The sequence below is a fragment of the Gobio gobio genome (genome assembly GCF_949357685.1).
Source record: "Gobio gobio genome assembly, chromosome: 25".
NCBI lineage: Eukaryota > Metazoa > Chordata > Actinopteri > Cypriniformes > Gobionidae > Gobio > Gobio gobio.
Genome location: NC_137121.1, coordinates 11,400,577 through 11,472,665, shown reverse-complemented (window position 1 = coordinate 11,472,665; position 72,089 = coordinate 11,400,577). Strand labels below are relative to the sequence as shown.

General features: G+C 37.3%; 2 protein-coding genes across 2 annotated transcripts in view; both read right to left on the bottom strand.

Annotated features, from left to right (window-relative positions):
• The window catches only part of LOC307121813 (mucin-2-like), a gene marked incomplete at its 3' end in the record, with an annotated part of 16,899 nt that extends 8,469 nt beyond the window's left edge, over nt 1-8,430 (bottom strand). Inside the window, exons 1-19 of the mRNA XM_079809572.1 lie at nt 8,324-8,430; nt 8,169-8,237; nt 6,337-6,378; nt 5,940-6,204; nt 5,706-5,817; nt 5,135-5,222; nt 4,957-5,036; nt 4,615-4,828; nt 4,318-4,443; nt 4,118-4,235; nt 3,901-4,039; nt 3,643-3,750; nt 3,399-3,468; nt 3,117-3,251; nt 2,731-2,898; nt 2,530-2,624; nt 2,310-2,439; nt 1,947-2,193; nt 1,798-1,838 (exon numbers count right to left, since the gene is read on the bottom strand). Coding sequence (XP_079665698.1) covers nt 1,798-1,838; nt 1,947-2,193; nt 2,310-2,439; nt 2,530-2,624; nt 2,731-2,898; nt 3,117-3,251; nt 3,399-3,468; nt 3,643-3,750; nt 3,901-4,039; nt 4,118-4,235; nt 4,318-4,443; nt 4,615-4,828; nt 4,957-5,036; nt 5,135-5,222; nt 5,706-5,817; nt 5,940-6,204; nt 6,337-6,378; nt 8,169-8,237; nt 8,324-8,414 — 2,338 coding nt within the window. The 5' untranslated portion in view covers nt 8,415-8,430. The remainder of the gene's footprint in view (nt 1-1,797; nt 1,839-1,946; nt 2,194-2,309; nt 2,440-2,529; nt 2,625-2,730; nt 2,899-3,116; nt 3,252-3,398; nt 3,469-3,642; nt 3,751-3,900; nt 4,040-4,117; nt 4,236-4,317; nt 4,444-4,614; nt 4,829-4,956; nt 5,037-5,134; nt 5,223-5,705; nt 5,818-5,939; nt 6,205-6,336; nt 6,379-8,168; nt 8,238-8,323) is intronic.
• A 5,555-nt stretch (nt 8,431-13,985) lies between these two features.
• Nucleotides 13,986-53,149, bottom strand: LOC307121812 (uncharacterized protein; the record flags this gene model as incomplete). The annotated part of the gene is made up of 46 exons (XM_079809571.1): nt 13,986-14,397; nt 14,591-14,708; nt 14,925-14,964; nt 17,235-17,354; nt 17,446-17,544; nt 17,656-17,775; nt 17,922-17,962; nt 19,191-19,283; nt 19,501-19,648; nt 19,780-19,811; nt 19,908-20,038; nt 20,141-20,210; nt 20,314-20,498; nt 20,780-20,960; nt 21,199-21,388; nt 21,551-21,786; nt 21,923-22,097; nt 22,351-22,490; nt 22,666-32,673; nt 32,866-32,997; nt 33,816-33,972; nt 35,036-35,275; nt 35,365-35,544; nt 35,639-35,746; nt 37,105-37,243; nt 37,475-37,626; nt 37,853-37,950; nt 38,064-38,104; nt 38,389-38,641; nt 38,736-38,865; nt 38,945-39,039; nt 39,206-39,364; nt 39,471-39,605; nt 39,700-39,769; nt 39,896-40,003; nt 40,154-40,292; nt 40,371-40,488; nt 41,628-41,753; nt 42,607-42,817; nt 42,978-43,057; nt 45,697-45,784; nt 46,261-46,375; nt 47,533-47,797; nt 52,553-52,585; nt 52,948-52,968; nt 53,059-53,149. 46 exons carry the CDS (start codon nt 53,147-53,149, stop codon nt 14,217-14,219), a joined length of 15,792 nt encoding a protein of 5,263 aa, XP_079665697.1. The 3' UTR covers nt 13,986-14,216.
• Nucleotides 53,150-72,089: the final 18,940 nt, after the last annotated feature.

Genomic DNA, 72,089 nt, shown 5'->3' with positions numbered 1-72,089 from the left:
CAAGGCTCAGTGCTCGGCCCCATCCTGTTCATCCTCTACATGCCACTTGGCCGTGTCATCAGCCGGCATGGGATTTCTTTTCATTGCTATGCTGATGACACTCAACTTTACCTAAGGACAAATTCTTCCCCCTCTGCTGACCTCACTCCATCCACTTTGATCACTTTGCTTGGATGAGATAAAGGCGTGGATGAAGCAAAACTTTCTGCAGCTAAACAGCTCCAAGACTGAAGCAATCCTAGTCGGCACTCCACTTCAGGTCCGGAAATCCGTTATCACCAGCATTGCTTTCTCTGATCAGGACATTCCACTTTCCACATCAGTCACCAACCTGGGGGTCAGATTGGAATCCCAACTTACTTTTGAAGCTCACATCAAGCATCTGTGTAAGACCTCCTTCTTCCACCTCAGAAACATTGCCAAACTTCGTCCATTACTAACACTGGCAGATGCGGAGAAGCTTGTCCGCGCCTTTGTCTCCTCCAGGCTGGACTACCGCAATGCGCTCCTTATCGGGATCCCTGACAAAAATCTCCAGAATCTGCGGTATATTCAGAACAGCGCTGCTAGGATCCTGATGAGGGTGCGCAAATACGACCATCTCACCCCCATTCTCAAATCACTGGCTTCCTGTCTTGCTCAGGATTGAGTATAATATCTCACTCATCAGTGCATCCATGGGGACGCACCCACCTATCTCAAGGAACTCCTCACCACACAAACATCCACACGTAACCTTCGGTCTGTTTCAACATATCTTCTCAAAACTCTCACGACCAAACTCCGTACTATGGGAGATCAGGCCTTCTGCTCAGCAGCCCCTCGTCTGTGGAATGCTCTCCCTGACCACTTGCTGATCCCACAGACTGTTGATGCTTTTAAATGTGGTCTTAAAACCCACCTTTTTAGCCGAGCTTTTGATTTGTTGCTTTAATTTTTCAGTTTTATTTATTATTATTTTATATATATATATATTTTTTATTGTTTTAAATCTGTAGCACTTTAAGATTTTGTTTAATGTAAAGTGCGTTACAAATAAAATGTATTATTATTATTTATTATTATTATAAATTCCTCAACTAACCATTCAGAAACGCCCTGTTGCATTCCACATGTTGTCACTTCTTCTTGAGAATCATTGTCCGACTCCAGTTTGAACATAAAAGGCTGACCTTGTTAGTGTGTGAGGTAAATAATCGGAGCTGCAAACACAAGCTCTTGAAACTCTGCCCTCTTCTGGAAAGCGGGTAGGGAGCAGCAGCTCATTTGCATTTAAAGGGACACACAAAAATGGCGAGATTTTGCTCACCCTCAAAAAGTGACAATGCTAAGATGCTACAAAAAATCTATGGGGTATTTTGAGCTAAAACTTCACATACACACTCATCAGACTTATTTTACATATTGTAAAAAGGCATTATACCCCTCTAAACAATAAAACTGTGTTGAGCTATATAACAATGATTAGTTTTCTGTCGATGAATGCATCCAAACTGTTGCTCACCTGTCTAATAAAACACATAATATATTAAAGCGTCTTTGGTGTTTCCATGGTTTCTACAAAATAAAACTGGAAATCGAGGGTAACGTGGGGATGATGTCATTGATAGGCAAAACACGGACACGATCCGTGTCCTGGTTAAAATAGCTTATTTATCTGGATTTAAACAATCTTGGAAACATTTGGGATAACGTAAGTACACAAATCAACAAAATATATAACATTCTTCTAGTGGTTTTTAGATATTTTAATGCAAAAATCTTACAAATTGTGCCTTTAAGTTGCATTTAACTTACCTTCTGGACTGGCGCAGTGCAATTTGCCAAGGTTACAGGTGCTGTAATATGACAAAATTGTACAAATCAGTAATTTCTAATGGTCGTCAAGAGTTGTCATTAGTATTCTGTCAACAATGAACTGATTGTGAAATGAGGAACTCATATACCATGCTACACCATCTATGTAGGATACTCCCGATGGCTCTATGACCATGTTGCCTTTGTAACAAGGACACTGGTCAGCAGGAATACAGCTGCCGGCTTCGTTGAGGTATGTTCCCTCAGAACAGACACAGCCGTCTACAGGTGTGAAGGACCCTTGGCAGGTGTTATTTTGTTCACCGAAAGAGCGGCAGGTTCTGCTACAGCTTGTCACGCTGTAGGAGTACTTCATGTTTTCTGAACACTCGGATACTAAGCACAGATAAACACATTTTTATGATGATTCATTGTTTAATTTTATTCCAAATCAACGGAATGTGATCCAAATACATGACTTACATAGAACTGTACAAACAAAATGTTCTCACCACAGGGATCTGAATCCATCCAGCCCTGGAGAATGACTCCTTTGGCAGCACACGCATGTACATAGTTGGACACAGCCGCACACATACACTTCCTAATATCTGCACACTTGCAGGTGTCATAGACGCACCACTGCAGAGGATTAAACCCAGATGCAATTAAATGTAATTCATACATGTATACACTTAATTTCAAAAGAGAAAAGTGTGCAAAAACACTCACTTGGTAGTACATCTCAGGACATATTTCTGAATGACATTGGGAGAAGGTGCCATTTGGGTTTGTGAGACGGGAACACCAGTCTTTCGCAAGTTTCTCTGAATGGAAAGAATAACGACTTGATATAGTTCTGTAATATTTGCAACATTAATGATTGCATATAATCGTATTGTTATTTCTTAATGTTTGTAATACTGTGTATACCTGTGTCAACACTCATGCTACAGGGGTTGTCAAATGTGTTTTCAAGATCTGGACAGCTGTATGGATTTTTCTTCCAAAAGTTGACAAAAGTTATTGGTGTTCCCTCTGTAATGCCTGATTCTGTTTTAAAATCATCTGTTTGGACATCATTATAGTTTCCACACAGACCTGAAATAAGCAATGTGTAGAATAAAAAATAGTTAAAGATTTAAACAATACCTGCTGTCATTCATTCTCTATGTACTGATACATTTTTTTAAGGGGTCATATACATTGTTTTTGTATTAATATACATTTTAACCATTGGTCAGTTTATAATATTCTAGTTTTATAAAGGTCCATTTTCTTATTTTTGTACCTTCTGTAACAATTTTTTGACAACTCACCACTCATTTTCCCTTTCTCTTCAGTGCTGGCCACAATATACAACTGCATGACTGGAATCAACTGGATCTCTAGACGGAGACTCTTCATATCAGCAATAATGAAGGAGGAAGAGGGCTGGAAAATGCTCACAGGACCTGTGACAATGAAATAAGTGGTTAGGATACAAAACAACTAGTCGACAATTACTTTTTTTGTACATCTGCATTTGAAAAATAGGGTTTTTCAGATAAATGCATTTAATGATGTTTAATTTTATGTTTAACATGCTTATAATAACCCACCTTTGGTAGCAGGAAGCTTAAAAGGGCTGTTTCCATTCAGTGTCACAACGCCACTGGAGGAAAAACTAATCTGTTTTATAAATAAAACAACAAAAAGAAAACAAAATTATGTTTTGTACTTGCATCTTGGAGGATTTTGCTGATTTTTGTACTGTAAAATTATGTATTTTGGTTATTTTAGAATATAAAATGATGAAAACATGCAACAGTTATTATAAATAGGAAAAATAAACCTAATACTTACAGTGGTCCCAGAGATGACAAGGGTAACTGAATTTAGACATGTGTCTGTTCGGGCCGGATCACACTTTGCCAGATTTCCCACGACAGCAATATCACTGTCATTAGAGTGCTGGAATAAAAAAAGACTGTAAGTACCTCTAAATTATATATAATCATTCAATATAAATTATAATGTCCCCACTTTCCTGATAGTAATATAAACCATGTGAATTTAACCCTGACAGAAAACATTTGTGGATCATCTGATATCCTGACAGACCTTAGTGAGGATGTAGTCACAGTTTCCGCTGAAGGTGAAGCTCTTTCCATCAAAAGTGGTGACATGAGACCCTCCCACAACAGAGCAGATTCCGGGACAATCCAGGTATGTACAGTTCCAGTGTCCCGCGGCACACTCACTGACACAGAAAGCAGCAGTGTTAGCATGGGGAAATGTGTAAAGGATTTTAAACGAGACAAAAATATTTAAATGTTACCATTTTTTACAAGCTTGTTTGAAAGAGTCTCCTGATTGATATACTGTGCCATCGTGAACACATGGGCACTGGTTCACAGGAACACAGCCCCTCTGAGCAATGTCGTCTTCCACGGTGCCTTTACAAAAAGAAGGCATGATACCATATATTTTGGGAAAGAAAAAAAAACAGTGTTTTCTCTTGATATTGTGCGAAATTACCTTCAGGGCAGAAACAGCCATCCACACAGTGTTCTTTACACAGTAGACTTGCTTTTGGATCTGAGCAGGTGTCCTTGCACGGATTTCCACACTCCAGGTATTGCAGGTTTAGATTACATCTCTTTGCTGCTCCACAGAATAAGACAATTAGTATATCACACACACCATACAGTATCATGACACATAAATTCAGTCAAATGTGTCCGAACTGGTAGTGTAAACTGGTATGGTGGTAATGGCATTTTATTCCCACTGATTTTTTTCCTTTTCTATTCATCTTCCAGAAATGATACTCACGACAGAGCTGTTCTGTCCTCCATGTTCCTGGTTTTCCTCCAGCATGTGTGCACTGTCGTGAAATCTCCGTCAGCGTGTTGCAGAGACAGCTGTGATTGCTGTAACATTGACACAGGTCGTCCACACAGGCTTTTTCAAATGAAACCATGTCCATCACATTGTAACAGTCACTAAACCCTGGACTGCTGACATGCTGATGGCAAATGCTTGCCTGCTAAAAAGAAATAAATTATTGAAAGCAATGTTTCAATTAGCAAATGAGGCAAAACAGATACATTTAAAAAAGACAGCACAAAATCTGGTCAAATTTTTATAAAACTCTTGATTTTTTTTTTCTCATACCTGGTCGCACTGATCCCTGGGTGGAAGTATAACTTCCTCGCAGGATTCAGTTGGTGTGGACACCTTCCATGTGGCCGGACCTGAAAGGGTTTTATCTGGTTAATGTCTGGCATTTAATTCAAAATAACCTGTAAATCAAACATATATCTACTTCATTTGATCAAAACATCAGGTTTACCGTTTTCAGAAATATCGTCATTCTTGTTGCCGTTGTAGTTTCCACAGAGTCCACAGGTCTGACCTCGGTACTTCTCTGCAAGTTCAATCTAGGGAACATCACATAATAAGATAATGTCAGTGACACAAATACAGTTTATTTTCTCAAAATTAGTCTGTCATAATGGTTATTTATGGCTGTACAAACACACTTAATAAAATCAACATTGAGCTGTCAGATGCGTATGAAAACCTGTTGGTTCACTGTGGCTTACTTAGACTATTAATATTTGCTTTATGATGTGTAGAACTGATATCCTGTTTGGTGTTTAATTAGTCTTAATAATGGTGTGCAAATATATAATGTCTTAAAGGGTGTGTGTGTGATTTCATTATAGGGTTATGGATTCATCTTGACTCATTCTGAAGAAGAACCTACACTTTGTCAGGTTTGCTTTGTTTTTCTTTACTGCTATCAAAAGATTTCATCAAATCAGTTTTACAGTTTTCATTTGAATAATACTTGGCTCATTATCTTACAATCACATATTACAGTAAAAGTATTTACACAGCAAGATAATGCTAAATCATACCAATATAGAGTTGTCTTCTTCCCAAAGGATAGTCAATCCATATTTGGAGATCTTAATACTTGTTGGGCTTCCTTCGATTTTAATTCCATTCTGATTGATTGGAACAGAAACCCTGTAAGAAAAAGTGTAAGAAACGTATTTGTATATAACTATAATTGTAGAAGGTTTTTCACCCTTTTCAGTCAGCACTAATGCAGTAGTTACTCATGTAAAACCAAGCAAATATCAACTCACGCTTGATCGTTCATAGTGATATTGCCATTAGTGAGTTTGATGACTATCCCCTCCAGCTTTATTGTGACTGTGCTAAAAGTGATAAAGCCATTTACAGTCTCTCTTTGCATTTGGATGTTAAAATCAGAAGTTGCGCTGTCACACATCACCGCCAGAACGTAGTTGCACGTGTCTGGCACTTGAAAGAAATGCCCATCAAATGTCTTGAAGTGGAAATTTCCCCATGTGCTGCAGATCGTGGATTGATGATCAGGATTCGGTTCGACTAAACCAAGAGAGAAAGTTTATGAATATAAAACTCTGTGGTAAATACTTTCAGTGAGCAAAAATACACAATTTAGTTTGCTAAAGTGTAAAAACTGATGCTGCACATGCATAAAATTATGTTTTTAAATACCTTTTGTTACCAGAACAGTTGTCATAGTGGGGAACACTAAATCTAAAAGACAAAAAGGAAAACTGTTGTCATATTTTATTAAAATGTATTAAAGCATTTTCCTTCACATTCAAAGACTGATGCAATGTCACAGTGTCGCAAATGCCACATTATGGGGGCAATTGTTACACTTAAAAATATTGGTTACACTTAAAAATATTGGTTACACTTTATTTTAAGATGACGTAGTTACATTGTAATTACAATGTAACTACGTCACCTTAAAACAAGTACTGAGTAATAATAATGAATTACATGTACTTACTATAGAGTTATGGTTACGGTTAATTACTTATAATTATGCATGATTTACTGTTATTACTATAGTAAGTACATGTAACGTGTTACCCAGTTTATTTTTCAGGAGGAATTTCCTCCATGGTGTCTTTCGCCCCTAGCGTGCCCAGGACGGTGCATCTTCCCCGGGATGCCTGCCCTGCTCTGTGAGTATGGATCTCTGAACAGATCCAGGGGGTTGCTGGAAGTCTCAGCCCGCACATGGCGCCCCTTCCCTGAGCATGCCGTTCCCAAGTCTGCCTGCCTGATCCTCACTGATCCAAACTGAATTCTACGCCCCGGCCAGAGTGGCTCTGAGCGGCCCCATGACGGTCTTCCAAACTGAATTCTACGCCCGGCCAGAGTGGCTCTGAGCGGCCCCATAACGGTCTGTATAGGAGGGGTCGCCACCTTTTCTCCCCTCCTCGACAATACCCAGGCAGACAATATCTTCGCTCGCAACTGACCTCCAGAGGGACAACGGATTTTACTGTGCCCAGGACCGAGGCACCCTCCCTGGGCTGGCCAGGGAAGTCTACAGCACTACAGCGTAATTATACATTTATATACTGACTAGTAATAATTAACTGTACTTACTATAGGGTTAGAATTAGGGTTAGCTGCAAGTAATTATGCATAATTTATAGCTATCACTACTGTAACTACAACATGTAACATTTAACAAGGACATTGTAAAATAAAGTGGTTTACACTATATTTTAAGGTGTTTTTGTTACACTGTAACGATTTACGTACTGAGAAATATTAAGTAACTACATGTACTTACTATAGGGTTAGGATTAGGGTTTTATTTGGTTTAGTTGCATGTAATTATGCATAGTGATTCGTATAATAACTGCTTGTAACATATGTAACAATGACACTGTAAAATAAAGTGTTACCAATATATTTACCCACTCAAATATGAGTACACCTCAAAGTAATAATGTATTTGATGTATGCACATTTCTAACATGTTTTTACTGAACTTTGTATGTCCTAAATAATGTGTGTTTATAGTAAACGTTTAAGTGGTATATATATCATAATTATTACTTTATTCACAATTATATACATTAGGAAGACTCTGAATTAGATGTTTAAAACATTGACATTTTCAATTTCAGTTCCTTTAACTTTCTATTGTCCCTGACCTTGCAACCATGGTAAAAATCATGTAAGGGTTATGATTTATTATCATTCAAAATTTAATACGTGTTTTATGTTAAATGTTACATTTTTGTGATTCAGAGAAAAATACATATTATGTTGTATTTTATTACTGCACACTTTTAAACCTCAAAATCAAAAATAAATTAAACAAATTTTTCATGATTATAAATTTAAACCTAAATACTTTGATACATAATTGCTGAATATTTATTACTTTTCAAAGTTTTAAGGTTTACTTGTTGTGGATCACGACATCTATTTACAAATTTCTGATATTACAAATCTTTGTAAATCAATGCAAATATGTCTCGTATACATACATGTCAACATAATTAAATATTTACCTGTTGTTGTTGGTGCAATGGTAAAGTCCATAGGATCCTTCATACTGTCCCCATAATCGCCCATGAAGTCTTTAAGCATAGAAATTGATATTTGAATGTTAATTTGAAGAATTTTGAGCTTTTCTTAAATTTTTGGTCAGTTTTAGTCTGCTTACCTGCTCGTATGGACTGCAGCCCGGCCACTAGGACGACCCATTTCAGCATCCACATCTGGGACATCCTCACAGTCCCCATGGAGACATCCATCCTCAAAAGCTAATGTGAGCTGACTGTCAGCACTTGTCCTTTTATAATGGCTATTAGTTTGCTTTAGAGGAATGTAGTTTGTGATCAGAGGGTGGACCCATGGCTTGAATTTGGCGTTGGGCTTGGTAGATACTTGAAACAAATAAATATTTAATGTCTTTGTTGGTGTTTGAGATTAAACAAACTGTATGTGAATGATGAAAACGACATTCGGTCACACAATGATTCATTTATCGCTTGTTTGAATTGGGCTGAACAAGGATGTGGCTTTTGACTCATCTCTAATATGAAATATATTTTTCTAGTGCACTGAACATGGTTTTACTATTTTTGCTGTTCTAATAAAAGAATACTGGTAACACTTTTCAATAAGGATTAATTTGTTAACATTGGTTAACTACATTAGTTAATCTGAATTAATAATGAAAAATACTTTTATTAATCTTAATGTTAATTTCAACATTTACCAATACATTATTACAATTAAAAGTCGTCTCTTAATACTGAACTAACATGAGCTAACAATAAGCAGTTGTATTTTTTATAGTGCTGTCAAATTGATTGATTGTGATTAATCGCATCCAAAATAAAGTTTCTGTTTACAAAAAATGTGTATATTTTAGAAATATTAAATACCGTTCGGTTTCTCTCAGAAACCGATCGTTTCGTGTCTTAAGACACCAATGTGTCGTCACAAGCCGCAGAGTTTAATTTGAAGTTGTCTGTTCATGTTTTTTTTACTCTAATAGAATTAGACCCCATTGACATGCATTATACAACTGGCACACAGCAACGGTTGGAGTTAAAAATCTTCATTTGTGTTCTACTGAAGAAACAAAGACACCTACATCTTGGATGCCTTGGGGGCAAGCAGATAAACATCACATTTTCGTTTTTGGGTGAACTATCCCTTTAACAAATTAAAGCTGCAGTCTGTAACGTGTTTTGGTTAAAAATGATCCAAAATAATTTTTTGAGGAAGTACATATCCAGCCAGTGTTCAAACCTATCTCCTGCCCGATTCATAATGGTAAGCTTGTAATAATGTAATTTGAGTGGTACACTGTAAAAAAAATCCAATTGAAAATGTTCTAGTGACTGATCACATCGACATTTTTTAGTTGGCCAAATTGAATTTCTGTGAATTAAATTGCATCAATTCACTTTGAAATTCAATTTGGCCAACTGAAAAATTTAGATGTGATCAGTCACTAGAAAATTTTCAATTGGAGACCTGAATTTTTTTTACAGTGTACTGGTAGCTTTTCGCTGGAAATTCAAGCATGGCGCCATTCGTCTTTGCGTCATTACATAAAGTCGTATACACAAAAAAGTTCAACATATTATGTCTGTATACATATATATGGCTGTATGGCATGTGAGAGTGCTGCAGGTCATTTATAGCCTCTTCTCTCAGCAGCTGGAATAATTAAATGTATCATTTTGATGGTGGATTGTAATCCAGAACGGTCCAAACAACAATGCTGATGTTGTTAACATTAACAATTTGAGAACAAACTATAACAAAAATAATATTTTGCACGGTTTGATGAGATGCGAGTCAAGCGATCATTAGATTTAATCACCGTTGGTAGCGCAATTTATTGCAATGCTTTTTTCCCCCCAGTTGGTCAGAACAAAAGTGGCAGACATGTTACTGACTTGTTCAGATGACATTTTCCAGTGAAAATGTTCTTAATTTGGTCATACTTCAAAAACGTATCTGTAGTTCTGAAGTACAGTATCCACACCGGTGCTGTGAATGAATGACGGCCACACATACTCAAAACATAGATTTATCTGATGCAAAACTGGTGTAAAAATTACAATTCCGCATATGACTGCAATTGCAAGTTTCAAACAGAAACTTAAGGCTTTAAGGAAAATGTATGTTTTGTTCAATATTTTTTAACCTCTTGGTGGCACTGTGGCCATTTTTCTCAGGTACTTTTGGGGCGGGATTCAGATGACGTGTACCAAGTTTCATCCCAATGCACCAAAGCGTTGGTAAAATACAACATTTTTTCACGGCAAAATTCAAAATGGCTAACAAGCAAACTAGTCATTCTGTGCTTCCGTGCTAACAAATTTTCCTGCCGACAGAGCAATTTAGGCTTGAAATGCCACCTTCACGTTTTGTTTAATTGTGATTGTTTAGATTAACTAATCAGCTAAAATCAATTTGACATTTTAATTTTGACAGTCAGACAATGCTTGCATCTTAAATCAATACTATGACATGAACCAAAGGCATATAGGAACAGTACTTTATTCAACAGCCTTCCAGCAGAGTTGTGTACTCAGAGCTTCATCTCGGCCTGTTTGACATGTTTGAGGGTTAGTTCTTTGAAACCTCTTACGACTGAAGATCTTTCTGGATGCAACAGCAAACATATGGGAATGTGTCAAACATATTTAATGTGTAAACATTTGTCTTTAATATTCTCTGTTTGCTTCATGCCAGAGTCCTGCTCGTTTTGAAAGATGAATTTGATCCTACCATATTAAAGTCAATTAATATGAAAAGTCAATAGCATCATTCAGTTATTTCCTTGTTGGTGAGGTATGTGTTGGTATTACATATCAGAAAAATGTAATATGATATGTATTTAGCATAAAATTATTCATCACGGATGGGTGTTTAAATATATATTTAGGTCTAGTTTCAGTTGTCTTTTAAAACTGTAAATGTTAAAATAAAAGGATGAACGCAATGCAATGCATGTTCAAGACGTCTTGTCTTAGAATTACAAAGTAGGCTATGTACGGTCTATATTTACTTAAAGGGATAGTTCACCCAAAAATTAAAATTAGCCCATGATTTACTCACCCTCAAGTCATCCTACACTGTAAAATCCAACAGTTGTTCTTACTAAGACTTTTTTAGTAAACTTTATACTTACTTAAAACAATTTAGTAATCTGAACTATTTGCATGATATCCCTTCATTACTTAGAAAACCCAAGTAAACATTACTTGACTGGTTTGAGTACCATTTTGGCAAAAAAAAAAAAAAAAAAACAGGCGGGCAAAAGGTTTTTGAGGCGGGGCAATTTTTAATAGACTTTTCACTCCTTTCCTCCACCTCCTCTCACCATTATTGTGATCAGTGTTCCCTTTGGTTGGGCACTTGGAACTTCATTCTTATTATTGTAATTCTCTTCCATTTGCAGCGATGCAACAAGAAATCACAGTTACTTGATTTCAAAGGAAGGGAAGTAATAAACTGTGTGTGTGTGTGTGTGTGTGTGTGTGTGTGTGTGTGTGTGTGTGTGTGTGTGTGTGTGTGTGTGTGTGTGTGTGTGTGTGTGTGTGTGTGTGTGATGTGTGGACTGGTAATCATCACGTTATGGGGACAAAATGTCCCCACAAAGATAGCAATATCCGAAATCCTCATCCTTGTGGGGACATTTTTAGGTCCCCATGAGGAAAACATCTTATAAATCAGACTAAGTGATGTTTTTTGAAAATGTAAAATTGCAGAATGTCTCCTGTGAGGGTTAGGTTTAGGGGCAGGGGCAGTGTAGGGGGATAGAATATACGGTATGTACGGTATAAAAACCATTACGCCTATGGAAAGTCCCCATAAAACATGGAAACCAAACATGTGTGTGTGTGTGTGTGTGTGTGTGTGTGTGTGTGTGTGTGTGTGTGTGTGTGTGTGTGTGTGTTGGTAATCCCTACGTTATGGGGACAAAATGTCCCCACAAAGATGGCAATATCCGAAATCCTCATCCTTGTGGGGACATTTTTATGTCCCCATGAGGAAAACATCTTATAAATCAGACTGTGATGTTTTTTGAAAATGTAAAAATGCAGAATGTCTCCTGTGAGGGGTAGGTTTAGGGGCAGGGGCAGTGTAGGGGGATGGAAAATATGGTTTATACAGTATAATAACCATTACGCCTATGGAAAGTCCCCATAAAACATGAAAACCCAATATTAAAAATGTAGAAATGTATATTAACAAAGAATTAATTAATATTAATAAATGCTGTGAAAGTATTGTTTCCTGTTTGCTGATGCTAACTAATGTTGCATGTATTGAGAAATCATAGTTTTTTGACATATAAGAGGTTATTGTACTGTAAAAATATCATGTAAGTTTCAGAAATCAAAACGTCTTTGTTAGTCCAAGCCGATAACACATCTTTTTTTGGATTTTGTCTCAATATGACATCATAGGGCCAGTTGTTCAAAATATTTAATCTGGATCAAAATGATCTGGATTTGGAAATCCCATGTGCTATCCAGGATCAGGTAATCCATTTAACTTTTGTGCCGGTTTTTCAAAGCAAAATTGGATTGGATCACCCTGATCCAGACACACACCTTTTCAGATGACCAAATCTGGATTACTAGTGCTCTACGGAGCCCCTAAAGGGACATGGTGATGGAAAAAATATGAGTTGGGAAAAAAATAATTTAAATGCTTTTGCGTTCTCTGAGAAAACTTTTGTGTAGCGTTTACCCGAGAAACCTTGCGTTCGCTCGCAAAGAACTTTTGACTGGTTCATCTCTTATAATTGATAAAAAGTAAAAAGTCTTATAAGTGATAATAAAAAAAAAACACTTTAAATTTAATATAATATATTTGTTTGATATTTACAGCTGTTTGGGGATTATTTTATGGTGGCTAAATCTTTTTTTACTTTGACTGTAGGCTACCGAAAGGCTTTATAGGAAGCCTAATGTCTACTTCTAATTTATTACTTGAACAATTAGCATAACTAATCAAGAGCAAAATAAAATAATATGTGTTTGTGTATTATATGATACAAATGTTGTATGTGTTTTTTAAAGTTTTACTACATTTTCTTCCTGGAATCCACCTTGAAATCCTACCCCCTGTTGGGATTATGATAATCCAGTTTTTTTGGATCAAAGTTATCCAAATCCTACTGACAAGTTTTGAACAACACAAGCTGAAGGTTTGATCCAGATTAAAACTAGGATTGGATTCCGTGATCTAATCTGATTTCAGATTCCTTCTTTCCCTTTCAAACAACCCATTTTCAAGATTTGATCCAATCCGATTACCAAAATCCGATTAGTTTACCTTTGAACAACTGGCCCATTGTGTAGCCCATTACTTCTAAATAATGTTTTCTGATATAAAAATCTTACATTACATAATATTACGTAACATTATAAGTAGACCTCAGAGAACATTTAACATATACAACCTTTGCCACATGTCTGTTTGTGTTTGGACTTTCTGTTTGTATTCCAATTTCGTTAATGTGCTCCTTTGTTCAGTTTCCCGCCACTCCTTTGTTACCATGGTTACCTTCATTATTAGTTCATTCTGTTCAGCTGTGTTTGCCCATTACCTTTTTTTGTATTCCTATAAGTTCTTCCTTTTCAGTCACTCCTTGTCTGTTCACCATTTTAGTTAGAGTGTGTTGCCTGATTGTCTGTTTGCTAGAAATACTATTAAACCTGTAATTTTGGCTTTATTCTCTTCATCTGTCTGCCTTCCTGCAACCACTGTGACAACCTTATTGTGAAGTAATACCAGTTTTATTTTTCCTAATTATTTTTTTGGAGAAAAAAACACAAATCCAGTATACAGTTTTGTTGCCATTTATTTTGCTTTATTATAGTCATCATTAATTTCATAAGAAGGAAATGTAAATAATCACATTTTGCATTGCTAAATAAGAAACAAAATGTTCAGAAAAGGCCCAGAGAGGTAATGGTTATAGAACAAAAATCTGAATGGTGCAATCTTTCACCAAATTATTTGCAATTTTCTGGAATCACAATTGTAGCAGTAAAGCAGAAACTGAACAAGGTCTTTTATCCAATGCTCTTCTGGTTTTCACACTCAATTGGAGTGCATTTGCAGCTCTCTATGTAGACGTAGTCGTGAAGGACCTCGCTGTCATCGGGACACTTCAGCGGCACTTTTTTAACGTGGGTTTTCAGCTCACGACAGCAAGAACAGCTGTGCATCATGGTGTTCGCGGCCATTGAGTACCTATGCAGATTTACAAGGAAAACCTCAGTCAGATTAGTAAATCAAAACATATCAATAGCAAAACGTTTGGCCTAATACTGCTCTAAGTTTACACCTGAATTAACATCCATTCAATATGAGAACGTAAGTGTGAACAATATTTCACAGGAAATCGTATGTCAGTGTGATCAGTTAGACGTGCATGCGCTCTCACATTGATACGGTTGCACAGTTGCCACTGCAGGACGTCACATCTATGGGTTGGATGGTCTTGCAGCCATTTACAGTAACGTCTGTTTTGTTCTTCATAAGAACACAGTTCTTGAGTTCACCTGAGGTATTAGAGGAAATAGGAGATCATATGAATATTACACATTTTTAACTGTTAAAATTACTGGACATTATTCATGAAAAACAAATGTCTGTATGAATATCTTGTGTAAAATGCTGCATTATACTGAATGTGACCGTTTACAATGAATTCTAGTTCTGCTTGTCTCATGGGTAAGGCCCACCAGGATATTTTGAACAAGGAAACAATTTCTTACATGTTTCGCAACATCCATCTGCCTCGAGTCCCAGTGTTCCCTGTTCAGACAAATAGAGCCTTGTTTAAACGTCAATGTGACATGTTCATAGTTAAAGTAATAGCTCACTCAGAAATGTGCACATTGTGTGGCTCCAAACCTGTATGTTTTTTTTTTCATTGTGTGGAACACAAAGCAAGATATTGGTTCATTCTTGTGTTACGCATCACATTTGAGCTTCTCAAGAACCAATGAGGTTAATTCTCATGTTACGCATCACGTTTGAGCTTCTCAAGAACCAATGAGGTTCATTCTTGTGTGTTACGCATCACGTTTGAGCTTCTCAAGAACCAATGAGGTTCATTCTCGTGTTACGCATCACATTTGAGCTTCAGCAAGAACCAATGAGGTTCATTCTCGTGTGTTACGCATAAAGTTTGAGCTTCTCAAGAACCAATGAGGTTCATTCTGGTGTTACGCATAAAGTTTGAGCTTCTCAAGAACCAATGAGGTTCATTCTTCTGTTACGCATCATGTTTGAGCTTCTCAAGAACCAATGAGGTTCATTCTCATGTTATGCATCAAGTTTGAGCTTCTCAAGAACCAATAAGGTTTATTCTCATGTTACGCATCACATTTGAGCTTCCACAAGAACCAATGAGGTTCATTCTGGTGTTACGCATAAAGTTTGAGCTTCTCAAGAACCAATGAGGTTCATTCTTCTGTTACGCATCATGTTTGAGCTTCTCAAGAACCAATGAGGTTAGTTCTCGTGTGTTACGCATCACATTTGAGCTTCTCAAGAACCAAAGAGGTTCATTCTCATGTGTTATGCATCACATTTGAGCTTCTCAAGAACCAATGAGGTTCATTCTTGTGTTACGCATCACGTTTGAGCTTCTCAAGAACCAATGAGGTTCATTCTTGTGTGTTACGCATCACGTTTGAGCTTCTCAAGAACCAATGAGGTTAATTCTCGTGTTACTCCTCACATTTGAGCTTCAGCAAGAACCAATGAGGTTCAATCTTCTGTTACGCATCACGTTTGAGCTTCTCAAGAACCAATGAGGTTCTTTCTCTTTTGTTACGCATCACGTTTGAGCTTCTCAAGAACCAATGAGGTTCATTCTCGTGTGTTACGCATCACGTTTGAGCTTCAGCAAGAACCAATGAGGTTCATTCTCGTTTGTTATGCATCAGGTTTGAGCTTCTCTAGAACCAATGAGGTTTAGTCTCGTGTTTCACATCACTTTTGAGCTTCCGCAAGAACCAATGAGGTTCACTCTCGTTTGTTACGCATCACGTTTGAGCTTCTCAAGAACCAATGAGGTTCATTCTCGTGTGTTACGCATCACGTTTGAGCTTCTCAAGAACCAATGAGGTTCATTCTTGTGTGTTACGCATCACATTTGAGCTTCAGCAAGAACCAATGAGGTTTATTCTCGTGTTACGCATCACATTTGAGCTTTCGCAAGAACCAATGAGGTTCATTCTCGTGTTACGCATCACATTTGAGCTTCATCAAGAACCAATGAGGTTCATTCTCATGTTACGCATCACGTTTGAATTTCTCAAGAACCAATGAGGTTCATTCTTGTGTGTTACGCATCACGTTTGTGCTTCTCAAGAACCAATGAGGATCATTCTTGTGTGTTACGCAGCACGTTTGAGCTTCTGCAAGAACCAATGAGGCTCATTCTCGTGTGTTACGCATCACGTTTAAGCTCTTCAAGAACCAATGAGCTTCATTCTCGTGTTACGCAGCACATTTGAGCTTCTCAAGAACCAATGAGGTTAATTCTCTTGTGTTACGTAGCACGTTTGAGCTTCTCAAGAACCAATGAGCTTCATTCTCGTGTTACGCAGCACGTTTAAGCTTACTCAAGAACCACTGAGGTTCATTCTCGTGTTACGCAACTAGTTTGATCTTCTCAAGAACCAATGAGGTTCATTCTCGTGTTACGCAGCACGTTTGAGCTTCAGCAAGAACCAATGAGGTTTGTTCTCACGCATCAAGCAAGTACGGTTTGCTAATCAATATTTATATGTGTATAAAAGCCTTTATCAAACTTTTTGAAGCTTCAAAGTGGTAGATGCGTAGCTGTCAATGGAGGGACAGACATCTCGCAGATTTCATTTAAAATGACTTAATTTGTGTTTTGAAGATGAGCGAAAGTCTTACGGGTTTGGAGCGACATGAGGATGAGTAATTGATGACGATTTATTTCATTTTTGTGTGTCTTTTGTCTCTTTAAGTGTGAGCAGGTAGCAACAGCCACACAAAACACAAACAACAAATGCATCAACTTTTGCTTAAGATATTGAACCCACGGGTACACAGTCGTCTGGATTGAAGACAGGGCAACTTGGCATGCTCTTCTCTATCATGAACGTGCCATTGACTTGATGACAGGTCAGAGTTTCACATTGGTAGTTGACGCTCTCTCCATCCTACAAAAAAAGGCTACATGAGCATCAAAGAATAGAGCAGATAATTTGTCTGGTGAACTGAAAGTGTAAAGGAAAGTTTGAGAATATGTACCTTCAGAGTTTGTGTGGTGTTGTCTGGTGCAGTATAAAGACAGGCATTTTGCTTGCATGTTCCACAGCACTCTCCTTCTTGGTCCACATTCTCAAAGCCCTTGGAGAACAAAAACACAATAATAGTTTATATATTATATTCTTATATTTTAGAAGTTTCCAATCAATGATTTGATAAAATGATGTTCACAAGCAAATGTTAAATTATTACCTCAGGGCAAGGTGCACAGACTTTAGAAACGCACATGACGCTGTGTAGTTGAGTCTTCGGGTTTTTATCCATTTGACAGTCACATTCGACACAAGGCTCAGTGGGGATTTTAGACCCAGGCTAGAAAGACGAACAGAGAGATTACGGAGTCAGAAAAGTGGAAAATAGCACCACTATTTAACAGTATTTCCTTTTGCTTCATTTTAAATACCAAGATTTTCCCAAATTTCCTTTATTCATTTGAACACATGACCCCAGCAGCTCACCTGGTACTCAAGGTTATTGTACACACAGACGTCTTTGGGCACTGAAAATCAGAAAAATCCATTTTAAAGTCATTAAATCAGTTCAATAATAATGTATGCTAATTTAGTTTTTTTATGAAAAAAAAGGCCAATTCCTGTTATGCAGCACATTTTCATGTCTTGATAAAATATTAAACACAATTTGTACAGATAGAAATCGTGTTATTTTGCCTTATCACTATTAAGTGAAGATAAGAGTGAATTTTAAAGGTATGCTATGTACACTTTATTTCAGTTTCCTTGTTACATATGTTACATGTACTTACCATAGCAATAATAGTAAATTATTCATAATTACAAGCAACAAAGCCTCAAACCAAACCCTAATCCGACCCTAACCCTATAGTAAGTAAGTGTTTTTAATCAATATTATTACTCAGAATTGAAATATATAATTACACTGTAACAATGACACCTTAAAATAAATTGTACCCCAAATTTAAATAATGAGTCAATCATTCTTCAAACACGTGTTTGTCATATCCAGATTGACTGTGGTAAACCTATTATAATTGTTTATATTTTAGACCGAGATGGTTTTCGTGGGAAATTGCGTACATGTCACTCGCCTGTGTATATCTCGTCACATAGAGAAATATTGCTCTGGCTACTTTGACACGTGTATGGTGTGGGAGATTGAGAGTGACATAGGTTAGTTGTCACAATGTGTGACAAAAGTTGACATTAGAGCAGCTAAACCTCGAGCCTCCGGGGAATCACTTGTTTAAAAAAAACAAACAGCGAACAGAGGAGAGTCTGCTTAGACTGGGTAAACCTGGTTTATCACGACTCTTGTGCAGGAGAAAATACAGAGCAGACTCTCCAGACCAATGTTCAATCTTAAATTGAGCTTGGTCTGGTGATGGCCAGACAAGAGTCTGCTGGCAAAAAGAGAATGCTTGTAATAAAACAAGAATCAACATTGCCTTGGCTTTTCAGAGATGGTGCAACTGAGGGATTTTGAAAAAGCGATTCAGAGATGGTGTTTTTATTACTCAAAGGTGAGTAAGGTATTTTATTGAACTGATAAATTGCCATATGTAGATCTCTAACAGAGTTCATTGTAAAGCGTTATTCTTCACATTGTACTATTATGAAAATATATAACGTGGACTTAAAAGTTACTGCCTAACAGAAAAGACTCACATATAGGACAGCAGTTTTTGTAGGACACTAAAATGAGAGTAATTGTTTAACATTAAAATCCACAGAAAGATATCTGAGACTTACCACAGGGTGCACAGCAACTGCCTTCAGTTTTATTTGCTGCTAACTCAAATCCCACATCACATTTCTTCTGAAGACACAGCTCGGGATTACACACTAAAAGGGTTAAGATGGAACGGGGAAGGAATTAATTTGAATGCATTTATGAATGGGTAGTTCAAAGGTGGCACTAACTGTGAATTGGGTGATAAAATAATGCAGACAGTGTGTGCTATCAGCAGGATGTGTTTTAGTGAATTATTTTAGTAAGTCCTGAAAATTCATTATCTGGCTTGTAATGATGCACCATCAAGCATGTTTAATCTTGGCTCACCACAGGTTGGGCAGCAGTTTTCAATGATTCTTTTTTCTTCTGATCCACAGGGCTTTTCAAGCGGACACTTTACAGGCACAGTTATAATACCAAAGGTCTCACTGGAGCATATGTATTCAGAACAGTCCATGGTCCATGTATCCCCAGGCTGCAGACGGAAAAGCAAGTAGATGATGGTTAGGAATCATGGTGATTATAAACTGCAAACGCATTGTGAAATGCTTTGGACCCTATTGACTTTCTTGAAATATTTTTCTAAATATCTTTGTCTAGACATACCATTCTAGATGTTCCATCAGGGCCGATACAATCTACATGGAGGGAATAAAAAACAAATCAATGAAAATAAGACATGAAGGTGCATTAATCTAAAACACAGAGAAAGTAAATGAAGCAACATGTCTTACCGCAGTAAGCTGTACAGTTAGCTATCGTTGAACTAACTTGATATGTATTATCAGGGCAGAAACAGCCTTCCATAAATGTTTGAAGACAGTCCTTGCCTTGACATTCTTTCTCCACAAACAAATCATTGTACCTAGTTGTGAGTTAGTAGAAGCACATCAGACATCAAGTATTATTCCAGCACTTATTAAGGACTATTGTTTTGTGGATATGGAGTATTGCAGAACAAGATTACCTTGTACTGCATGTTCTTTCGATTTTAGGCCCACATCCCTTGTAGACTTTGTGACTGGGGCACTTGTATTCTGTTATAGAAAACAATGACAATCAAGTTTCAGGGTCCTCTCAAGTTCAAGCTTTAAAGTACAATCAAAAACGCAGTCGAATGGTTAGGTTCATTCTACTTACCACACATTTTTTTGAGTTTATCTGATGTTCTCCATTCCACACAGATACCCTCCTTGCCACATAGCTGAGCATAAGCTTCCAGACTGCTACAACCAATAGAGTCCTTTCCCATGTGGCACACATCGTATTTGCATGCCTCATAATAACTTTCATAAGGAATGACCCCGTGGCATTTTACAAACATACTGTGAAGAAACAAATACAAAATGTGGCTGTTCGATTCGATTTCAGGCATCTCAAAGGGACAGTTCAACCAAAAATGAAGATTCTGCCATCTTTTACTCACCGTGATGTTGTTCCAAACCTGTATGACTTTCTTTATTCTAATTTTCCACAGAATACAGAAAGTCAAACACATTTGGAACAACCTGAGTGTGAGACCATTTTTTTTTGGTGGCATACTGTACATTTAAAAGGGAAAACATATTGTATTAATCAGTGTTACCAAATGATTAAAATGACTTACTCGCTCTTCATGAGATCACAAATCTCTGGTTTGCAGGAAGGTGAAGGTGTAGATGGAGTTGGAGTTGGAGTGGTTTTACATCCTGGTGGGACCATCCAAAGCTGTGCCATGTTTACACACGATTGGTCGATTTGCCCATCAGGACGTCTGCAGTCATTTGCACGGTTGTTGTCGCAAACTCCTGAAAATGTTAATTATTTTAATTATACTAAATCTGGATATAGAGAGGAAGTAATGGAACAATTCAAAATACATTTCTTTTAAATTAATGAATTAATGTTCGGTTACAGTTATTGAAAATCTAATTTATTTGTTGCACTGTAAACATGAAGTAAAACTTACACATATTCTACTTTGTACACATCTGACAGACAAAAAACAAGTTTGTTTTTTCGTTGTGACAAGAGATCTGTACTCACCGCACTGTCCCTCTGTATTGCCATAGAAATAGGAGTACGGGAGATTGATCTCAAAGCCTTGATGATTGACCAAAATATCAACTTTGATTTCAGTGATGTTCACAACTACTGCCATGCCGGAGGTGGTGATGAAGAATTTGTCATGGTCATTCATGTAAGTTAGTTGTTTCAGTTCATCATTAACATAGACCTGTGTAAAACAAGGTCTTTCTGTGTTATGACGAAAATCGTTCTCTAGAGTACAGTGTCATGATCTGATGTGAAATTTTTAGTATTTATGTGTTCAATTAATTTGAGTTTTTGCTTGTTTTTCAGGAGCCTGTGAATGTTTTGCTGTAGTCCTAAGACTTACCTGGACATCTTTAGTGTTGCTTGTCAGCTTGATTTTATAGGATTTGTAGTTCACAATCACATACTCTGGGCAGGCGAGATTATTTTTAACATCACAATAATAGTTTTTAACATGGACACTGATATTGTATCTTGGGACAATTTCTTGGAACAAAACATATGTGCAGTTTCCTTGGAAAGCATAGTATGTTCCATCAAAAGTTTTGTAATGTGGGTCACCCCAGCCACTGCATTTACCTGTCAAACCAAGTTACACCAAATGTAAACATAAGGCAATGACTAGGACAATTGTTTAATTTATTATATTAATTAAATGTACTTAATATAAACATTTAATATTAATGAAATGTCCATGAGCAAGACTTAAACTTACATTCACACTCATACTTGAAGCAGCAGCCATTGTTATAAAACACCTTCTTAGGTTTAAGTCCATTAGTACATGTAGGTATGATACTATCAGATTGGTCACACTTTAGAGGTATTGATGTGACACTGCCATTGTTGCATGTTTTGTTTTTGCAGTCTTCAATCCAGGATTCCTTATGCTGGATGACACAATCAGATTGATGAAGATTGAAGATTATTTAAAAAAATGGTTATAGTTAATTTCTTTTTTCTCTTACCAATTAATACAGTTATACAGAATGTAATTAATTTAGTGTTGTATTACAACAGTTATTATCATATTAAACAGGCAATTGTGTTATTGTTCGTTTTGAAAAAATACATGAAGAAATTTTGTAAAATTTTTTAGATGTGTTACTGCGTAAGTGTACTTTCACTGTACTGTTAAATTACCTTTCTGCTGATATTTGTACAGTCTTGTGGAACTTTAGGGGTTACGCATTCTCTAGACGTTATCATAATATGACAAGTGGAGTTGCAGTAGGCAAAGTAGCACCAACCTGCTTTATCCGTTTGATTATAGATTGGCGAACCTAGAATTGAAATAAAAGGATGTGCGAGGGAGGTAAACAATAAGAGAGATTTTTAACATTAATGAAACCTGAATGTAATGTAATCAAGGTAATGGATGTATACACAAGGATTAAACAAACTGTAAATTCAGAAAACTGAAAAAAATTTAATAGTTGTTGTTAAAGTAGCACTTACCTTGGAGGAATGTTGAATTTAAATATGTGCATGTACATTGACGTGATGTGGAATGTCTTGTCTTTGGGGGAGTTGGCCCTGTATGCACACCGGAAGTACTTGATGTTTTTGTTGATGTGGGTTTTGTTGTGCTAGTAGTTGTACTAGTTTTAAATGTCTCTGTTGATGTAGTTGTCATTGTAACAGTTGTAGGTGATGTTTCTGTTGATGTAGGTGCTGTAACAGTTGTAGGCATTGTTTCTGCTGATGTAGGTGTTGTTTCTGTTGATGTATGTGTTGTAACAGTTGTAGGTGTTGTTTCTGTTGATATAGGTGTTGTTAAAGTGGTAGGTGTTGTTTCTGTTGATGTAGGTGTTGTCGTAACAGTTGTAGGTGTTGTTTCTGTTGATATAGGTGTTGTCGTAACAGTTGTAGGTGTTGTTTCTGTTGATGTAGGTGTTGTCGTAACAGTTGTAGGTGTTGTTTCTGTTGATGTAGGTGTTGTCGTAACAGTTGTAGGTGTTGTTTCTGTTGATGTAGGTGTTGTTGTTACAGTTGTAGGTATTGTTTCTGTTGATGTAGGTGTTGTCGTAACAGTTGTAGGTGTTGTTTCTGTTGTCATTGTAACAGTTGTAGGTGTTGTTTCTGTTGATGTAGGTGTTGTCGTAACAGTTGTAGGTGTTGTTTCTGTTGATGTAGGTGTTGTCGTAACAGTTGTAGGTGTTGTTTCTGTTGATGTAGGTGTTGTTGTTACAGTTGTAGGCATTGTTTCTGTTGATGTAGGTGTTGTCGTAACAGTTGTAGGTGTTGTTTCTGTTGTCATTGTAACAGTTGTAGGTGTTGATTCTGTTGATGTAGGTGTCGTTATAGTGTAAGGTGTTGTTTCTGTTGATGTAGGTGTTGTCGTAACTGTTGTCGGTGTTGTTTCTGTTGTCATTGTAACAGTTGTAGGTGTTGTTTCTGTTGATGTAGGTGTTGTTTCTGTTGATATAGGTGTCGTTGTAACGGTTGTAGGTGTTGTTTCTGTTGATGTAGGTGTTGTCGTAACAGTTGTAAGTGTTATTTCCGTTGATGTAGGTGTTGTTGTTACAGTTGTAGGTGTTGTTTCTGTTGTCATTGTAACAGTTGTAGGTGTTGTTTCTGTTGATGTAGGTGTTGTTTCTGTTGATATAGGTGTCGTTGTAACGGTTGTAGGTGTTGTTTCTGTTGATGTAGGTGTTGTCGTAACAGTTGTAAGTGTTATTTCCGTTGATGTAGGTGTTGTTGTAACAGTTGTAAGTGTTATTTCTGTTGATGTAGGTGTTGTTTCTGTTGATATAGGTGTCGTTGTAACGGTTGTAGGTGTTGTTTCTGTTGATGTAGGTGTTGTCGTAACAGTTGTAGGTGTTATTTCTGTTGATGTAGGTGTTGTTTCTGTTGATATAGGTGTCGTTGTAACGGTTGTAGGTGTTGTTTCTGTTGATGTAGGTGTTGTCGTAACAGTTGTAAGTGTTATTTCCGTTGATGTAGGTGTTGTTGTAACAGTTGTAAGTGTTATTTCTGTTGATTTAGGTGTCGTTGTTACAGTTGTAGGTGTTGTTTCTGTTGATGTAGGTATTGTTGTAACAGTTGTAAGTGTTATTTCTGTTGATGTAGGTGTTGTTGTAACAGTTGTAAGTGTTATTTCTGTTGATGTAGGTGTCGTTGTTACAGTTGTAGGTGTTGTTTCTGTTGGTGTAGGTGACATTGTAACAGTTGTGGGTGTTGTTTCAGTTGATGTAGGTGTCGTTATAGTGTAAGGTGTTGTTTCTGTTGATGTAGGTGTTGTCGTAACTGTTGTCGGTGTTGTTTCTGTTGTCATTGTAACAGTTGTAGGTGTTGTTTCTGTTGATGTAGGTGTTGTTTCTGTTGATATAGGTGTCGTTGTAACGGTTGTAGGTGTTGTTTCTGTTGATGTAGGTGTTGTCGTAACAGTTGTAAGTGTTATTTCCGTTGATGTAGGTGTTGTTGTTACAGTTGTAGGTGTTGTTTCTGTTGTCATTGTAACAGTTGTAGGTGTTGTTTCTGTTGATGTAGGTGTTGTTTCTGTTGATATAGGTGTCGTTGTAACGGTTGTAGGTGTTGTTTCTGTTGATGTAGGTGTTGTCGTAACAGTTGTAAGTGTTATTTCCGTTGATGTAGGTGTTGTTGTAACAGTTGTAAGTGTTATTTCTGTTGATGTAGGTGTTGTTTCTGTTGATAGAGGTGTCGTTGTAACGGTTGTAGGTGTTGTTTCTGTTGATGTAGGTGTTGTCGTAACAGTTGTAGGTGTTATTTCTGTTGATGTAGGTGTTGTTTCTGTTGATATAGGTGTCGTTGTAACGGTTGTAGGTGTTGTTTCTGTTGATGTAGGTGTTGTCGTAACAGTTGTAAGTGTTATTTCCGTTGATGTAGGTGTTGTTGTAACAGTTGTAAGTGTTATTTCTGTTGATTTAGGTGTCGTTGTTACAGTTGTAGGTGTTGTTTCTGTTGATGTAGGTATTGTTGTAACAGTTGTAAGTGTTATTTCTGTTGATGTAGGTGTTGTTGTAACAGTTGTAAGTGTTATTTCTGTTGATGTAGGTGTCGTTGTTACAGTTGTAGGTGTTGTTTCTGTTGGTGTAGGTGACATTGTAACAGTTGTGGGTGTTGTTTCAGTTGATGTAGGTGTTATAACCGTTGTAAGTGTTGTTTCTGTTGATGTAGGTGTTGTTACAGTTGAAGGTGTTGTTTCTGTTGATGTAGGTGTTGTTGTAACAGTTGTAAGTGTTATTTCTGTTGATGTAGGTGTCGTTGTTACAGTTGTAGGTGTTGTTTCTGTTGGTGTAGGTGACATTGTAACAGTTGTGGGTGTTGTTTCAGTTGATGTAGGTGTTATAACCGTTGTAAGTGTTGTTTCTGTTGATGTAGGTGTTATAACCGTTGTAAGTGTTGTTTCTGTTGATGTAGGTGTTGTTACAGTTGAAGGTGTTGTTTCTGTTGATGTAGGTGTTGTCGTAACTGTTGTCGGTGTTGTTTCTGTTGTCATTGTAACAGTTGTAGGTGTTGATTCTGTTGATATAGGTGTTGTCGTAACAGTTGTAAGTGTTGTTTCTGTTGATGTAGGTGTTGTCGTTACCGTAGTTGGTGAGATAGTAGTGGATGTGATTGTGGATGTCTCTGTCGATGTGGGTATACAATTGCCTTCACAACATTTAACACGGATTTCATAATTATAACAAAGTGGTGGCATGCCAGCTGCATTGTCTTCATTTGAACATGACAGTCCAAATGATGCATTGCAGTACAACTGTTGACCCAAAGCGTCCAGGGACTTTTGTGGATAATCAACTGCCCTACATTCAGTCTCTTCAGGGCTTTGACAGGTAATCTTTCCTGATTTCCACAATGCATCGATTGATTCAGTTTCGAATCCTTGGGGCTCTGTACTGGGTGTGTTGCTATCAATCCAATCTGACCATTTGCAACCGAAATAACATGGTGTTGTCATTGTAACAGTTGTAGGTGTTGTTTCTGTTGATGTAGGTGTTGTAACAGTTGTGGGTGTTGTTTCTGTTGATGTAGGTGTTGTAGCAGTTGTGGGTGTTGTTTCTGTTGGTGTAGGTGTTATAACCGTTGTAGGTGTTGTTTCTGTTGGTGTAGGTGTTATAACCGTTGTAGGTGTTGTTTCTGTTGATGTAGGTGTTGTAACAGTTGTGGGTGTTGTTTCTGTCGGTGTAGGTGTTATAACCGTTGTAAGTGTTGTTTCTGTTGATATAGGTGTCGTTGTAACGGTTGTAGGTTTTGTTTCTGTTGATGTAGGTATACAATTGCCTTCACAACATTTAACACGGATTTCATAATTATAACAAAGTGGTGGCATGCCAGCTGCATTGTCTTCATTTGAACATGACAGTCCAAATGATGCATTGCAGTACAACTGTTGACCCAAAGCGTCCAGGGACTTTTGTGGATAATCAACTGCCCTACATTCAGTCTCTTCAGGGCTTTGACAGGTAATCTTTCCTGATTTCCACAATGCATCGATTGATTCAGTTTCGAATCCTTGGGGCTCTGTACTGGGTGTGTTGCTATCAATCCAATCTGACCATTTGCAACCGAAATAACATGGTGTTGTCATTGTAACAGTTGTAGGTGTTGTTTCTGTTGATGTAGGTGTTGTAACAGTTGTGGGTGTTGTTTCTGTTGATGTAGGTGTTGTAGCAGTTGTGGGTGTTGTTTCTGTTGGTGTAGGTGTTATAACCGTTGTAGGTGTTGTTTCTGTTGGTGTAGGTGTTATAACCGTTGTAGGTGTTGTTTCTGTTGGTGTAGGTGTTATAACCGTTGTAGGTGTTGTTTCTGTTGATGTAGGTGTTGTAACAGTTGTGGGTGTTGTTTCTGTCGGTGTAGGTGTTATAACCGTTGTAAGTGTTGTTTCTGTTGATATAGGTGTCGTTGTAACGGTTGTAGGTTTTGTTTCTGTTGATGTAGGTATACAATTGCCTTCACAGCATTTTACACGGATTTCATAATTATAACAAAGTGGTGGCATGCCAGCTGCATTGTCTTCATTTGAACATGACAGTCCAAATGATGCATTGCAGTACAACTGTTGACCCAAAGCGTCCAGGGACTTTTGTGGATAATCAACTGCCCTACATTCAGTCTCTTCAGGGCTTTGACAGGTAATCTTTCCTGATTTCCACAATGCATCGATTGATTCAGTTTCGAATCCTTGGGGCTCTGTACTGGGTGTGTTGCTATCAATCCAATCTGACCATTTGCAACCGAAATAACATGGTGTTGTCATTGTAACAGTTGTAGGTGTTGTTTCTGTTGATGTATGTGTTGTAACAGTTGTGGGTGTTGTTTCTGTTGATGTAGGTGTTGTAGCAGTTGTGGGTGTTGTTTCTGTTGGTGTAGGTGTTATAACCGTTGTAGGTGTTGTTTCTGTTGGTGTAGGTGTTATAACCGTTGTAGGTGTTGTTTCTGTTGATGTAGGTGTTGTAACAGTTGTGGGTGTTGTTTCTGTCGGTGTAGGTGTTATAACCGTTGTAAGTGTTGTTTCTGTTGATATAGGTGTCGTTGTAACGGTTGTAGGTTTTGTTTCTGTTGATGTAGGTATACAATTGCCTTCACAACATTTAACACGGATTTCATAATTATAACAAAGTGGTGGCATGCCAGCTGCATTGTCTTCATTTGAACATGACAGTCCAAATGATGCATTGCAGTACAACTGTTGACCCAAAGCGTCCAGGGACTTTTGTGGATAATCAACTGCCCTACATTCAGTCTCTTCAGGGCTTTGACAGTTAATCTTTCCTGATTTCCACAATGCATCGATTGATTCAGTTTCGAATCCTTGGGGCTCTGTACTGGGTGTGTTGCTATCAATCCAATCTGACCATTTGCAACCGAAATAACATGGTGTTGTCATTGTAACAGTTGTAGGTGTTGTTTCTGTTGATGTAGGTGTTGTAACAGTTGTGGGTGTTGTTTCTGTTGATGTAGGTGTTGTAGCAGTTGTGGGTGTTGTTTCTGTTGGTGTAGGTGTTATAACCGTTGTAGGTGTTGTTTCTGTTGGTGTAGGTGTTATAACCGTTGTAGGTGTTGTTTCTGTTGATGTAGGTGTTGTAACAGTTGTGGGTGTTGTTTCTGTCGGTGTAGGTGTTATAACCGTTGTAAGTGTTGTTTCTGTTGATATAGGTGTCGTTGTAACGGTTGTAGGTTTTGTTTCTGTTGATGTAGGTATACAATTGCCTACACAGCATTTTACACGGATTTCATAATTATAACAAAGTGGTGGCATGCCAGCTGCATTGTCTTCATTTGAACATGACAGTCCAAATGATGCATTGCAGTACAACTGTTGACCCAAAGCGTCCAGGGACTTTTGTGGATAATCAACTGCCCTACATTCAGTCTCTTCAGGGCTTTGACAGGTAATCTTTCCTGATTTCCACAATGCATCGATTGATTCAGTTTCGAATCCTTGGGGCTCTGTACTGGGTGTGTTGCTATCAATCCAATCTGACCATTTGCAACCGAAATAACATGGTGTTGTCATTGTAACAGTTGTAGGTGTTGTTTCTGTTGATGTAGGTGTTGTAACAGTTGTGGGTGTTGTTTCTGTTGATGTAGGTGTTGTAGCAGTTGTGGGTGTTGTTTCTGTTGGTGTAGGTGTTATAACCGTTGTAGGTGTTGTTTCTGTTGGTGTAGGTGTTATAACCGTTGTAGGTGTTGTTTCTGTTGGTGTAGGTGTTATAACCGTTGTAGGTGTTGTTTCTGTTGATGTAGGTGTTGTAACAGTTGTGGGTGTTGTTTCTGTCGGTGTAGGTGTTATAACCGTTGTAAGTGTTGTTTCTGTTGATGTAGGTGTTGTAGCAGTTGTGGGTGTTGTTTCTGTTGGTGTAGGTGTTATAACCGTTGTAGGTGTTGTTTCTGTTGGTGTAGGTGTTATAACCGTTGTAGGTGTTGTTTCTGTTGATGTAGGTGTTGTAACAGTTGTGGGTGTTGTTTCTGTCGGTGTAGGTGTTATAACCGTTGTAAGTGTTGTTTCTGTTGATATAGGTGTCGTTGTAACGGTTGTAGGTTTTGTTTCTGTTGATGTAGGTATACAATTGCCTTCACAGCATTTTACACGGATTTCATAATTATAACAAAGTGGTGGCATGCCAGCTGCATTGTCTTCATTTGAACATGACAGTCCAAATGATGCATTGCAGTACAACTGTTGACCCAAAGCGTCCAGGGACTTTTGTGGATAATCAACTGCCCTACATTCAGTCTCTTCAGGGCTTTGACAGGTAATCTTTCCTGATTTCCACAATGCATCGATTGATTCAGTTTCGAATCCTTGGGGCTCTGTACTGGGTGTGTTGCTATCAATCCAATCTGACCATTTGCAACCGAAATAACATGGTGTTGTCATTGTAACAGTTGTAGGTGTTGTTTCTGTTGATGTAGGTGTTGTAACAGTTGTGGGTGTTGTTTCTGTTGATGTAGGTGTTGTAGCAGTTGTGGGTGTTGTTTCTGTTGGTGTAGGTGTTATAACCGTTGTAGGTGTTGTTTCTGTTGGTGTAGGTGTTATAACCGTTGTAGGTGTTGTTTCTGTTGGTGTAGGTGTTATAACCGTTGTAGGTGTTGTTTCTGTTGATGTAGGTGTTGTAACAGTTGTGGGTGTTGTTTCTGTCGGTGTAGGTGTTATAACCGTTGTAAGTGTTGTTTCTGTTGATATAGGTGTCGTTGTAACGGTTGTAGGTTTTGTTTCTGTTGATGTAGGTATACAATTGCCTTCACAGCATTTTACACGGATTTCATAATTATAACAAAGTGGTGGCATGCCAGCTGCATTGTCTTCATTTGAACATGACAGTCCAAATGATGCATTGCAGTACAACTGTTGACCCAAAGCGTCCAGGGACTTTTGTGGATAATCAACTGCCCTACATTCAGTCTCTTCAGGGCTTTGACAGGTAATCTTTCCTGATTTCCACAATGCATCGATTGATTCAGTTTCGAATCCTTGGGGCTCTGTACTGGGTGTGTTGCTATCAATCCAATCTGACCATTTGCAACCGAAATAACATGGTGTTGTCATTGTAACAGTTGTAGGTGTTGTTTCTGTTGATGTAGGTGTTGTAACAGTTGTGGGTGTTGTTTCTGTTGATGTAGGTGTTGTAGCAGTTGTGGGTGTTGTTTCTGTTGGTGTAGGTGTTATAACCGTTGTAGGTGTTGTTTCTGTTGGTGTAGGTGTTATAACCGTTGTAGGTGTTGTTTCTGTTGGTGTAGGTGTTATAACCGTTGTAGGTGTTGTTTCTGTTGATGTAGGTGTTGTAACAGTTGTGGGTGTTGTTTCTGTCGGTGTAGGTGTTATAACCGTTGTAAGTGTTGTTTCTGTTGATATAGGTGTCGTTGTAACGGTTGTAGGTTTTGTTTCTGTTGATGTAGGTATACAATTGCCTTCACAGCATTTTACACGGATTTCATAATTATAACAAAGTGGTGGCATGCCAGCTGCATTGTCTTCATTTGAACATGACAGTCCAAATGATGCATTGCAGTACAACTGTTGACCCAAAGCGTCCAGGGACTTTTGTGGATAATCAACTGCCCTACATTCAGTCTCTTCAGGGCTTTGACAGGTAATCTTTCCTGATTTCCACAATGCATCGATTGATTCAGTTTCGAATCCTTGGGGCTCTGTACTGGGTGTGTTGCTATCAATCCAATCTGACCATTTGCAACCGAAATAACATGGTGTTGTCATTGTAACAGTTGTAGGTGTTGTTTCTGTTGATGTATGTGTTGTAACAGTTGTGGGTGTTGTTTCTGTTGATGTAGGTGTTGTAGCAGTTGTGGGTGTTGTTTCTGTTGGTGTAGGTGTTATAACCGTTGTAGGTGTTGTTTCTGTTGGTGTAGGTGTTATAACCGTTGTAGGTGTTGTTTCTGTTGGTGTAGGTGTTATAACCGTTGTAGGTGTTGTTTCTGTTGATGTAGGTGTTGTAACAGTTGTGGGTGTTGTTTCTGTCGGTGTAGGTGTTATAACCGTTGTAAGTGTTGTTTCTGTTGATATAGGTGTCGTTGTAACGGTTGTAGGTTTTGTTTCTGTTGATGTAGGTATACAATTGCCTTCACAGCATTTTACACGGATTTCATAATTATAACAAAGTGGTGGCATGCCAGCTGCATTGTCTTCATTTGAACATGACAGTCCAAATGATGCATTGCAGTACAACTGTTGACCCAAAGCATCCAGGGACTTTTGTGGATAATCAACTGCCCTACATTCAGTCTCTTCAGGGCTTTGACAGGTAATCTTTCCTGATTTCCACAATGCATCGATTGATTCCGTTTCGAATCCTTGGGGCTCTGTACTGGGTGTGTTGCTATCAATCCAATCTGACCATTTGCAACCGAAATAACATGGTGTTGTCATTGTAACAGTTGTAGGTGTTGTTTCTGTTGATGTAGGTGTTGTAACAGTTGTGGGTGTTGTTTCTGTTGATGTAGGTGTTGTAGCAGTTGTGGGTGTTGTTTCTGTTGGTGTAGGTGTTATAACCGTTGTAGGTGTTGTTTCTGTTGATGTAGGTGTTGTAACAGTTGTGGGTGTTGTTTCTGTCGGTGTAGGTGTTATAACCGTTGTAAGTGTTGTTTCTGTTGATGTAGGTGTCGTTGTAACGGTTGTAGGTTTTGTTTCTGTTGATGTAGGTATACAATTGCCTTCACAGCATTTTACACGGATTTCATAATTATAACAAAGTGGTGGCATGCCAGCTGCATTGTCTTCATTTGAACATGACAGTCCAAATGATGCATTGCAGTACAACTGTTGACCCAAAACGTCCAGGGACTTTTGTGGATAATCTACTGCTCTACATTCAATCTCTTCAGGGCTTTGACAGGTAATCTTTCTTGATTTCCACAATGTATCGATTGATTCAGTTTCGAATCCTTGGGGCTCTGTACTGGGTGTGTTGCTATCAATCCAATCTGACCATTTGCAACCGAAATAACATGGTGTTGTCATTGTAACAGTTGTGGGTGTTGTTTCTGTTGATGTAGGTGTTGTAACAGTTGTAGGTGTTGTTTCTGTTGATGTAGGTGTTGTTTCTGTAGGTGTTGTTACAGTAGTTGGTGTGGTAGTAGTGGATGTGATTATAGTTGTCTCTGATGTGGGAGCTATTGTGACTGTTGGTGATGTTACGGTAACTGTAGATGTTTTTGTTGATGTGGATGCTGTGGTTGTAGTTGACATAGGAGTTGTGGTCATAGTGGTGGTTGTTGTTTTAGTAGTTTCAGTTGTAGTTGTGAAAGTGAAAGGTGTTGTTGATGTGGGTATGCATTCAATAATTGTTCTTACGATTTCCCCATTTGAATTACACATAGCAGTTAAACATGCACCGTTCCCATCTGTGGTGTTGTAAATGACAGATCCACGTGGAAATACCTTCCCATCATAGAAACATTCTTTACATTCTTCCTCTGTAACACACTTCATGGTCTCCTCCCTGAGATATGGCCTTTCTGAAGGGCACTGACGAAAACAACCTAAAAGTATAAATAAAAAAGCAGTAACAGAAAAATAAGTTATGGGTATTAAAAATAGGTATCATAAAATGTTTTTAGACACTTTGGTACCTAATATACATCTTATTCAGCATTATTAAGTTAAGTAAATGTTTTTTTTGGGACACTCTATACCACATATCTTCAAAATATGCTAAAATGCTCAATTCTTACCCTCAAGAGGAGGAATTTGAACAGAACAAGTTCCTGAGGGGTTTTTGCAGGTCTTCATGCAGGTCGATCCACAGGTTTTATAGTGCCACTCACATTCGTCTTCTGGAGCATTGTAGTAGTCACAGAATACAGCTGCAAGAACAATCACTTGAGTCAGGACAATGTCTATATTTGAGAGATATTTCAGCTACAGGCACATTTATGCCCCAAGGTTTTTTTTTAAGTTAACAGATTTAAACTTTTTTTTGGCCTTGTAAAACTTGTACCATGATATTTTTTATTGCTGGATTTGATTGTTTACTTATTCCAGACAACAATTCAATCTATAAATCCCTCCAAAAAATATGACATGTTAATTGTTGCTTTTTTTATTTTTTTTTTATTTACAAAAATAACCCTTATTTGCCAAATGACCAACAAATTTCAAGTTTCAAATGTTATTGTTACATACATATAGTTACCAACATTACCAGAATAAATGTGTCACTGAAGAACATGTCTGATATAAAATACTGTACTAGACATGTTGGGTGAAGAAAAAGAAAAATCAGGGTAAATGTCACTTAACATTCTATTGTGACATATTTCCAATAAAGTTATATATTAGTCAAAGTATGGACAATTGTTAAATTATTAATTGAATATAAATGCAGTGGTAGCTGTGAAATTAGCCTTAGTAAAACAATGGAGCCAATAATTTATAGTGGATGGCATGATGTGTTTTTGATTGTTCACTATGAGCTCTTAAGGGCGGCTGTGTGTACGAGTGTGATAGTGTCTTGCTGATGTGTGAACAGAGGTAAATCCCAAAGGAATCCAGAGGAAACAGACTGATGAAATCACATATACCAAATAACTTTGTGGAGTACAATAAACGCATTCCTCCCCAAGTACATTGGTTGCTGTGTATGTTTATAGGCAAAATAAATGTTTGAAATATTTGAACTTACGACAAAAGTCTGGCCTCCTCCATGCCACACAAACTCCTCTTTTACGGCATTCAGCAGCATAAGCTTCCACTGCCGTACAGACACAATCACAGTCACCCCCGCTGTCACATGCACAGGCGTCCCTTACACAGGCATCATGGTACGGGCCAGAGTCCACCTAGACACAGGAAAATCAGACACACAGAACCTCAAGGGTTATACTAGATGTATTGCATCACTGTAAAAAATTAATCGTGGGTCTTGTAATTTTCACAACATAAATTGTGTATATTTTCTTAATAAAAGTGTGGTTCAGTGTTGTATAGAAAGTATTGAGAACATTTCACTAATAAAAGGAAATTCCTAATTTTTAAAAGGAAATTTAAAAAATGTTGAGGCTTGAATTGAGGGAACGATTAGGCTGATAAAATTAAGGGGAAAAGGCTACCTACTTATTTTAAGAGAATGAGCTTAATTGTGCAGTTTTATTTAGAGACACCATTGTTAGATCCCAGAATGCTTTGCATATGGCTGGAAATGGAGAGTTAATATTGAAATTAAGTGTTATTTTATGTGTTTTAGGGTGAAGGGAAACATCTGTTTAATGTTCAGTTCTGTTTGACATTTGAAAGAGTTTCTGTTATGTTGAAGTCTTGACCGTTAACGCTGTGCAGAAGAGTAGATCTTATGGTTAGGGTTAGGTTGTGGATAACTGCATGTGTACTACTAGTATTATAAAGCATGTTGCTTTGTTCAATGAGCAATGACTTTGCTAATGCCAGTGCAGCAACAAGTTTGTTTCTGCTTGTGTTGTGCGAGCAGCATACCATCTATTAATTGTATAACGTAACTCAAAGTCAAATGTAAGCAGGTCATTTCCATACACTGTAATTTATACCCTTGTTTTAAAATCAACTTAAAATAAATAAGCACATTTCACTAAAAATATTAAATTAATTGTTTCATAGACTTTTACATGATTTATTTAGGTAGATTCCATTAAAAACAAGCCTTAAAAACTACTCAAAAATAGTATGTGTAATATTGTTACATAATTGTTTTAAGTAAATAGCACATAACATTTTTGACAGTGAATTGTAAAGTACTAAGCAACACACATTGATTTCATTTCAGTCATGATTTGAGCATTTCTAGGCATCACATGAGTAAAAAACATAAAATAAAGAAATTGAACCAGGACTGATTTTGTCCGCAACTTGTTAAATGATAATGTTACTTACAGGCGAATGGCAGTCTTTAAAAACAGTGCTCAAAATGGTTCCGCATTGTTTTTCAGCCCAGGAACGCCGGTTTGGATGTGCTTCACAAGGATGCTTCTCGTTTATCACATCTGGGCAAATGGCATCCACCTTCCAGCTACTCCCAAATTCCTCTGGATCCGTCACCACTTCACCATTTTGCTTCATAAAGTCATTGTTTGCATTGCCATCAAAGTTTCCACACAGTCCACACACCTTGCCCTGCCATAGAGATCATGTGGATGTTTAGGTGAGTAGTTAATCAAAAGGTAAGGTTCTTGTGTATGAGTGTAACTTTAAAGAATGCATACCTTTAATTTGGGATGGAGTTGAATCATCACACTCGTTTTACTGTCCCAGATCAAATTCAAAAGACCTTCAACTTCAATGACAATATATAGGACCGCAGAATGGATTTTATATCTGTAATCTGTGCCGTTGCCTTCAACAACTTTCACTCCGTCCTCTTCAGATAAAATCATCTCATATCTCTGTGGGATTTGAATAGTTAGTGACACAATACATGTTGCATTTTAGGATGCTTTACTAATAAACCTGTGACTCTGAGCTATGAAATAACCTCACCCCAAAGAACAGATTGATAGACTTGGAGCAAATAGTGTTGCCGGTGGCGCAGGGGATGTTCTCTGTGACCAGGCGGAAGGAGGGATTGAGGTTCGCATTGCAATAATCCTAGAGGGGTTACACACAAATATGTTCCAGTTTATAATGTCTCACACAAGTAACCCACATATGCAGTTCATCTGTCTTATTTATATAAAAAGTTATGTTTTTCCATCAGGGCTGGGTTAAAAATATTGATTTCTCAATTTTAATCAATTCTCATTTTGATTTTTAAAGGAACACTCCACTTCTTTGAAAATAGGCTCATTTTCAACCGACGGAAAATGAAAAGTTGCAATATTACGCAGCGCCTGAAAATAGTGCCCGGAAGCTAGCTTATTTACTGTACAATTGTGTTCTTTAATGTATCCTGTCTGTTGCCTTTCTGCGTAATATTATTGCAACTTTTCATTTTCCGTCAGTCTTTGGTAATTTTTTGAGCGAGATTCTAACGGTCTAATCAGATTCAATGAATTACACTAAGCTATAGTAAAAGTGCTACCGCCAGACCCGGAGAACGGCTGAATGTATTTGAAAACGGTAAAACTCAACTGTTGGGGAGTTGGAAAATGAGTCTATTTTCAAAAAAAGTGGAGTGTTCCTTTAAATCACAAGAATCGACCGAAGAGTTGATGCGTTTATAGTGTGCTTCTGCTTCCCATCCAACAATTTACAATACGTTTTGTTACTTTTGATATGAAACAAAGTATCAGCTTTCAAAATCTGTCGCTTTTATTATGAAATTTAAACAATACATTCATTTCTATCGCTTTTTAATGTGCTATGATAGATCAGCCGTTTCAGATCAAGCGAAGGGTCAGTGTGGAGTGCACCTCTTCCTCTACTTCTAGTTATAGCTTGAAATAAACAAGAATTAACATCAGAAGTTATGTTGAAAGATACAGTACAATTTTCTGTTTAATGTTTTTATGTAATTATCCGCGGAAAGATGTCAATAAAAGTGAGTAAACAATGTCACGTTACGTAACATTTACCTCAGGAAAGCCATTTACTAACCATAGCTCAATACTTAGCTAGAACAATTAACACAAAGAGCAGAATTTACTAAATATATGCAGTATATTGCATATTCATTCTAATTTGACTTAACCTATTCTTCAATATTTAATGTATTTTTGAATAAATCCGTCATGAAAATGTAGAATTGAAGTAGTCATTAAAAAAATATTAAAACTTTGTTATTGTTAAAAATGCCTTATGTGGCATTTAAATGTTTGCATACAAACCACTTAATATAGTAATGTACCAACTGCAGGGTTCCCTTGAAAATGAATTATGAAATTTGTCAATACCCAGCCCTATTTTTTATATGATTTATGCAGATGATGCAGACACAAAAGTAACTGGTATTTGTCAGATATCTATATAATTAAAAAAAAAATGTCCATTGGCACAGCCAAACATACATGGGCTATGGTGTGTTCACAGTCTCCATGGAAGGAGTATCTCTTGCCATCAAAAGTCTTGAAATGGCCTTCCCCATAAATTGTACAGGTGCTGTAGCATTTCTTTTCTGTACAAATCCACATCCCATTTGTGCATGTGCTGAAATGTGAGAACAATTCACAAATAAATACTGATGGAATGATTGCTTTATTGCAATTATAGAAAATGATTTTTCCTGAATAATGAAGTTTTACTTTTAGTTAACAGAAAAAAAACACTGGATCATGCTATGTGACATCTACACTTTTGACTGGCACTGTACATTTTAGAGATAAAAAAAAAAGGATGGCACTATGATAACATGGGGTATAACAGTTGTGATTGGCTCACCAGGTGTTACAGTCCTGCTGAACTTGGTCCCCAGGTGAATAGATGACTCCATTGTGGGGACATGTACATTTTTCCCTCTCCACACACCCACCTTTGCCATCAGCCAGAAGGGCGTCAGGACACATACACCCTGATACACACCCTGTGCTCACCTATTGACAAGACAAAATTGTTAAGTCAACTTTTCCCTGCAAACATCTATTACAAGATTTGCCATTTCATATGATCTACTATATCAGGGTTTTACGCGTGAGAATGCCTGCATTTGAATTGAAATTGAGTAAGCAAACTGGATTTTTTGAAAGTCATAAAACTGCTGTAATTTTTCATTTCATTCATCCTCTTATTCATGTACTCCATCCATCCATCCTAACTCACGCAGTTATTTGGGTCTTGTTTTTCACATGTCCTCTGACACTCTGTCCCTTTTTCACCAGGACTTGAGCATTTGAAGAATTTCATCGGAGCCACACAGTCTAAAAACAGAACAGGCACATAGATGAGGTGCAGAAAATGAGCCCACGTCATACCAGCGATGCCTCAAGTTTGAATTTAGAAGGCAGTATATTTTGGAAGAACTGCAGCTCACCTGCTTGACTGGAGCAGCGCAATGTGCCATGGTCACAGGTGCTGCATTTGACAAAACAGTGCAAAGAATTACTAAAATCCACCATCAAAAATGTAATAATGCATGTCAATATTGTTATATGGGGGTATGCTTTTGGGACATGCTACATCTAAAATCATTTTAAACAGCATTTTACAGCAATTATTATGCTTGTAATTAAAAAAAGAATGATAATTTGTAATTTGTCAGTACAGGGCTTTTGAAAACAAAATAGTGGGGGTACATTTTTTTTTATTAAACGGTAAAGAAAATGTTATTTATGCATATGTTAAACTGCTATTTATACCATTTAGAACCATCTTTGTAGTATACTGCTGATGGCTCTATGACTTTGTCCCCATAGTAACAAGGACACTGGTCAGCAGGAACACAGCTGCCGGCTTCCTTGAGGTATGTTCCCTCAGAACAGACACAGCCGTCTACAGGTGTGAAGGACCCTTGGCAGGTGTTATCTGGTACACTGAGAGAGCGGCAGGTTCTGCCGCAGCTTTTCACGCTGTAAGAGTACTTCATGTTGCCTGGACACTTTGAAATCAAGTCTGTGTAGCAAGAGACAAAACAGAGGATAATTTGTAACAGAGTAGCCTACACACATAAATATTTGTTTGAATGTATACTTTATAAAGTTCTCACCACAGGGTTCTGAATCCATCCAGCCCTGGAGAATGACTCCTTTGGCAGCACATGCATGGGCATAGTTGGACACAGCCGCACACATACACTTCTTTATATCTGCACACTTGCAGGTGTCATAGACGCACGACTGCAGAAAAAAAAAGACAGAATGCATTAAAGAACACAATTGCACAGTAAATTTCGAGTGTTTATGCACAAAGACTTACTTGGTAGTACATCTCAGGACATATTTCGGAGTGACATTCGGAAAAGGTGCCATTCGGGTTTGTAAGACGGGAACACCAGTCTTTAGCTATTTTCTCTATGAGGATAAATAAGAACAGGAGATTTGCTGGTTAAATTGGTTTAGAACAGCAGAATTGAAAATGTAGTAATTTTTCCCCTACTATGTCAAGAAAATAAGAAAAAAATGATCACTGTAACATGGATATTGTGAGCATGTTGTTCTTTTTTATTGCAGTAAGCACCTGTGTCCATATTCAGGCTGCAGGGGTTGTCAAATGTGATTTCAAGATCCGGACAATTGCGTTTCCAAAAGTTGACAAAGGTGGTTGGTGTGCCCTCTATAATGCCCGATCCAGTTTTAAAGTCGTCGTCTTGGGCGTTGTTATAGTTTCCACACAGACCTGAGAGGGACATGGTTAGAAGTATTTCACTAGACATCTATGTCCTACAAATAAAAAATGACATTTTCAGAAAATAATAGTTAGCAGTTTTTCTTTTCCAACTCACCACTCATTTTCCCTTTCTCTTCAATGCTGGCTACAATATACAACTGCATGACTGGAGCCAACTGGATCTCTAGACGAAGACTCTTCATATCAGCAATAATGAAGGAGGAAGAGGGCTGGAAGATGCTCACAGGACCTGGGACAACAAAATTATTGGAAAAGGAAGTTTAAAAAAATAAAAAAACATAATAATGAAAAAATAAAAAGTTCCTATATATTTGAAAACCCACCTGTGGTAGCAGGAAGGTTAAATTGACTGTTTCCATTCACTGTCACAGTTCCAGTGGAGGAAAAACTAATCTGTTTTATTAGTAGAATATCAACAAAGATATATTATTATTAATAAGATTGTATTAATATTATTATTATTCATAGTAGTCTGTAATTCAATTATTTAGAAATAGGCTATTTAAACCCAGTACTTACAATGGTCCCCGAGATGACAAGTGTAACTGAATTTAGACATGTGTCTGTTCGGGCCGGATCACACTTTGCCAGATTTCCCACAACAGCAATATCACTGTCATTGGAGTGCTGGAATAAAAAAAGACTGTAAGTACCTCTAAATTATATATAATCATTCAATATAAATTATAATGTCCCCACTTTCTTGATTGTTATATAAACCATGTGAATTTAACCCTGACAGAAAACATTTGTGGATCATCTGATATCCTGACAGACCTTAGCGAGGATGTAGTCACAGTTTCCGCTGAAGGTGAAGCTCTTTCCATCAAAAGTGGTGACATGAGACCCTCCCACAACAGAGCAGATTCCGGGACAATCCAGGTTTGTACAGGTCCAGTGTCCCGCGGCACACACACTGACACAGAAAGCAGCAGTGTTAGCATGGGGAAATGTCTAAAGGATTTTAAATCAGACTAAAATATTTAAATGTTACCATTTTTTACAAGCTTGCTTGTAAGTCTCTCCTGATTGATATACTGTGCCATCGTGAACACATGGGCACTGGTTCACAGGAACACAGCCACCCTGACCAATGTCGTCTTCCACGGTGCCTTTACAAAAAGAAAGCCGCGCAAATGTGTTTTCTTGTGCATCAGATGTATTTTTGGAGAGCTGATGAGTTAGATTCTGTACATGCTGGCATTCATTGATTATACACTACCGTTCAAAAGTCTAGGGTCAGTGAGATTTTTAAGAAAAAGAAATGGATGTACCCTTATCCTTCCCTCGGGTCACTTTGACCCGAAACTCATTTTTATTTATTATTTTTTTTAAATCCAGTGTTCATCTGAGTGGTCCAAGACCTCAGGACTTTTATCACGCTTGAACCACGAATACACACAAAAAAACTGGACTGGATTCGAGGAGTTTTGTGCTTGCAATTTAAAAAAGTAACAAATCCTTCCCTCGCGGGTCAATTTGACCCCCTTAGGAAGTAATGGAATGCGAGAAATGCTTCAGTACGCATAAAAAAAACTATAAATGCTAAAACTTTACCAAAAATGATTTTATAATGTATACACGTGTATCTGAATGCATACGGAAGAGAAATTACGTTAGGACCCAGTGGAACAGTTCATTTTCTCTATATATAGCTATAGGGCCATCTAGTGGCAAGAATCATGAAATATCATGTTATACTATTTTTTTCCACAAGAGGTCGGCAAAAACACCCAAGACATTTTAAGCTGAATTAAAAGGGTTATACATGAAATTGTGATATCTTTTGAATTTAAGTTGAAAGAATGTGAGGAATGTGCTTTAATAATTGTTTATTTATTATTTGTGGATACAATCTAGTAATTTAAAGGTAAATAAAATTAAATAAATATCAACAAATAACAATTTCTGGACAAAAAATAAGTATAATTTTAGGGCTTCGGGTCATTTTGACCCGTGAGGGAAGGATTTGTTACAAATTTCGAGGAAGAGATGAGTTAAATTAAATTGATAAAAAGTGACAGTTAAGACATGTATAATATTACAAAATATTTATATTCCATATAACTGATGCTCTTTGAACTCATCAAAGAATGAGTATATGCAGCCTTGGTGAGCATAAAATACTTTTCTCAAGAACTTGTACAAATCTTACCGACCCAAAACTTTAAAATGGAAGAATATTTGAAAACAAAAAAAAACAAATAAAAAGGCCCAGCTATAAACCTTGTCTCCTATTGTAAAATGTTACCTTCAGGGCAGAAACAGCCGTCCACACAGTGTTCTTTACACATTAGACTTGCTTTTGGATCTGAGCAGGTGTTCTTGCACGGACTTCCACACTCCAGGTATTGCATGTTAGGATGACATGTCTTTGCTGCTCCACAGAAAAACATATCACAATATAACAAAATTGTTGTCTTCTTCAAAAGGTTTATTCATTGCATATTACCATATATAGCATATTTTCTTAGTGAAAGGTGCTATTTATACTAAGTACATACAGAGATAGCTGTTATTTACACTAATTTTAAGTAGCAATAGATTATATTTACAATAAGTAAATAGCACAATTTTACACTAAGTGAAGATACCGATAGAGTATATTTACACTATGCAAAAATAGCAGTGTTTGCTGTGCAATTAGTGTAAATAGTATTTACAGTATGCTATTTATGCTTATAAATAGTGGCAGATACTATTTGCACCTCAGTGTTGTTGTACATTATATGGTATGCAATAATAACAGATTTTAAATTATTGCATTTATTATTAAATGGATGTCGACTTATTGGGACATTAAAGCCCTCCCTATACCTACCCCTTACCCTAAACACTTTACAAACATATATTAGACACTTTATTTTCACTTTTCGAATATTTTCTTAATTTTTTTATTGAAAATAAATACCTATCCAATCTGATATGTGATGGTAAAAGGAAGTAGAGTGAGTTTGGAAAAAGGCAGATTTGAACACTGCCTTACCCCTACACATCGTTGACAATGCAGCGTCTCCCATAATTTTGTCTGGCCCAACCAGACGTAAGTGGGCAGAGTTAGTGTAAATATCCTCAGCTAACAAGGCAGGCTATTTGCACTTAGTATAAATAGACACTCCTTTATTTATTTGTGAGAAAATAAAAGTATTTAATTATTGGGTGAACTGTTCCCTTAAGTAAAAATGTTCTCTCCATCATAACTAATGTCATCTTCCAGGAATGATACTCACGACAGAGCAGTTCTGTCCTCCATGTTCCTGGTTTTCCTCCAGCATGTGTGCACTGTCGTGAAATCTCCGTCAGCGTGTTGCAGAGACAGTCGTGACTGCCGTAACATCGACACAGGTCGTCCACACAGGCTTTTTCAAATGATTCCATGTCCATCACATTGTAACAATCACTAAACCCTGGACTGCTGAGATACTGCTGGCAAACGCTTGTCTAGGGGAAAAATTGATTATTCAAGAGGATTGTCTCATTGCCACCAAAGTTTCAATCAGTAAATGAGGTTAAACTATTTCATATGAAATTTCCCATTGTTTTCTTTTCAAGAAGACACCCAAAATCTGAACAACAGAACAACATTAGTTTTGTCTCATACCTGGTTGCACTGATCAGTAGGTTGTAGTGTAACTTCCTCACAGGTTTCAGTCGATGTGGACACCTTCCATGAGGCCGGACCTGAGAAGTATTCAGATGAACACAACATGTTACACTAAACCTATCTTTAAGTGTGTGGTTCTCAACCAGGGCGCCGGGGCACACTAGGGGGCCGCAACAAACTTCCAAAGAGGCCTCTAGATCAGTGTTTCCCAACCTTTTTTCGGTCATGGCACCCTTTGAAAATGTTCTCCATTTTGTGGCACCCCCTATCATACGTTACGCTAGGGGTGTAACGGTACAGATTGCTCACGGTTCGGTTTGAATTAGTTTTCAGATACAGAAATTGATTGAATGTAAAATAGCATTGCATATTTGAGTGTATAAATTAAAGATTAATCCTGTTAAACTTACAAAAGCTATTTAATCAAGAGCAGTGAGTGATGTCCTCGTCTTTTGTTGTTTGACATTAAACAGACAGCAGTAAAGGCTACTGCCCCTTTAAGACCTAAACCATGGATATGCGTTGTCTTTCTCGACTGTATAAAGTTTACTTAAGGCATATATGTCTGCTAGGATACTCATCAAGATGGACATGTTGACATACTTTTTGTGTGAGTTTGTCCGTTCAAGAACAAGACTTGAAAGATAACTCAATATTTGCGCGCTGTGAGACGTGTGCGCACTCTCGGATGAGCGCACAGAGACAAATTTTCTCACAGCGCGTGCGACTTCTCATTCACGTCTTCTGGCACTACACCCGGGTGATGACGGCAAAAATTACTGGTCATATTCGAACATACGGCAGCACTCGCATGCATTGAACAAAGTTTACAAAGAGATAATTATTTGAAAAATTTGAAAAAAAAAAAAAAATTATATATTTGAAGGACTTTTACACGGCGTCCCTGCTCTCATCACACGGCACCCGAAACACTGCTCTAGATGACCCTTGTAGGGTCAACTTTACCACAGGCAGGTAAAGTTACCCACTCTTTTTCCATTTGTAAAATAATAATAATAAGGATAAAAACCTTATTATCTTAATGTTTGCATGAGAGTTCCTTTTAAGAGATGCAGCATGTGTCTACTGGTCACTAAACTTGCTCTATGCATTTGGCAGATCAGGGCTCCAGAGTGCGACCAAATGGTCGCATTTTGCGACCAAAATTTGAGAGTGTGCGACTGAATTTTACATCCAGTCGCACATGTGCGACCAGTAAATTTGCCTGCTGTCGGTACTGGAGAAATTAAGAAAATACACTTACTAATTATAATTGATAGACGTTATGTCTGGCAAATTCTATCTTTGCCAGCCGTTTCTATATGAGAGAATATTAAACCATTTGTCCGTGATGCATTTTTTGCCATTCGCAATCCAGAAGAGAGAGAAAGCGAACGAGCTCTCTCACGTGGAGCTACAGCGAACGCAACACCACAGTCCGCTTAATGAGTGACGATGGCCAAGAGAACTACACAAAAGTTTAGTCTGCTTAAACTTTAGGGATGTGCTGTGATATTAATCTAATTTTATTTTCGATTTTGGCTTCCAAGAATTATAAAAAGATGGAATGAGGTAAAACTATTCCTATAGCCGTGTTCAGTCGAGCGCGACATCCTTCCCTTCACAGCCTTGCGCTGTCATTTCTCCTTAAACCTAAACTAAACGTCAGATTCAGTGATTGTTGTAAACTGCAGTCTCTACTGTTGCTAAACTGCGGGATGTGTTTGATAATAAAGAGCTATTAAATGCACAATAATCCGCGCAAGAGACGCTGTTTCCAACTTCAAGGCGGCTTATGTGTGTGTGCTTCGAAATGGACCGACTTGCACTTAATATTGTAGGCTTCGTGTGCGCGTCTAAACCATCAAATAAACAACAAATAGCCGGTGTCAAAATGACCGGATTGGACAGTAGTTACTTTAACAGTTTATATCTTAAATGGGCGTAATAGTTTGGAGAAATAGGAGAATATGATATTATTAGTTCTACATTCGATCGGTCTTAAAGGGGCAGCGTCTAATAAACCTGCTGACCATTGAGCCATTAATTCGAATCGAACAAAAGGCAAATAGAAAATATTCACATCTCTTGAATTAATAACTTTAGCTTTTATAAGCATTAATCTATCAATTTATACAGTGAAAACTATGCAGTGTTATTTTACATTTCCTTACTTTATTAGATTTCTTTGTAGGTTTGTTCTTTCCTGTAATATTAATGTTAGCAGATCTTCCGAATGCCTGCACACTGGTCCATTTACACATAGATGTTTTATATTTTGTTCAAACTTTGCGGTTTCTTTTGCTATGGATATTTTACTTTTCAGATTATAAAGCCATGTTAATTATGTTCTTAATTATGTTTTTTTTTTTATAAAAAAAATAAAATAAAGTATAATAAAAAGAACTGGTAAGAATACTGTTAAAGTACCGGATCGATAAGCAGTATGGGTAAGAGTAGTAATACCATTAAAACCTTAACGATACAGATCCCTATTAGTAATACAGTGGAAATTAGTAGATTTGGTTAGCATGTTGATTTACGGTGTGCGCCCCTAAAATTTCTGGTTGTGCCCCTAAAATTTTCAGTTGGGGGCCACTGTGCTCCTAGTGAAAAAAGTTAGTCTGGAGCCCTGCAGATGCTTTTATCCAAAGCGATTTATTTATTTAAATCTTTATATGAAAATCTAGGAATGAATTCAAGCCATCAGGTTTACCATGAGCAGAGATATCATCGATCTTGTTGCCATTGAAGTCTCCACAGAGTCCACAGGTCTGATCTCGGTACTTCTCAGGAAGTTCAATCTGGGGAACATCATAAAAAATAAATAATGTCAGAAGATTAGATAGATAGATAGATAGATAGATAGATAGATAGATAGATAGATAGATAGATAGATAGATAGATAGATAGATAGATAGATAGATAGATAGATAGATAGATAGATAGATAGATAGATAGATAGATAGATAGATAGATAGATAGATAGATAGATAGATAGATAGATAGATAGATAGATAGATAGATAGATAGATAGATAGATAGATAGATAGATAGATACATACATACATACACACATACACACATACACACATACATACATACTGTAGATAGATGGAACGACAGATCTGAAAGAAAGAAAGAAAAAAAGAAAGAAAGAAAGAAAGAAAGAAAGAAAGAAAGAAAGAAAGAAAGAAAGAAAGAAAGAAAGAAAGAAAGAAAGAAAGAAAGAAAGAAAGAAAGAAAGAAAGAAAGAAAGAAAGAAAGAAAGAAATCATACCGATAGAGAGTTGTCTTCCTCCCAGAAGACAGTCACTCCATGTTTGTTCGAGATCTTGACACTTGTTGAACTTCCCTCGATTTTAATTCCATTCTTATAGGTTGGAATAGTCACCCTGTCAGAGGAATGTTTTTAAAAATATCACCATTACAGAAAAATATTCTTGTTTTCCAATAAAAAAATATTGTAATAAACTTCAAATAAATTTGTCTGAAAAAGAATATATGAAAATATGAGCAAATATATTGAATTAGGTTTATTTTTCTAGCCCCACTTTTGATTATTTGATTGTTTAAAGCATAAACCTCACAAAATGTAGTTACATTTTTACAGATATTCCTAATATCTTTCGTAAGATTAATTATATATTATTTACTTAAATAAAATACTGGAAAACAATATGAAAAATGCTAATATTAAAGGGTTAGTTCACCAAAAAATTTAATTTCTGTCTTTAATTACTCATCCTTGTGTCGTTCCAAACCTTTAAGACCTTTGTTCATCTTCGGAACACAAATTAAAATATTTTTGATGAAATCCAAGAGGTTTCTGAACAGGAAGGCAGCAACGTCATTACAACTTTCAAGGCCCAGAAAGGTAGTAAAGACACAATTAAAATAGTGGTTTAACCTTAATGTTATGAAGCATTGAAAATACTTTTTGTGTGAAAAATAACTTTATTCAACAGTTTCTTCTCATCTGTATCATTCTCCTACGCTGTTGAAGTAGTAAACAAGGTACAACGCCTCCAGGTTCTACGTCAGAATGCAGACTCACCATTGGCTGACGCTGTTCACGTGAGCACCACGATGCATGCTTGTGATGCTGACGCAGGAGCTGGCCAATAAAGAGGCGGCGTTCTGACATAGAACCCAGAAGCGTTGTACTGTTTACTATGTCAACAGCGAAGGAGAATGACACAGACGAGAAGAAATTGTTGAATAAAGTTATTTTTGTTTTATTTTTCCATCATTTTTTTTCTATTGAGGTTCTATTAATCCAATGGAGTCACATGGACTATTTTAATTATGTCTTTACCACCTTTCTGGGCCTTGAAAGTTGTAATGACGTTGCTGCCTATGGATGGTTCAGAAACCTCTTGGATTTTATCAAAAATATCTTAATTTGTGTTCCAAAGATGAACAAAGGTCTTACGGGTTTGGAACGACATGAGGTGAGTAATTTCATTTTTGGGTGAACTAACCTTTCAAGAAAAAGATTTTTTGCAAGGATGATATGTGCTTTTGCTGTATAGTGCTCAAATGAACTCACGCTTCTTCCCCCATGGTGATGTCGCCGTTAGTGAGTCTGATGACTATCCCCTCCAGCTTTATTGTGACTGTGCTAAAAGTGATCGAGTCATTTACAGTCTCTCTTTGCATTTGGATGTTAAAATCAGAAGTTGTGATGTCACACATCACCGCCAGAACGTAGTTGCACGTGTCTGCCACTTGAAAGAAATGCCCATCAAATGTCTTGAAGTGGAAATTTCCCCATGTGCTGCAGATCGTGGACTGATGATCAGGATTCGGTTTGACTAAAGAGAGAAAATGTATAAACGTGTGATTTGTACTAAAAATACACAATTGAAGGTGAAGTGCATAATTTCTATGCCATTAGCGGCACCAAACAAAGTAGCAAAAATGATTTTCCCGCCCCTAACGAACACCATTTGGTTGTGCTAATATTTAGTCTCCTAAACTGTAAAATTTTGTATGCAGTAATACTAAAATTTTAAAGGGGTCATAAAATGAGCAATCAAATTTGCCTTGATCTTTGGACATATAACAGGTCGTTGCACCATTAAAACATCCTGCAAGTTTCATAGCTTAGAACGTGCTCCTCATTATAAACAAAGCATTTATTTAATCAAGCTCCAAAAACGACTGGTCTGGATATTGTAGTATTTGTGACATCACACAGGCAAAATACATTTGCATATGACTGCCTCCAAAGCAAGACTTTGACGAATAGTTATATATCATCGCATCATAGGCCCCACCCACTGATGTTCAGTCGCTTAATGGCTGACATTTGCATGTTGCATCGTGTCAAAGGCAAATAGAAGGCATTATAATCACTGACGCTGTCTACACTGGATACAGTTTACAGATGTGCGTTGGTTTCTGACCATGCGCCTGAGTCTGTCGACAAAACAAATGGAAGAGTGAAAGAGCATTCACTTTGACGCGTCCAGTTTAAACAGCTTGTTTGCCTCTTCGGATAATGGATAATGTTTTCAAAACACTTACGCATACGCAATAGCAATAGCGAGTGGGTGTTGATACTGTGTCCTATGCAATGACGTTAGGCATAACAGTGGCCGTTTACTGACAAGCCTTAAAGAATTAGTTCACTTCAAAATGAAAATTTCCTGATATTTTACTCACCCCTGTCTCATCCAAGATGTTCATGTCTTTCTTTCTTCAGTCGAAAAGAAATACATTTTTTGAGGATTTTTCTCCACATCATAGACTTCAATGGCAACCAAAATGTTGAAGGTTCAAATCAATGCAGTTTCAAAGGGCTTTGAAGGGCTTCAGAGGCTCTGCGCGATCCCAGACGAGGAATAGGGTCTTATCTAGCGAAACCATTGGCCATTTAAAAAATTAAATAAAAATGAATATACTTTTAAACTAAATTGCTCATCTTGCACTGCTCTGCGACGTGCCAATGATTCAGAGGTGGACAGTAACTAAGTAAATATACTTGAGTACTGTACTTAAGTACACTTTTGTACTTAGTGTATCTTTTAGTTTTCTGAAAAGATTAAAGTTTAGTTTAGCTGGCATACACTTGATGCATGTTTCATAAAATGTTCAAAAATGTAAATGTCTGGTAGAAAGAGAAGAGTAAACAGTTGGGAGAACATTGGATGTGTATCAGTGTATAGGACCTGTGCATTCAGCCTTAAAGTGACAGCAGCTTTGTAACTTTTATACAAGTATTTAAAATAGTTTAAGGTAGTCATATGCTAGCATGTCAGATGGAGCATCACTGACTGGCTTAAACCACCATGATGGCACAGTGTGCATATATACAACAATGCAACAATAATAAAATAATGCATTGACAAAAAATTAAATTTACTTTTGAAACTTAATTACTTTTAAAAACAAATACTTCTGTACTTTTACTTAAAGCTACACTGTGTGATATTTTCCCCCATCTAGTGGTGAACTTGTATATGACCATCCAGTGAATTTTAGTTTCTGTTCTGTTCAATTCCGATTTCGTTTTAACTCCTACGGTGGCCGATTTAGTCCAAGATTAATATGGCTTCCAGTTCGACCTCGTCCACATTCGACACGGTGCCTGTGGGATATTCTGTGCGCAGTGGGATGGTTGGAACTTAACTGGCCTAATTATTCGGCTAGAAAGAACTGCAGCTAATCCAGAGTGAACTTTGATGATAGTAATGTTTATTCAGTCATCCAATTGCAAAGCATAAACAGGTTTGCATGGATATGTACATAAATGTGGTTTCTGTGAGAGAACAAATTAGGATGGTAAATATACATGATAATGACATGACAGAATATACACAGTTAAGAACTGTATAACTATACTTATAAGTTACATTTGTATAATGTAACCGTAAACCAGAGCTTATTGTATCATATATAGGCGCTAAATGCAGCTGCATTAAAAGGAGCGGAGCTGCGGCTGCTGCTGCTAACAAGCGGTGTCGGATTACAAAAGTGTGTGCGCAGGTTTAGCTCTGTATAACAAGTGTTAATATGCCGATCAGACCTGATACATATTTCCATCAACATACATTACAAGCAAATATTTTCTATAAACGAATAAACATTGTTAATAACTGAATGACTATTCAAATAGGTGAGCATTACGCTATTGTATGTTGACACAAAAATACTTCTGAGGTGACATCAACTGAATTACATGATGACACACTCTGAAACACATCCACAATGACAATAACTATTATTACTTACAGAGTTATTAACGCACAGAAATACCACACAAGGAAAAACAGACTTTTGAGGAATAAACAAGCCAGGAAAACTCCGTATAACTCTGTTACTGGAGCTGCTGAGATGAAAACTCTCTGCGCATGCACCAGACAAGTCTGAACAAGTTGACGCGCACAGTGTTAAAACCGGTTAAAACGTGAAAGGCGAAGCTTGAATTTACGGGTATGTCCCTCTTTGGCTAATGTACGTTCAAGATGGAGGGGCAACATGGCGACCACCGTTAGATCCCATTACCTTGTGTATTTTCAATGGCATATTATAATCTTACGAGAATAATTTATTACTTGAAAGAAGTAAATATACATTAATGAGCACATATATTTTTGAAAGAACTAAGTGTTCTTAGCTAAGAATAGACTAAAAAAGTTACACAGTGTAGCTTTAAGTAAAAATCTGTTTTTAGAACATTCACTTGTAATGGAGTAATATTTGACCTGTACTTTTACTTTTACTTAAGTAATAGAGTTGTGTACTTTTTCCACCTCTGCAATGATTGCGCAATCACGTCGTAAAGGTCACGGTAGACCGTAGACATAGGCAGAAGTACCACCCCAGTGTTTACAAAGTGCACATGCGAAGACTAATACAAACGTCCTTTAGCAAAAAAAAGGTGAAACAACGATGTCGGACGATTTTGAAGTTGAAGATGGAGTGTTTTTTGGTAAAGGGGGTTTGTAATAGTCTTCGCACATTCGCTTGGGACGGTACTTCCGCCTACGTCTAGTGGGACCTTTCCAACATGATTGCACAATCCTTGCCACGTCGAAGAGCAGCGCAAGATGAGCAATTTAGGTTAAAAAGTATATCAATTAATTTTTTTTTTTTTAAATTATCGTTTAATTAGATAAGACCCTATTCCCGGCTGGGATCATGCAGAGCCTCTGAAGGCCTTCTAAGCCCTTTGAAACTGCATTGATTTGGACCTTCAACACTTTGGTTGCCATGGAAGCCTATGATGGGGAGTAAAATCCTGGAATGTTTTCCTCAAAAAAATTAATTTATTTTCGACTGAAGAAAGAAAGACATGAATCCTGGATGAGATGGGCGTGAATAAAATATCAGGACATTTTCATTTTGAAGTGAACTAATCCTTTAAAGGAGCCATGCCTTAAAGGAACACGTCGACTTTTTGGGACTTTAGCTTATTCACTGTATCCCCCAGAGTTAGATAAGTCCATACCATTCTCATCTCTGTGTGTGCCATAACTGTCTGACGCACCCACCGCTAGCCTAGCTTAGCACAAAGACTGGAGGTAAACGGCTCCAGCTAGCCTACTGCTCAATAAGTGGCAAAATAACGCCAACATTTTCCTATTTACATGTTGAAATCGGGGGTGTGGCGTGAGAGCGTGGGAAACCAATCAAATGCATGTATCTCACGGCTAATGCATGAGAGTTGGTAGCCCTGGTCCTACCATGGGTGCAGCAGGCGCAATGATATTACACAGCACCTGTAAATAGTCCCCAGGACTATTAGACTAATAGACCCCACGCTCTCTGTGCAAGCAGGTTGTCACGTTGGTTATGTTGACGAAGTTAGCCTATTTTCAGGCACTGCGTAATATCATTGCTAGCTGGAGCTGTTTATCTCTAGTCTTTGTGCTAAGCTAGGCTAGCGGTGGGTGTGTCAGACAGAGTTATGGCACGCACAGAGATGAGAATAAACTTATCTAACTCTGGGGGATACGGTGAATAAGCTAAAGTCCCAAAAAGTCAGCGTGTTCCTTTAAAAAACTTTCATTTCCGACGGAGGGTTGAGAATAATCGTTTGTTTTGTGCAAAAAACGTCAATATTAATGTTAATATTAATAATAATAATACACTTTATTTATATAGCACTTTTCAGGCATATAATGCAGTTCAAAGTGCTTTACATAAAAATAATGTTCAATAAAAACATGTTCATCAAACATAAGAAATTAAAAAAGGTCAAATGTAACATACAAAACAAAAAACAAAACATATGATAAACCAACATAAAAGATAAAAAATAATCATCCACAACATATCTGACAGAAAATGCAAAAAAATCGGACATCATTTATTATAAGCATAATTTAGAGTAACTAATTAAATGCCAAGATAAAAAGATACGTTTTTAGCTTTCTTTAAAAAATACTAAGTGTACTAGCTTTCCTAATATCTGACAGTAGCGTGTTCCATAGTTTTGGTGCATAAAATTATCTTTAATATAAGGAATATATTAAAATAAAAATAAAAAATCTATGTCATGACACCCTTTACATATTGTAGCATTTATTTTAAAAAGAAAGAAAGAAAAAGTAATATCATACCGGTAGTTACCAGCACACTTGTCGTGGAGAATGCTGAAAACAGGAAAAAAATTAAATAAAAATTACCACATACTTTAAGATGAAAAATTACATTCACAATACTTCTACAATCATTCTTTCAGCAATACTCTTTGTAAATCCAATTAAACAAAATCTTAGCTAAATTGTAATGATTTGGCTGTGTGAATAATAGTTCAATAAACCAATCATAACTTGAACATCCCACAAGTTTAATGTGTAGGTCCCAGCACCAGTTTTATTTGGCATCTGTTAATACATTTGTTACCTTATAGTTTCTTTGTGAATAAATGATTAGTACATCTCATTCAGAATAATGCCATATTCACCTGATGATGTTGTTGTTGGCCACATTAAGTCCATAGGATCTTTCATACCTCCATAATCTCCCATAAAGCCTATAAACAAAGAAAAACAGATACAATCATATCGTGTAGCTAATATTTTGAGCGTTTCTTGCAGTAACTGATCATTTTTATTGTTCTAACCTGCTTGTATGGACTGCAGCCCCACCAGTAGGACAGCACATCTCAGCATCCACATCTGGGACATCCTCACAGTCCCTGTGGAGACATCCATCCTCAAGAGCTAAAGTAAACTTTCTGTCAGCACATGGTCTTTTATACTAGCTCTTGGTTTACTTTGGGACCATCTTTTCTGTGATCAGAAGGTGGGTCCCAGGCTTATGCATTAATATGGCATGTTATCTTTCCATTGAATAAGAGTACCTGTGTTTGAGAGTAAACACAGTTTATGCAAACTTTGAGAGCAAAAAACACTTTCTGTCACTCACAGCATAGTGTTTATCTCTGTTATTATCTCAAATTAAACAAGGATGTGATGGATAATTTGATTTTAGCTTGGGGACAATTTTCCAGAGACACACTGTAAAACGTACGCCCTAAATGTCTACCTTACTGACCTTACTTTACTTTTTCTTTTCATTTACATAGAAGGCATTTTAGAGACTGGAATCTGCTGGAAAAGGTTTTTTGAAAGTTTTAAAAAGAGATAATTTGATGGAAAACATTTACATTGCCAAAAAGCAAACAATTCTATATTTTTGTATGTTTATATTTAGTTATTTTTTAATTAAAATGAAGTGGCTTCAATCTCTTTATTTTTATTTTGACACTGCTTCAGAAATAACTATCATAATACAATAAATCATATTTTGTTTAGTTTGTATGTGTTACTTAACCTATATAAAAAAACTTGTAAGACTATTATTATTAATAGTCGTCTTTCTGGATCAGCAGTCATCAAATCCTCTGTAAACACAGCAGGTGTAATGATGATCGCAGACACAAAAGTGCAGCTTTAAGTGAAGGCCATTAAGTCCCATTCACAACAATGACAATAACTCCAACTATAACGTTTTAATAACCCTTTGATTTGATTTGATAAGAATTGGGAAGTCTACACCAAAACTATAAGGATAATGACACAGAGGAACAATATTTGGTTTTCAGCTAATGAGCGATAAAAACCAACTATTACATTGTCAGAATCCACCTTTTTTTAACAAGCTCATAGCATTTAAAGAAGAAGACGACAAAAATGCAGAGTGCGTTTATAATAAACAAATGTTATCATGCGTTGGTGTGGACGCTAATATGGAAGCTTGTTTTTGGCATAAAGTCCATTACTGAGGAAAATAGGACTGACTTGCGAATTTCTCACAATTCTGACTTTATAATTAGCAATTGTGATTTTACATCATGCAAATCTGAGAAAAAAAAGTCTGAATTGTTTGATAAAAAGTCACAATTACCTTATTTTTTCAAAGAAACAAACTGATCTACACCTTGGATATCCTGATGGTGAGTACATTTTTAGCAAATCTTCATTTTTGGTGAACTATTTCTTTAAGCCCGTTTCACATCGCAAGCGTTAAAGGGATAGTTAACCCAATAATGAAAATTAGCCCATGATTTACTCACCCTCAAGTCATCCTAGGTGTATATGACATTCTTCTTTCAGACGAATACAATCTGAGTGATATTAAAAAAGTCCAGGCTAATCCAAGCTTTATAATAGCAGTAACAGTTGCTCTGTTTTTGAAGTCCATAAAAAATGCATCTGTCCGTCGAATAACGTGCTCCACGCGGCTCTGGGGTGTTAATAAAGGCCTTCTGAAGTGAATCAATGCGTTTGTGTAAGAAAAATATCCATATTTAAAACTTTATTAAGTAAAGTTTCGGCCGACCACCTTCCTTATTCAATTCATGGAAAAAGTGTTGAAAGTGCCTCTGCCGTCGAAAGACAAACACGACCAGGTACGCATCTTGAATTGCGAGATGGCACTTTCAACACTTTTCGGCGATCGGCTGGAACTTTACTTGATAAAGTTTTAAATATGGATATTTTTCTTACACAAACACATTGATTCGCTTCAGAAGGCCTTTATTTACACCTCGGAGCTGTGTGGAGCACGTTATTCGACGGACAGATGCATTTTTTATGGACTTCAAAAACAAAGCAACTATTATAATGCTTGGACTAGCCTGGACTGTTTTAAATATTACTCAGATTGTATTAGTCTGAAAGAAGAATGTCATGTACACCTAGGATGGCTTGAGGGTGAGTAAATCATGGGCTAATTTTCATTTTTGGGTGAACTGTAAAGTATGGAACAAGTGTGCCGCACAAGTCCTGAAAAGTGAAGCCAAAACGTTTCGATCACCCCCAGGTGGCTGGTCCCAGTATAGCTCATAAATCCCACCCCCTTCATGTAATTGAATGGGACGCGAGACAAACTAAACAATCAAATTACACTTCAAATAAATTTTTTCCAAAGAGGCTTTCTGTCATTTTAGGTAGTTTTTATCACTCTGATGTAAGTTCAAGTGTTCGTTCTTTAAATAAGTTTGGTTTTAGTTAGTTATGTGATGCTATGAAAACAGGGGTGTGACGTCATGATTGACGGCTTCTATGAGTGAAGTAGTCACTGAGACACCAATATACTTTTTTCTGGATTTCCAGGAGGAGATTGGAGCTTTAACTTTGATTTCTACATTTCCACAACTGTTTATTTCACGCCGATAATGATACCGGGTAATGGGCCTTGATACCGTGGCACCACTTCACACTCATAGCAGATTCGAGCTCCAAGATGTCAGTGCCATATATGGCACTTTTCTACAATGGTAGATTATTTTTGACCTTTTTATCTTCCAATTCTGACTTCTTTTCTTAGAATTGTGAGATATAAACTCTCAATTGCGACTTATAAAGTCCATTACTGAGGAAAATAGGACTGACTTGCGAATTTCTCACAATTCTGACTTTATCATTTGCAATTACAACTTTTTATCATGCAATTCTGACTTTATAACTCACAATTTCAACTTTAGCTTACATAGATAGGGGTGCTTGAGCACATATTTTTTTGTATCAGGTTTTTTATTTATTTTTATTTGAGGAGGCACTGATCTGAGATTTTGTTGATTGCGTTGTTCACAGAAACAACAAAATTTGATAGCAAATAAAGATTCTTGAGATCGACTCTTCACAGACTGTGATCATCCACGTTTATTAACATTATTGATCTACATTTATGACACATAATACTTAGTTTTATTACCTTGGCATTAAATTACGGAAAAATAATACTTCTTAGTGTTTCAGGAGTGACGGCAAGTTTGACATCTTTCTCTCGGACCAATGTAATCAATCTTTCTACATTTTTTTCCTCTTTTGGAAGGTCATAGAAACGTTATGTTGTACGCAATTGTTGGCGTTTCCATTGGTTATACGTAAGTTTACCCAACTATGACTTCTGTTTCTGAGAACCATGGAAATGTGAAAAGGGTGGGGTTTTTTAAAGCTTTTCTTGTTGTTATCGTACTTGGTCAAAATTTGAATTCGCAAATCGCTGTCTTTGATTACAGTAATTCAAAATATAAGCTAGGCTTCAATACAAGACATACAAAAACTTTTATAAGCTGACCCAAACATTTATAGGACCATTATTTGCTCCACTAGTTAGCATGCCAGCAGAGCTGTGTAGCCTACTATACTTTGAAGCCTCGTCCCGGTCTGTTTGAAATGTCTGAAACCTAATTCTCAGAAACCTGTTACGATTGATTGCCTCCAGAGACATTAGGATGTTTAAACATTGCCTTTTCATTACCTTGTTGATTCTCTGTCATCGTCCTGCTCATATTTACTGTGATGTATGGTGATTAAATATTGATACTCATTGAATGCATCAATTTAGGCTACTTTTTTTTCTAAATAGGCTACATTTAAAAGATAGTGTAGGTCTACTTAATATAGGTTCAAGTGAAATGGAAATGTTTATTATTATTCAAAAAGTAGGCTACAAAGTAGACCATTGTTCTCTAAGGAACAAACCCCACAAACTTTGAAAGAGTCAATAGTGACTCATAAAAATGTTTTCTGCCTTCCGAGAAGGAATAGGCCCTCTCCTACAGTAATTCCTTCAGGATATGCAAATCCAGTTTTAAAATGCGTTATCGAAATGCAATCAATTGTGAAAAAAGATGTTTAAACTCTCTTGTGTTTGATCATCTTTGTTTGCTTTCGCATCCAGAAGGTCCTGAATCATAGCGAGTTTCGTAATGTCAAACAGGCTGAGATTAACTTGCTGTATGCATTTACCAATTGTATTTAGACTATATAAAATGTTAATACTATTTTTTTATATATTGCTATTTTATATATTATTTAAAATAATATTGTTTCCTAATGAAAAACGTAATATATAAATACAGTAAAATGACTAATCTTGCCAGCCCAAAACTCATACCAGCAAAATACACATTTAGTGTAAATTCTGGCTTAGTGCGTCATACTGTACTGTGTATCTTCTCTTCATGGTTCCTTCAAAACTCACACCCTTGTTGGTTTGAGATGATAGCAGCGATACATGCGTGACTGGAAGTTTCCTATTTATCCTGTTTATTCTCAAACACCACCAGAACAAGTTTGATAGGACTGAAAGATAATATCACATGTGCATAAGCCTGTGTTTCACTTTCTGATCAGATTACACTGCCTCAAAGACATTATAAAGAGCAAGTGCTGACAGACATTAGCTCTTGAGGTAAGGATGGATGTCTCCATAATGACTGTAATGATTAGCTCAACTTTGTTCAAAACATGAATACTTACCTACAGTAGGATATATTTGACAAATACACATGGCATCATGTTGAAATCACATTTTATGATTCTCCATTCCTGAATTCTCCACCTCCTGAAGATGGAAAGTAAATTACCCGTGGGACAAAGTGAGTCTTCTTCAAGCAGTATAAGAAGAGATACTGATGGTATGGATTCAGATTTCACACAAGTTACAAGTTTGAGAAATAGGCTATGTGTGATGTGGATGACAATCTCTGGCCACCAGGTATTTTGAAATTAAAGTCTTGTTAAATCACTTAAATCTACATAAATGTCAGTTTTATTTGGGCTACTTTTAATAAATGTTACATGAAAAGAATAATGATATAGGATACAGTTTAAAGGGGCTCATTTTTAAATTATGAACGTAGCCTACCTTATCTTGTTAGACTAATAATTGGACAAAGGTCAAATCGGTGCTACTTCACGCGAGTGACGATCGCTATGCGATAAGCGACACATTAAGACCTATTGATGGTCATTATTAAGCACAAATATTTAACCACTTAATCAAAATCTTGTTTTATAAATTAAGAACATGTATGGATAATTGTTTCGAGAGCACTGATATCAACAGAAATGTGCAAAAATAACTGAGGGAAATCTGTCCCTTTCAGTAGATAGACGACAGTGGCCTCTTATGGTAAGATGTGGTAATGCATTTTTCCCGGCTAGTTACTGGGATTCAAAATCGAAATACATGGATATAGAAACGTTTTAGGAGCTTTTTTTTCACTGTAAATATGAAACCATGTAGTGGAGATAACATTTAAGTCTAGGCTATAATGCTAAATAGCATAAAATTATAAATTAAGATACAGATAAAATATGCACAGGCAAAATTACTTTCAGATCAGAATTTGATAGTATTTGCATTGGAGTGCAATGTATGCAGGCTGGCACTTTTCTGAAAAAAAATCCAGGAGACTGTAATTGATGCTCTTTATTATGCTTTAGTGTGATTTTAATTCACTAAATTGGAAGGAAAAGTACATAATTATATCCAAATTACCAAAATTGTATTATGCATTACCAAAAAGAATAGTCTAAAAATGTTCTATTCAAGAAATAACTAAATAGATTATGCTTAGAGTTAAATATACCCCTAGATCAAACCACAAAGAAAACAATAGGTGGTGCAGTATTTGCCAAAATAATTTTTGTACTACAACAATGCAAATTGATGCTTTCTTTGTGCGACAGATCAGCAGAATTCAAGAAGGACATGTTTGTAATTTCAACAGTAAAAGGCTGTAAAAGTGCTATGATTAAAAACCTGGGAATTGGTTAATGGCAATGTCCTTTATATGGTTTAAAACTGCACTGGATCTAAACAGGACATTTTTCTGTAATCTTACAGTAAAATACTTTTAACAATCATCTCATAATTTACAGTGAAAAACCGTACACTGACATTCTCACGATTCCCTGCGTGACACTTTAAATAATAATGACATATCGTAAATAGAGGTCAAAAGGTGAACACCGGTTAGGGTCATAAACATGTCATTAAGCCATAAATCATAGGGTTATAAATCATTTTGACAGGTAGTACATCATACTTACTCAAGTATTTGCTCAAAAACCAAATGTTCCCAGCTTTCCAAATTGAGCGATTGAACAACAATTTTACATTGCACAGTGTTGTGCAAGTTACTAGCATGCATTCCAGCTTGAAAAAAAATCTTTGATTTACATTTTGCTGGATTAACATTTTGTTGATCATCGCCGTGTTTGAGATGTCTATGTAAGATGTCCAACTAATTGCATCTGTTGGATTTAATATGATTCCCTATCAGAGTAATATGTTTGCCTCTAGGTTGTCCGTATCATGTTATGGGCTTTGAAAAATCAAACATAATGGTGAAAGAAGGAGGTTTGTAGCTTCTTGCATTGATGCTAAACAATCTTTAGCTGGATTTTTTAAGTAGACTGCCTGTTACTCAGAAAAAGTACAAGTTGTCAGTTGTTAGTTGAGATAACCTAATTGGATAATATTGTACGTTGCCTTATTTTTTAAAGTTAGGTCAAGTTATTTTTTTTACAGTATACAACAACATCATTTTCTGCCTTAAGAAATATCATCTGGTTAACAATATCATAGGTTAACATCACACTTTAACATAGGATTAAATCCATGCACCACATAGGCCTTCCATGGTTGTTAGATCACTTGATAGGCTTCCACCGAAAGTCAATATAACATATTTTAATAGAATACATACAATTTAAGATTTAAGACTGTAACAACCAGCTGATCCACTATTGCTTATTAATGCTATGCGCTTCTATTAAGTCATATGAAATAGTACTTAAGAGATGGTATTATTCTGGTATTATCAAACAACTTAAATCACACGACCATTATAATCATAACATTAATTAAATTAAAGTTTTTATAGAACCATAATAACATTCTCAGTCAAAGACTCAATACGCATGAATTTAGGTTTAAAATGCTTTTTTAATTGCTTTTAATTTCAAACAAGCAAAAGAGTACATCAAGCAAAGAAAAAAGAAGAGACCTATAGATAAAGTTCAAGAAATGTTAAACAGAGAATGTGCAATTTAAATTAATTTCCAAGAGACATTTTGTTTTTGCTTTGGTTTCACTGCTGCTGCTCATGGAAGTCCGAGACTGCGTTTTCTTTCGCTGTTTTCAGGGAGCATGTTGCTAACGTGACAGTTAGTTCTGCTACAGGAGCACTCTTCAACATGGACGTACGAGTAGGTTACTATGTCTCCATTTATGCAACCGAGATTAACTGTGCGATTGCTTGAGCGGGTGGCCTGGCAACAGCTACAAGAGGACAATCCAGGGCCAGAGTACCTGTGTATGTGAGAGAAAGAGAGGAAAACACATATAAAGCATTTCAAACTGGTCTCTTATGAGGGTCTATTGCAGTTAGGATGGTGCTTAGGTAGATTTCGTAACAGAGCCTGCACGCACTCACCTGCTAAAACTGGCACAGTCTCCACCACAAAATGTCAGGTCCATTTTCTTCTCTGACTGGCAGTCGTTGTGATTTATGTAATCACTAACGGTCTTTACTTGACATCCCTTAATTTGGTCCACGCCTAAAAAACATAGGCAATTGAACACACATGGACATGTTAATAATCGACTTAAATCAACAAAAAAATTGCAGTTGTCTTTTAAAAAATACTCACAAACATGGCAGCAGCCATCAGCTGAGAGCTGAACGGTGCCCTGTAGCACAAAACACAAAAGCAGAATGTCATTAATGTGATTTAATCACTATGATCGGTCAGTGTAACATGTAAATGTGTGTTTGTGTGATATTTGAAGTACTGACAGGCTGGCAGTTGGAAACGTTGAAAGGAGGGCACCGGACTGTGTATTTGTCAGTGACGAACTGTCCATTAACTTTAGTGCATGTGATTCTGTCACAGCCCTGGTTTGTTGAGGGCAAAGTGGCTCCTTCCTATGAACGAAAAGAGTACAAGATCAAATTCATTGCATAAATAATATATTTGTTTGGAGAATAATTGCTTAAATTTGAGTCCTCACACAAATTCTGAAAACTTGCTATATAGTAAAACCGCTTTTATAATGCTTTTTTGTTCATTTAAGTTTTTTTTGTCCCTGATGATCAGAATCTACTTCTGTTTATATGGAAAAAAGAAGCATGAACCGTTTCATTTTTGCGTTCCAAGAAAAACAATATTGGTTTTGACCATAGATGTAAAAAAATATGGAAGACGCGACTTCATTCTCTTCCGCTGAAAAAAAGTGAAAATCTTGCGCAGATTTGGGACTGAGTCTGTGCAGTAGTGACCTTGGGAATATGGACGTGACTTTAAGGTCACATAAGGTGACTTTAATATCTTCCACTGAAGAAAAGTGACGCCTCCGGAGGTCTGAATATGGTGCTGATATACTGGTCCCGATGTCACTACTGTGCAGACTCTGTCCCAAATCTGCGCAGTAGTGACCTCGGGACCAGAGTCTGCGCAGTAGAGAGCGGGAAGTAGAGCTGCGATAACAAAAGCCCGCCCACACTCTCGCAGATGCAGAACAATTCATTATGTCGGTGTGAAATAAACAGTTATTAATTAAAGGAACACTCCACTTTTTTTGAAAATAGGCTCATTTCCCAACTCCCCTAGAGTTTAACAGTTGAGTTTTACCGTTTTCGAAACCATTCAGCTGATCTCCGGGTCTGGTGGTAGCACTTTTAGCATAGCTTAGCATAGATCATTGAATCTGATTAGACCGTTAGCATCTCGCTCAAAAAAATTACCAAAGAGTTTCGATATTTTTCCTATTTAAACTTGACTCTTTCAAGGAACTTTGCTGCCGTACCATGGGTGCAGAGGCGCAATGATATCACGCAGCGCCTGAAAATAGTCCCCAGCATGCTCTCTGTGCAAGCAAGTTGTCAAGGTGCTGCCTCTGCACCCATGGTACAGCAGCAAAGTTCCTTGATTATTACGCAGGAATGAGAGTATAGTTCCTAGCCATATCGGCCAAGAAAATACCAACGGTATTAGTACACGATGTAACTACAGAAGAGTCAAGTTTTAAATAGGAAAAATATCTAAACACTTTGGTAATTTTTTTGAGCAAGATGCTAACGGTCTAATCAGATTCAATGATCTATGCTAAGCTATGCTAAGAGTGCTACCGCCAGACCCAGAGATCGGCTGAATGGATTCGAAAACGGTAAAACTGTTTAACTCTGGGGGAGTTGGAAAATTAGCTATTAAAAAAAAAAGTGGAGTGTTCCTTTAAAGCTAAAGCTCCAATCTCTTATTGAAAATCACGAAAAAAATCAGTTGGTGCCTCAGTGACAACTTCACTCAGAGAAGCCACACCCCCCGTTTTTATAGCATCATAATCATAATAACTAACTAAAACCAAACTTATTTAAAAAACGAACACTTGAAATGAATTCAGCGGGATAAAAAATGCATAAAATGACAGAAACCAACTTTGGGGAAAAAATATATGAAGTGTAATTTGATTCGTTTAGTTTGTCTCGCGTCCATTAGAATACACGAAGGGGTGGAGGTAATGAGCTATACTGGGACCAACCACCTGGGGGCGATCAAGGCACGTTGGCTTCAGTTTTTAACACGAGTGCTGCAGGCTTGGTTTGTAGAGTACATTTTTTGACGTTTATAATTATATATAATTTATCCATTTTGAATAACTATTCCATCAAGTTCCATTTAATCTGAATATTCATTTTCAGCTCGAGGCAACTAAGCTTTTGACGGCTGACCTTACCTGCAGTATATGATCGACGCCATCGACTTTGATGATGCAGTGAGTTTGCACACACTTTCCACAGCAGTCATCCAAGTTTGTATCAATATATTTATAACCCTGGGAAAAATAAACATCAAAGGAAGTCAACAAAATGATACATGTTCCTGAGAGAAGCCGATCAGAAACTCGTCAAACGACTTACAGGATCACATTTTTCATTGCACTGCACAAATCCACATTTGATCTTGAACCACTGCGTTTTAGGATCCACGTCCCATGTACAGCTACATTCCTGACAGTTAACGACGGGGATGTCGGTACCAGGCTGAGGGAAGTGAGGGGAGAGAGAGCGTGTTTAACGTGTAAAACTTCAGAGATATTTGATTTGAAAAATAGTAATATTGGAGCCATTTTAGTTACCTCATACTCTTTGTTTTTGTGGACACACACTTTCTTTTGCACTAAGGAGGCAAACAACAAAAGAACACAAAACTATGTAGAATGATATTCAAGGTGATGTCACAAAAAATAAGTGAAATGTGAATAATTGTGGTACCGCATTTGATTTCTGGACAGCATTTTCCGTTAGGCACTTCCAGGACTGGCTCATATCCGACTGAACACTTTTCATTCAAAAATGATGGGCACATGCTGATATCACAATCTACATCACAAAAAAAAAGAGTAGAGTAGATTTAGGTGATGCAAACCTAAAGCAAAACCATTTAAAAACTGTAAACAAACGTATCTTACTGCAAACTTGTTTGCTGCAGCATGGGTCTGAGGGATCGGTGACATTGACCAGCACAAAGCCAGGCTCAGTGCAGCTCCCAGGATTCACATCAGGACACTTCTTGGGCTGACATTTCACCGATTTGCTGTCTTTTTCACAGACACACTCTTCACAGTTGTACTCAAATACCTCATCGAACTGCCCCAAAAAACCAAGAGGATCAGTTAAAATTCAAGTCCAGTTATTATGCAGATAATTCACCAAATAGATTTGGTAATTGCATGTTATAGATTATATACTAAACAATTAATGTTTAATCAATATGTCAATCTCTATCTTCCGGTAAAAACTGCAGACGTTGTACAATATGTGGGAGGTACAGGTGGGCAATATACCGGTAGATACGATTAACTGGTAGAACTTTGTCAAACCATAGAGATTTTGGACTATCACGGTTACGCGCCTCACGTGACTTTGCTGTGCTACGTGGTCACGAAAGCTTACCTCTTTGTATGCGTTTTTAACATAGACTGTAAAAAAAAAATGGAGCCTTAAGTAGGGTCGAGCTGGCCATTGCCATCGTGCGTCACTCCCGGATAATAGAAAATGGGCAAAGAGGTGGGACGTGGGTGGAACTGAGGTGACGCGATGACTAACAGACAGCAGACAAACGGCAATCCACCTGTCACTCAAAGTGACCACGCCCTTAATTATGCAGAACTTTAAGGCTTTATATAATGTAAATTAGTAAGTTGTAAAAAAATTCACCCCCTTCACAGTTGTCATGAAGAGCAAAACTAGCCGTATAGACCAAAACCACAATTTGTACCAGGCTGTAAACGTGTTTTTTTTCTGCTGTAAAGTTGGGCATTTTAACTGAACATGGGGCTCAATGAGATTCTGCTCCCTTCTAGAGCCTGAAGTAGCAAAAGACAACTCATTTCGCTATATGCACGTGCTGTCAGAGAGACTGTTTCTCAGCGCTGTCTGAGAGACACGCGACATGCCGCAGCTCATAAAGTGTGTGAGAACTGAACTGAGTGCATTTTGTCCATACAAGTAAACACAGTCATTTATGTCTTAATTGAATGTAAACAGTTGAGAAAGAAAATGCACAAGTATATAGGCTTTATGCCGGACGTCACATGAACAAACAGGAAAACAGGTCTTATTGTATCTGCTTGTCGAGGAAAGTGTTAACAGCAGAATGAACTGACGGCGATATCTATGGGCTTTTAAAGTAATCAGCTAACATAGCTAGTTATTGTTGCTGTTTTTTTTTTCTTCGATTTAAATACCTACATTTTAGTGGTAAAAAATCTGCAGATATGATGAACATTGGTTATGCTCAACTTTGCTCGCTCCTTTGAATGAGGCTCTATAAAACGCCTCTATTTAATGAAGCACATAGAAAAGACCTGGAAACAACGAGACCCTGTTTTACAGAGCACGGAAGTTTGTTGCGCATAACCCCCATTGGATCCGTGCAGTCGGTCTTAAAGTGACAGCATCCAAATTTACAAACAACAAAAAAGAGAAAATCTCTCACTGCACTTGACTAAATCACTTTTGTGACTTTAATAAGAATAAATGTTTATTTAATTTGCATAGTGAAGACCATGCAGTGTTTTTTTTAATACATTTGATTACATTTCTAGTGCTTGAAGTTTTTCTGGTAGGTCTATTTCCTTTGTGTCTTTGTTCTATTGTAGTTTGTTTACCTATATGCTTGTAATTAATGTATTTTTTCTTTCTTTCTTTTGTCTTGTAAGCTTGTTTTTTTTTTTACTTGGGCTAATATTAGTTTTTTGTGTTATTGAAAATGGTGACAAGACGTGTGAGATTTCAATGGTATCAGATTTTGATATCATACATTTATTTGAGGTAAAATAAAATTACTCATATCGTGATATAAGATCTTGGTCACATAAAGAGCTTGGCATTAGTATATTGCTAAGCTAAAATTTAAATATATTTTTCATTAATATGCATATCACACATGCTGGTATGAATATAGTTGCACTATATTATTGATACTTTCAGTACAGAATTAATTATAAGGATGAATTCTAATAAGTTACAGTTCTCTCTCCAGTTCTATCATCCGCCATCTTGCATCATTATTTCACTGAGATTGTCGCAATGCATTCTGGAATTAATATGTTTAAGAACTATGAAATGAAATACTTTTATTGAGTGAACAGCTGAATTAATAGTTTTAAACACCGCCTTACCTCACGTGGTGTCCCAGAGGAGTCCAGACATCCTAAAAACAAAAAGGAAAGATCAAAATCAAAAAACATTTTTTTCAAAAAGTGGCTAAGACATGCAGAATGATGCAGAAAAGCACACATTTTTTTGTATATTTCGATTTGAACGGGCAAAAGCATGCACACACTTGAATTAGAAACTTCTTACCACATTTGTCCACACAGACTCCTGTCTCCTTGTTGAAGAGCAATGTTCCCTCGGGACAGAAGCAGCCCTCTGTGGGCACTTTAATGGTGCTCCGTTCAGGTCTGCAATTAAAGGACTATTTAACCTTTTTTATTATACACATATCACCTGAGATTCATTCCAATAAACGTTTAAGAGCAAATTTGCTAACAGGCAAAACTCACACAACTGTCTATATGATATAAAAATGTGAATGAATGGGCATACATATCATCACAGCTTGGTGGCTCAGCTGGACCACAAGGATTGAAGACTTTATCCTCTGGACAGTCAATATCTGAGGAAGAAAAGACAAATAAAACACTTAAATAATCTCTATAGTTTCCAAGAATATGGGCTCCAAAAGTCTGAGATCACACAGAAAATATAAAATATAAAAAAAGGAATTTAAACCCACCAAAGGTACAACAAAAATTGGGGGTTTTGGGAAAATCTAAAGAAACAATGCGATATAAAATGCAACTTACTGCAAAGGGTAGTGTAGTTCCTCCAGTGTATGCAGACCCCTAATTGAGAGCAAGACCTTGCGTAGCTCTGTAGACTGGTACACACCACGGCAGGGTTGCTCATATGACAACTATCAAATTGACATCCTAAAAAGAAGTTGTCAGGGGACACATGGGGATGGCATGCTTCGAACAACCTGAGGAGGACAGGAGTAGTAAATATCACTTTGGAAGCTCTGTATATTTCGAAATGTATAGTTAAAACACGACACAGAATCAACTCACTCGCTACTAAGGAGTTTGCAGTCAGGATGGGCCTGGCATGGCTTAGGTGTAGGTTTGAGATCACCCCCAACGGTAGGTAATGCAGTTGGTGGAGTGCAAATTTCACCATTCACACCACTGGCTGGCCAGTAATCTGCCATCACTGCACAGTCATTCACCAAGATCCCTCCAGGGATCATGCAGTCATCAGCTCTATTGTTGTTGCATGTTCCTTAGAGAGAATTATTTGGAATAATTATATGAACAATGCATAAAAACAAACCCCTTGTATACCATCCACATTGTGATGCCACCATCCATACAAAAATCAGGGGTGTCCAACTTACCACAGTGACCTTGTGTGTTGTTTCCGAAATGCTGGAATGGCAGGTTAACGCTAAAGCCAGTGGCTCCGAATGTTATATCAACACCCAGCTGTGGAATACTCAGGAACAAGTCTAGGCCTGAGCTTATAACCCTCACACCATTATGAGCATATGGCAGACGTAACTTCTCATTGTCCATGACAACCTGTTAGGACATGAGACAATTACTAGAAAAACATAGGATACTTATACTGCAATGCAGAAAAAGCTAAATCTAGCATCATTGCAAATCTAGAAAGTCTCACCTCTAGCTGTGCACCTCCGAGGAGATTGTGATTTGTAAGTGTTATAACTTGTTGGTTGTAAGACACAATAATGGATCTGGGACAGGATACATGCTCAATAGGGTCACAGTAGACATTGTCAATGTAGATCTTTAAATGGAAGCGAGGCCTTTTTTCCTCCATTAATATGTAAGTGCAGTTTCCTTGATAACTGTAGAAGACTCCATCAAATGTGATGTAATGAGGGTCACCCCAGCCTTCACAAAAGCCTATGAACAATAATGAAAAAGCCTTCAGATATTTGAACAAGCAACCTGAATTTAATCAATACTATGTATATTAACTGTTGAAAGTATCACTTGATATTTGAAGAATTGAAAATACAACCATATTTTCATTGTAACCTGTGACAGTCAAGCAGGTGCCAATTACGATTCATTTTATTTACTTCAAAGCAAGAGACTTAATGAAAAGTAAATCACACATAATAACTTCATTGTTTTTTTTTGTAAAATACTAGATGTTCAAGGGAGGAAAAACCCTTTCAAGGAATACATTCAACATTTAAAGGGGTGGTAAACCACGATTTCACTATTCTAACTTAAGCTAGCGTGTAATGTTGCTGCTTTAGCATAAACAACATCTGCAAAGTTACAACGTTCAAAGTTTAAAGCAAAGGGAGATATTTGCTTTTAAAGAAATCCATTTCTAAGAACTACAGCAAACGGCCAGTAGGCGACTACACACATTCCTCCAGGGTTGGTGACATCACCAGGCTCAATATTTACATAAACCCCTCCTCCGAGAATATTAAATAGGGGGGGGGTGAGGCCATTTTGTATCGCGGCGCTGTTGTGGTATAGTTAGGCTGGAGTGTTGTTGCCGCGATGCAGAGGAAACGCTGTTATATTCATCCGGATTGCAGGTCTGGGGTACTTGCTTTGTTCAGCCTTCATAGGGACAGGGGTGCGTTGCAGAGCGTTTAACATACAACATGTTATATGCACGTGTGTATGAGACAGAAGGGAACAGGCTCCCGCAGCACATCTCACGGAGGGAAACTTTCACAATGTTCGCGAGTTCAACACCGGATTTGCACAACATCAGCTGCATAAGACAAACACTGCCAGTGTGTGAATGCACGACGCGCGCGGGGCTACCTCCCGCAGCAGTTTTTCACGGAGGAAAACTTTCACAATGTTCGCGAGTTCAACACCGGATTTGCACAACGTCAGCTGCATAAGACAAACACTGCCAGTGTGTGAATGCACGACGCGCGCGGGGCTCCCTCCCGCAGCACATTTCACGGAGGAAAACTTTCACAATGTTCGCAAGTTCAATGCAGGATATGCACAACGGCTTGACATGAAAGCTGGATTTACAAACAGAAGCTGTTTTACGGGCCACAACCTGTAAGTCTGATTTATTTTTCATCGATGTGTTTTCCTGTAATAGGTTGTAGCAAGGAAGTAAACAGATGACAACACTGTTCTGCAAACCAGTCTGTTAAATGCTTATTCATACTTAACGTTATCCGACGAACACCTATCGTTACAAACACTAACGTTAAAATCTCAACAGTGAACTTGGCATTAGTGTAAATGATTCTTTGATTAGAGCTTTTATGTATTATTTATCTACAGGCATGCTAAACATGGTTCTGTGTGTGATTTGGCTACTATAGTAAAGCCAGTGTTTAGTGTTTTGGGTTAATAGTTCTTGCGACAGATATTTGGCTATAATCGTTCTAAAAATACAAAAGTAACAGTGCCATTTAGTAGCGATCACTATAGATCCGCAGTCTTTACTCATTAGGACTGAACAGGTTCTGCTCGATCATCTTCATTAAAATGTTCTGGGTCTGATTCAGGCTCAGATTGGTGTGGTTTCATTGACGCCATCGTTTCTAATACTGACCAAAGCACAGTCTACCGGTAAGGTAAGGGGCGTGACGTTTCCGACAAACGTACACTGCGGTTAGCGAATCACAACACACTGGGCCAGCTAACCAATCTGAGCCCATTGCGTATTTTTGAGGGACTGGCTTCATACAACCCGGAAAGCATCAGACCGTTTTACAAGGAGGGACAGAGCAGTGTAGAATAAATGTCAAATATATGAAGAATAATGATTTTTTTTTTTTAAACGAAGCATTAACACGTTACAGTGCACCCCACAAACACAATCAAGCCTTCAAAACAATGTGTTTTACCACCCCTTTAAAGGATTAGTTCACTGATATTTTACTCACCCCCATGTCATCCAAGATGTTCATGTCTTTCTTTCTTTAGTCGAAAAGAAATTAAGTTTGTGGAAAAAATTCCAGGATTTTTCTCCATATAATGGACTTCAATGGCAACCAACGAGTTCAAGGTCCAAATCAATGCAGTTTCAAAGGGCTTTGAATGGCTTCAAAGGGCTCTACACGATCCCAGCCAAGGAATAGAGTCTTATCTAGCGAAACGATCAGTCAAATTAGTCAAATTTAGATACTTTTGAATCACAAATGCTCGACTTTGGCGTTCTACTTTTGCACAACGTATGATGTCATCATGTCCGAAAAGTCACGCCCATGACAGGTGGAAGTACTGACCCAGAGTTAAAAATGAACATGCAAAGACTAAATCAAACGCTCTTCACAAAAATAAAGGTAAAACAACAATGTTGGACGATTTTGAAGTTGGAAGAGAACATGAGATGGAGTTTTTCAGCACCGGGTCGGTTCTTCCACCTACGTCATGGACGTGACCTTTCCGATGACGTCATACGTCAAGAAACAGAACAGAGAAGTCGAGCCTTTGTGGTTAAAAAGTATATAAATGTTTTTTGTTTTTTTTAAATTACCAATCGTTTCGCTAGATAAGACCCTATTCCTCGGCTGTGATCGTGTAGAGTCATTTTAAGCCATTCAAAGCCCTTTGAAACACCATTGATTTTGACCTTCAGCCCATTGGTTGCCATTGAAGTCCTTTATATGGAGACAAATCCTGGAATATTTTCCTCAAAAACCTTTATTTCTTCTCGACTGAAGAAAGAAAGACATGAACATCTTAGATGACATGGGGGTGAATAAATTATTAGGAAATTTTAATTCTGAAGTGAACTAATCCTTTAAGCACTTTTGAAACCATGAAAGCATAAAAGTTCAAATCAAGCATTCATTGGAAATCATTGGGCTTGGAAGGACATCATTGTTATTATTTTTAATGATTACAGAATCATATATTATAATTGTGAAGACAAGTTTACTCACAGTCACATTGGTAATACTGGCAGCAGTAATGCTCATCATAGACAAGCACTGGTTTTTGGCCATTTTCACAGGTTATGTTCTGCAGTGGAGGGCATTCAAATGGGATAATTTCAATGACGTTGTCTTCTATGCACCTCGCCATGGTGCAGTTACACAGGATGAAGGTCTCGTTTGTCTGGTGATAATAAAAAATTAGCTGGAATTAGAAAGACTGATACATGCAAAATCACGATGTAGTCTATGTTGTTTTCTTGGAATATTTAAATGGAATCACAGATGCTGATTAAAGACCATTTCTCCTGTAGTAAGTAAAAAATAAACCACCATATACATATTTAAGCAGAAATTAAATGAAAGTATTAAAAATAAATTAAACATTTTACATTTTTGTCCCATTCAGGGCAGTCATAATGCGGAGTTGGTGTAGGAGTAGGTGTAGTGATTGTTGTCTGCTTAGATGATATGGTAGATTCTGTTGAATGTTGAGGCCCTGCTGTAGGTATTGTTATCGGTCTTCCAGTAATAACACCTGTTGTTTTTGTAGTTGTTCCAGACTGTGTTGTTGTCAGTGTAGGAGTAGATGATGTGGTACTTTCTGGTGTTGTTGTAGTAGGCTTTGTGGTAATTGTGGGTGTAGGGGCAGATGCTGGTGTAGGTTCTGGTGTTGTAGTAGACTTTGTGGTAGTTGTCGTTATAGGGGTAGATGATGTGGTAGGTTTTGGTGTGGATGTGGTAGGTTCTGGTGTTGTTGTAGGAGACTTTGTGGTAGTTGTTGGTGTAGGGGTAGATGATGTGGTAGGTTCTGGTGTTGTTGTAGGAGACTTTGTGGTAGTTGTTGGTGTAGGGGTAGATGATGTGGTAGGTTCTGGTGTTGTTGTAGTAGACTTTGTGGTAGTTGTCGGTGTGGGGGTAGATGATGTGGTAGGTTCTGGTGTTGTTGTTGGAGACTTTGTGGTAGTAGTTGGTGTAGGAGTAGATGATGTGGTAGGTTCTGGTGTTGTTGTAGGAGACTTTGTGGTAGTTGTCGGTGTAGGGGTAGATGATGTGGTAGGTTCTGGAGTTGTTGTAGTAGACTTTGTGGTAGTTGTCGGTGTAGGGGTAGATGATGTGGTAGGTTCTGGTGTTGTTGTAGGAGACTTTGTGGTAGTTGTAGTTGTAGGGGTAGATGATGTGGTAGGTTCTGGTGTTGATGTGGTAGGTCCTGGTGTTGTTGTAGGCGACTTTGTGGTAGTTGTAGTTGTAGGGGTAGATGATGAGGTAGGTTCTGGTGTTGATGTAGTAGACTTTGTGGTATATATCGGTGTAGGGGAAGATGATGTGGTAGGTTCTGGTGTTGTTGTAGTAGACTTTGTGGTAGTTGTAGTCGTAG